Genomic DNA, 72,089 nt, shown 5'->3' with positions numbered 1-72,089 from the left:
ATGGATTCATACCTGCAGATGTGTTTGCATTTGCATGGTGGTCATGGTATATGTCCCTGTGTGTGAATCTGTTTGTGTTTTTGTGACAACCATAGATGGGATTGATGGGAGAAACAGAAGGAGGGGGAGAGACACAGAACTGGTGAGACTCAGAGGAGGAGAGGGTCAGGTGGAGAGAGACAGAGAGACTGAGACCTGGCAGGTTGAGCGTTGGGGTCCTCTGGATGTCTGATTGCTCTGACCAGCACCAGGTGGTTCTCTCCCTGCCTCTGGCTCTGTCTTCACAGTGCAGGACTTTTCTTTGACCCTCGCTCACAATCTGTATGTGTATTTCTCTCTCCTGCTTTCTCTCTCGGTCTCAGTGTCTCTTTTTTCCCCTTAGGACTCTGAGCTCCTGGAGTCCAGTTGATTGACGTCCTCTGGGCTTGCGTCTCTCTCCTCCAGCAGGCTCATTCCGTGTTTGATGAACATGTGAATGAATGTGTCCATGTCCACCTGGCACGTCCTGGGCCTTGCTTTCCACCTCTCTCTGTCTGTCTCCGTGAAAAGGGAGTGGGGGAGATGAGGCACCATATTTCTTGCAATGTTAGACAAAACTCTTGCTGGACCCAGAATCCTGCACGTGGCAGTTGAGTCAAACTCCTCCGAGCCAGGAAGAATGGACCAACAGACCTGACCTCTTTAATTCAGGGGTGGAACCTGTACTTTCCTGACCTTGGAGAGGTGCCACCATGGACTTTCCTGAACCCGGGTACGGGCTCCCGCTGTGTATGAGATCTGGCACTGAGCTCAGGTGCTCATTCCAGTCCCGAGAATCACTGGTGGGGACACAAGAACTGCTTTCCAGAGAGTAACTCGCTTATCCTCACCCATTGAGGCAGGTGTGGTTGTCATCCCCACTTTATAAATGGGGAGAATGAAGCACAGAGACGTTGAGAGTTTAGCCCAAGGTCACACTGCACCGTAGAACTGCGTTGTCCAATATGGTAGCCACTTACCACATGTGGCTGTGAAGCACTTGAAATGTGTCTAGTAAGACTAACCAAAACAAGAATTCAATTTTAATTAGAAAATTAATACTCGATTCAGTTATTCGAAAACTTCCAAGTACGTTTGGAACAAGCTGGTCCCAATCTGGTGTGTGAATTTGTATGTGAATCTGCTTTTTCAATTGTTAACTTTCATGAAATCTAAATACAGAACAAGCGTTTCTGAAGAAAATCTAGGGTCCCAGTTAAGATGTGCTGTAAGTGCAAAATACACACCAGATTTCAAAGACTTTCAATAAAACACAGATAAGATGAGAGGCAGAGGCAGAAACAGAGAGAATGCAGAGACCAAGAAATAGACAAGGTATAACGCAGAGATGGAGGTAGACAAAGGGAAGGTGCAAGAGAGACGGAGAGAGAACAGGAGAGCGAGTGAGGCAGAGACACAAATACACAGGGACAGGGACCTCCAGGGGGCGAGGGCAGGGCTGGCATCTGTGAAAGAGCTTGTTTTTATACATGACAGTGTGTTTGTATTATTATTATTTTATTTTAACAGCTTATTGAGGTATAATTGACACACAATACATTTCACATATTTAAAGTGTACTATGTGATCAATTCTGACACACTGCATCACCTCAATCAAGATAATGAACATATCCATCACCCGTAAAGTCTCCTCGTGTCCTTCTGCAACTCCTCCCTTCCCCCATTTCCAAGCCCCTCCCCAGGCAACCACTGATCGGCTGTTTGTCACTAGAGATTAGCTTGCACTTTCTAAATGTTATATAAATGGAATCATACATTATGTCCTCTTTTGTGTCTGCCTTCTTCCACTCAGCATAACTATTTTGAAGTCTGGAGTAGGCTGAATAATGCCCTCCTAACTATGTCCACATCCTAATCCCTAACCTGTGAATGCTACGTTACATGGCAAAAGGGATTTTAGATAGGATTAAATTAGGGTTTATGAAATGGGCAGATGATCCTGGATTTTCCAATTAGACCATGGACGTAATCACACAGATCCTTATAAGAAAGAGACAAGGTCAGCAAAAATGTGCTCAACATCACTAATCATCAGGGAAATGCCAATAAAAACCACAATGAGATATCACCTCACATTTGTTAAAATGGCTATTATCAAACAGACAAGAAATTACAAGTGTTGGTGAGGTCATGGAGAAAAGGGAACCCTGTGTACTGTGGGTGGGAATGTAAATTGCAGCAGCCACTATGAAAATTGTATAGAGGTTCCTGAAAATATTAAAAATAGAACTATCTTAGGAAGGAAATTATGACACGTGCTACAACATGGATGAAACTTGAGGACATCATGCTAAGTGAAATAACTAGTCACAAAAAGGCAGATACTGTATGATTCCACCTGTACGAGGTACCTAGAGTAGTCAAATTCATAAAAACAGAAAATAGAATGGTGGCTGCCAGGGGTTGTGGGATAGAAATGAGGAGTTAGTGTTTAATGGGTTCAGAGTCTCAGTTTTGCAAGATAAAAAGAGTTCTGATGATGAATAATGGTGATGTTTGCACAACCAATGTGAATGCACTTAATGCCACTGAACTGTAAATATGGTTCAGATGGTAAATTTTATGTTACATATATCTGACCACAACTTTTAAAGAAAGTTTTCAAAACAAAGTAGAACTACCACATGACCCAGCAATTCCACTACTGGATATTTATCTGAAGGAAATGAAAACATTAACTTGAAAAGATATATGCACTCCTATGTTCATTGCAATGTTATTTACAATAACCAAGACATGGAAGCAATCTAAGTGTCCATCAATAGACGAATGGATAAAGAAAGAAAAAAACAAAAACCCAAGCTCATAGATACAGAGAACAGATTGGTGGTTGCCAGAGGGAGGTGTTGGGGGAGGGCATAACGAGTGGAGGAGATCAAAGGTACAAACTTCCACGTATAAAATAAATAAATCATGGGGATTTAATGTACAGTGTGGTGACTATAGTTAATAATACTGTATTGTATATTTGAAAGTTGCTAAGAGAGAAGATCTTAAATGTTCTCTTCAAAAGAAAAAAAAATGTACCTATATGTGGTCATGAATGTTAACTACACTTATCATGGTGATTATTTCACAACATACAGAAACATTAAATCATTATGTCGCACACCTGGAAATAATATAATGGTATATGTCGATTATATCTCAACTTTTAAAAACTTAATATTATTTTCAGATAATATTAAATATTATATTAATTATAATTATAATTAATATTAAATATAAAAATATTATAAAATATTTTATTTTTGACAGTTCTGTAAACTATATTTCTAAGGACTCAAAGAAAAAGGAGGCAAGAAGGTCAAAGTGAGTAATGGGACATATAATGCTGGGAAGCAAGAGGTTGAACTGATGTGAAGGGGCCACAAGTCAAGGAATGCAAGCAGCTTCTAGAAGCTGGAAAAGGCAAGGAAGCGGATTCTTCCCCAAGAACCTCCAAAAAGGAACACAGTCCTGGTGATACTATGACTTTAGCACAGTAAGACCCCTGTCAGAGCTCTGACCTACGGAACTAAGAGATAACAAATCTCTGTTGTTTTACACCACTAAATCAATTGTAATTTGTTACAACAGCCATAGAAAACAAACACAATCTTTCTTAGTTTCTTACAGCAATATTTTGTAGGTTTCATTTGTAAGCCTTTCATACGTTTTGTCAGATTCATTCCTAAGTATTTCATATTTTTGGTGATATAGTAAATATTCTTTTAAAATTCTATTTCTATTTCTTTTTTTTTTAATTTTTTGTTTATTGCAGTAACATTGGTTTATAACATTGTAAAAATTTCAGGTGTACATCATTGTACTTCTATTTCTGCATAGATTACATCATGTTCACCACCAAAATACTAATTACAACCCATCACCACACACATGTACCAAATTATCCCTTTCACCCTCCTCCCTCCCCCCTTCCCCTCTGGTAACCACCAATCCAATCTCTGTCCCTATGTGTTTGTTTTTTGTTGTTATTATCTACTACTTAATGAAGGAAATCATACGGTATTTGACCTTCTCCCTCTGACTTATTTCACTTTGCATTATACACTCAATGTCCATCCATGATGTCACAAATGGCTGGATTTCATCGTTTCTTATGGCTGAGTAGTATTCCATTGTGTATATATACCACATCTTCTTTATCCATTCGTCCCTTGATGGGCACTTAGGTTGCTTCCAAGTCTTGGCTATTGTGAATAACGCTGCAATGAACACATGGGTGCATGTACCTCTGCAAATTGGTGTTTTCAAGTTCTTTGGATAAATACCCAGCAGTGGGATAGCTGGATCATATGGTAGTTCTATCCTTGCTTTTTTGAGGAATCTCCATACTGTTTTCCATAGTGGCTGCACCAGTTTGCACTCCCACCAGCAGTGTATGAGAGTTCCCTTCTCTCCACATCCTCTCCAACACATGTTGTTTCCTGTCTTGTCAATCATAGCCATTCTGACGGGCGTGAGGTGATATCTCATTGTAGTTTTGATTTGCATTTCCCTGATAGTTAATGATTTTGAACATCTCTTCATGTGTCTGTTGGCCATCTGTATATCTTCTATTTCTATTTCTGATTGGTCTATTTCTATTTCTGATTGCTAGTACATACAAGCACACTTGATTTTTTATATTTATCTTGTATCCTGTAACCTTGCTAAGCTCACTTATCAGTTCAAGTCCATTATTTGTAGATTCCATTGTATTCTCTACATAAACAATCATGTTCTCTGAGAATAAAAGAGGTTTGCCTCTTCATTTACAATCTGGATGTCTATGTGAAGGTGTGTTTGTGTTTGTATGGTGGTGGTGATGTGTGTTCCTCTGTGTGAATCTGTGTGTGCTTGTTGTGCTTTCGCATGCGTCTGTGTGTGTGTCTCTGTGTGTGTGTGTGCACACATATCATGGTCCCTGTTTTTGTGTAGTCTGCAGATGCTCAGTGTCTTTCTCCTCACCTCTCCTTTTCTGTGACAGATGTGATGGGAGTAACAGAGAGAGGGAATGAGAAAGACAAAATTGGAGAGGCCCAGAGGTAGGGGTAGAACAGCTGGAGAAAGGAAGAGAGACTGTGATCTGGGAACATAAAGACACAGTCAGTTGAGGGGCCTGTCTCTCTTGGACTCTGTGTCTCTCTGAACGAGCTGGACAGATCTCTCCTTGTCTTTTTGTGTCTATGTGTCCCTCCGTCGGGGTGTCTTTTTCTGGTCCTCTCTGCATCTCTCTCTCTCTTGCATTCTCCCTCTTGCTCCATATCTCTGTCTCTTTCTCTAGACTTCGAGTTGCAGGAGCACAGAGTCTGAGTCCAAGTTGAATGATGTCCAACAGGCTCAGGTCTGTCCTGCATGGGTCGGTCCATAATTGCCCAATATGTGAATTGAATGTGTCCACATCTGCCTGGCTATCAGACTCCTTCTCTCTCCTTTCAAAGGTAGAACCAGCAACTTGCTTGCAAAGCTCAAAAAAAACTTGCCACCACCAAAGATCCACATATAAGGGGTGGAGGTGGCTTAGTCACCCCACGTGCACAGGAATGAGGCAAGGGCAACACTTTATCTGGGCCTGAAAGTCAAAGCTTCCAGGTGCAGTCTCACCCCACACTTCTCCAACTCAGGAGGAGGGGACTGACAGTTCTGACCTCTTGAATTCAGGGGTGGAACCTGTGTTTTCCTGACCTTGGAAAGGTGCCATGGTGGACTTTCCGGACACAATGTCCTGGTTCCTGCTGTGTTGTGCAATCAGGCAGTGAGCTGGGGTCCTCATTCCAGCCCTGGGATCACTGGTGGGGACAAGTCGAGTGCTTTACACAGAGGAAAGCACTTAATCATCACACTTTGAGGTAGGTATTGTTGTCGTCCCCACTTTCTAGATGGGGAGAGCGAGGCATACAGAGGTTGAGAGTGCTGCCCAAGATCACACTGCAGGTCAGAATCACATTGTCCAATATGGTAGCCACTTGCCTCACATGACTACTAACTACTTGAAACATGCCTAGTAGGACTAATTAAAATTTAAGTCTAATTAGAAGATTGATACTCAATTCAGTTATTGGAAATCCTCTAAGTACTTTTGGAACACCTTGCGTATGTGAATCTGCATTGTTAACTTTCATGGACTCTAAACACACATCAAGTAAATCTAGGGTCCCAATTAAGACGTGTTGTAAGTGCAAAATACACACCAGATTCCAAAGACTTTCAGTAAAAAAAAAAAGATAAGCTGAGCTGCAGAGGCAGAAACAGAGAGAAACCCAGCTACAGGGAGAGGCCAACAAATAGAGAAGAGATGTAATGCAGAGATGGAGGCAGACAAAGGGAAGGTGCAAGAGAGACGGAGAGAGAGAACAAAAGAGCAAGAGAGGAAAAGATACAAACACACAGTGATGGGGGCCTGCAGGAGGTGAGGACAGGGCTGGCATCTGTGAAAAAGCTTGTTTTTATATGTGAAAGTGTGCTCATATTATTATTTTTTTATTTTTAACAGCTTATTGAGGTATAATTGACATACAATAAATTACATATATTTCAAGTGTACAATTTGATCAATATTCCACACCTGTGAAACCAGCACCACAATCAAAATAATGAACATATGCATCACCCCAAAAGTCTCCTCGTGCCCTTCTGCAATTCTTCTCCTCCTCCATTTCCAACCTCCTCCCCAGGCAACCACTGATCTGCCGTTTCTCCTTAGAGATTAGTTGCACTTTCTAAATTTTATGTAAGTGGAATCATACAGAATGTCCTCTTTTGTGTCTGCCTTTTTCTACTCAGTGTAATTATTTTGATGTCTTGGTAGCCTAAATGATGGCCTCCCCAAAATGCCCATGTGCTAATTCCTGTAACCTGTGAATGTGACCTTACATGGTAAAAGGAAGTTTTCAGATGTGATTAAATTAAGGTTCATCAAATGAGGAGGTTATCCAAATTGACCAGGGATGTAATCACAAGGATCCTTATTGAAAAAAGCAAAGAAGATCAAAGTGAGCAGTAGGAGATGTCATTATGGGAATTTGGAGTGACGCGAAGGGGCCCCAAGCCAAGGAATGCAAATTCCAGAAGGAATACAGCTCTGCCAACACCTTGACTTTAGCCCAGTGAGATTGATTTTGGATTCTGAACCTCAGAACTGTAAGAAAATAAATTGTGTTCTTGTATGCTACTAAGTTTGTGGTGATTTATTATCACAATACTAAGAGACAAATGTCAGGTTAGGTCATGTTTTTGCAGATATCAGTCGCTCATTCCTTTTCATTGCTGAGTGTATTCCATTGTATGGATGCTCCACTGTTTGGTTACCCACAGATGTATTGATGGAAATTTGTGTTATTTCCAGTTTGCGGCTGTTACAACTCTAGCTACTTAGGAATACTTGCATACTAGTGTTTGTATGTACATACGTTTTCATTTCCCTTTAGTAAATACTTACTTCTGGAATGGCTGGGTCATATGATAGATGTATACATTTTATAAGAAACTGCCAATCTGTTTGCCAAAGTGCTTGTAAGATTTGATATTCCCACCAGCAGTGTGTGAGAATTCCAGTTGCCCCAGATGCTTGCCAACACTTGGTATGATCAGTCTATTTAAGTTTAGCCATTCTGATAAGTGTGAAGTGGGATCTCATTGTAATTTTACCTTGAATTTCCATAATGACTAATGACGTGAAACATCTTTTCATGTGGTAATTTGTGATATGTATGTCATCTTTGCTGAAGAGTCTGGTCAAATCTTTTGTCCACTTTTTAAATTGGGTTCTTTGTTTTCTTACTATTGAGTTTTGAAAATTCTTCATCTATTCCGGAGACAAGGCCTTTGTCAGAGAGGTGATTTGTAAATATTTTCTCTTAGTCTATGGCTTGTCTTCTTCTTCTCTTAACAGTGTCTTTTTAGGAGCAAATGTTTTTAATTCTGATGAAGTTCCACTTACCATTCTTTTTATGGATTGCACTTTTAGTGTCATATTTCTATGACCCCCAAAGTTTTTGAGACTAAGAGGGTCTCAAAAACTTTGTCCAACCGAAGGTCACAAAGATTTGATCCTATGTCTTTTCAAGGAAGTTTTACAGTTTGAGGTTTTACATTTAGGTCCATGATACATTTGTAGTCAATTTTCACATGACGTGATAGGTATGGATTAAAATTTCTTTTTTGGCATTTGAATGTCCAGTGTTTCCAGCACTATTTGTTGAAAGTATTGTTTCTCCACTGAATTACCTTTGCACCTTTGTCAAAAATCAGATGAACATATCTGTGGGTCAATTTCTGGACTCTCTACTCTTCTATTCTGTATTTTGTTGACCTTGACCCCAATAGCAAACTGTCTTGATTATTGTAGATTTACCTTTACAGAGATAGATGTTTTAGTCCTCCAACACTGGTCTTCTTTTTCAAAATTGTATTATTTGAAGTCTTTTGCATTTATATCCGAATTTCTAAATAGGTTTGTCAATTTATAAGATAAAAAAAGAGCCTGCTGTGATTTTGCTTGGAATTTCTCTGAATTCATAGGGAATTGATATCTTAACCATACGAGTCTTCTAAGAGTCTTGATTTTGTCTCTGTGGTAGGGAGAAGAATGGCTCGCCCAAAGATGTCCACATTCTAATTCTGAGAAACTGTGAATATTTTAGGTTAGATGACAAAGGAGAATTATCCTTGCAGATTAAGGTGACTAATCAGCTGAATTAAAGAAAGAGACAGTATTCTGGATTATCCAGGTGGATATGGTGTAATCATGAGGGTCTTTAAAAGTAAATGGGGGGAGGCTGGCCCCGTGGCTTAGCGGTTGTCTTGATATGAGTACAGCCATGTTTGCCCGCTCCATTGACCTACAGCCACCAGCACAAAAAGAAATATAAAAGCTGCTTTCTGCGTGGTGGGAACTGGCCCTTCTCCCATGGAGATAGTTGCAATGTGTAAAAATTTCAAGGCCTTTTGGGCGCCAGAGCCTGGGACAGACTGGCCATCTGTGCCGGGCTGGGGCGATAAGCAAGGTAAACAATGCACGTACACAACTACTGGGCTGGGCCGACAGCCAAGAGTGGGGCTCAGGGCACATACGCCATTGATAACCATTTGTGCATGGGAACACTAGATGCTTGCTCTGTAAACTCTGTAACTGCTTACTCTGGAAATTATTGATGCTATAAAAAACTGCTGGAAACTGAGACCGAGTGAGAGTTCCACCTGTGGAAGAGACGCCTTGCCCAGGACGTGTGATCCTTGCCCAGCCGTGTGGATTGACAGGACTCTCCCGGCAGTGGGGTACAGATGTTGTGAGTAATTGATTTATCGTGAAGTAATTGATCTGATGTGTTCTCTTTTTGGTCAACCTGGCGTTTCTCTTTCCGGTTGATTTGTGTCATTTCCCTTCAGTCCATCTGGCGTTTCCCTTTCTGATCGATCTGATGTTTTTCCCTCTTATTATACGACCTGTTTGAATCTGCTGCTATCTCAGCTGATGTGGATGTTTTCTCTTTCCAGTTGAGCTGGTGTTTTTTCCCTCTTATTATTTGACCTATTCGGATCTGTTTGTGGACTATTGTCTTTACTATCCTCTATATAATAAAATATACCTTGAGTCCATTTGCTTGGAGTGGAAAGTTTTTTTTACACCTCCGATCGAATCCCCGAACCTCCCATAACAGCGGTTAACTGCGAGTGCTCCGCTACTAGCAGCCCACGTTCGGATCCCGGGTGTGCACTGAGTCACTGCTTCTCCGGCCATGCTGAGGCCGCATCCCACATACAGCAACTAGAAGGAAGTGCAACTATGACATACAACTATCTACTGGGGTTTTGGGAAAAAAAAGAAAGGAGGAGGATTGGCAATAGATGTTAGCACAGAGCCGGTCTTCCTCAGCAAAAAGAGGAGGATTAGCATGGATGTTAGCTCAGGGCTGATCTTCCTCACAAATAAATAAATAAATAAATAAATAAATAAATAAATAAAACTGTAAAAAAAAATGTAAATGGGGGAGTGACGTCAGCATCATGGGGGAGTGAGCTTTCCCAGTAGACTCTCTGCCCCTAAGATACAACAAAAAGGATACTCAAATACCAAAAGAGGACATTCACGCAACACAAAAGACGTCTGAGAGACCCACACAGCCATACATCTGAAGGTGGAGGTGCTGGAATCCTCAGAGGAAGTGGAAGGACGTAAGGAGAACTCCTCTCCTTCCCAAACAACAGCAACTCTGGGACTGGGTCCATGCAGCTGTCAGAGAGATGGTGGGAGGGGCAGCCCTCTGTGTGAAAACTGTCACTCTCCAAACTCTCACACAGCCTCTGGGAAATTCCCATAATGAGCTGACTGAACTGTTGCGGGTGTGCCTTCATCAAACTAGCACCCCAGGAGAACAGATAGTGAAGGAAGCATGAGAAGCCCCTGGGATCGGGCAAGCAAAAGAAAGAGACCCACCCTCCAGCTGGGCAGTGAAGCACAACCTGTCAGCCAGAGCACCCCCAGGCGTGGACTCAGAATACACGGCTGTTGACCCCCGCCTAGTGGCAGCAGGTGGAAGCTGTGACCAGATATTTCCACAATGAGGAAAAATAAGCCCACACCCTCAAGCAGTATGCAAAAGCATATTAAATCTCCAGCCTGGAAGGAAAAAAACAAGCAGCCAGAAATCAATCCTGAAGGCACAGAAATCTGTAACCTAAACAACAGAGAATTCAAAATAGCTGTCATAAAAAAGCTCAATGAATTACAAGAAAACACAGATAGACAATTCAATGAAATCAGGAACCTCTTCACAAAAGAGATTGAAAGTATAAAGAAAAACCAATCAACAATTTTAGAGATGAAAAACACAATGGAGGAGATAAAGAAAAATCTGGAATCTTTAAAGAGCAGAGCTGACGACATGGAGGAAAGCATTAGCATTATTGAGGATAGGAATGCAGAAATGCTCTAGGTGGAGGAGGAGGGAGAACTAAGACTAAAAAGAAATGAAGAAATTCTCCAAGAAATATCCAATTCGATTAGGAAATGCAACATAAGGATTATAGGTATTCCAGAGGGAGAAGAAAGGGAAAAAGGAGCAGAGAGCTTGTTCAAAGAAATAATAGCTGAGAACATCCCACACCTGGGGAAGGAGCTGGAAATACAAGTGAATGAAGTCAATAGATCTCCTAAATATATCAACATAAAAAGGCCCTCTCCAAGGCATGTAGTAGTAAAGCTGGCAAAATTCAATGACAAAGAAAAGATATCAAGGGCAGCAAAACAAAACAAAACAAACAAACAAACAAAAATAATAATAATAAAAAATAACGTACAAAGGAATCCCAATCAGGCTCTCAGTTGATTTCTTAGCAGAAACTCTACCGGCTATGAGAGACTGGAATGATATATTCAAAATTCTGAAAGACAAAAATTTTCAGCCAAGAATACTCTATCCAGCGAAAATATCCTTCAGATATGGTGGAGAAATAATAACTATCCCAGATAAACAAAAGCTAAAGGAGTTCATTGCCACAAGAGTCCTGCTACCAGAAATGCTCAAGAAGGCCCTCATGCCTGAAAAAATAAAAAATAAAAAGGGGATACAAAGGTTTGAGCAAGGAGAAAAATAGGTAGAAAAAAATCAGAAAAATTTCAACTCTCTATCAGAATACAAATACAATCCCTGACTTCAAAATATGCTACAAAGCAATAATAATTAAAACAGCACAGTACTGGTACAAAACAGACCCACAGATCAATGGAACAGAGTTGAAAGCCCAGAAATGAAACCACACATCTAGGCACAGCTAATCTTTGACAAAGGAGCTAAGAACATACAATGGAGAAAGGAAAGTCTCCTCATTAAATGGTGCTGGGAAAACTGGACAGCCACATGCAAAAGAATGAAAGCAGACCATCTTCTTTCTCCATACACAAAAATTAACTCAAAATGGATCAAAGACATGAAAGTGAGATCTGAAACTATAAAACTCCTGGAAGAAAACAGAGGCAGTGCACTCTTTGACACTGGTCATAGAGGGATCTTTTCAAATTCCATGTCTACACGGACAAGGGAAACAAAAGAAAAAATAAACAAGTGGCACCTCCTCAGACTAAAGAGCTTCTGCAAGGCAAATGAAACCAGAATCAAAATGAAAAGACAACCCACCATCTGGGAGAAAGTATTTGCAAAGTATATATCTGACAAGGGGTTAATCTCCATAATATATAAAGAACTCACACAACTGAACAACAAAAAAACAAACAACCCGATCAAAAAGTGGGCAGAGGATATGAACAGATATTTTTCCAAGGAAGATATATGGATGGCCAGTAGGTACATACAAAGATGTTCAACATCACTAATCATCAGGAAAATTCAAATCAAAACAACACTGAGATATGACCTAACACCCATAAGAATGGCTATAATCACCAAGACAAAGAATAACAAATGTTGGAGAGGTTGTAGAGAAAAGGGACCTTCATTTACTGCTGGTGGGAATGCAAACTGGTGCAGCCTCTATGGAAAACAGTATGGAGATTCCTCAAAAGATTAAAAATAGAAATACCTTATGATCTAGCTATCCCACTACTGGGTATCTATTCAAAGAATCTGAAATCAACAATCCAAAGAGATTCATGCGCCCTTATGTTCATTGCAGCGTTATTCACTATAGCCAAGATGTTGAAGGAACCTAAATGTCCCTCAACTGATGATTGGATCAAGAAGATGTGGTATATATATACAATGGAATACTAATCAGCCCAATAAAAGACAAAATAGTCCCATTTGCAACAACATGGATGGACCTGGAGGGTATTACGTTGAGCGAAATAAGCCAGACAGAGAATGACAAACACCACATGATTTCACTCATATGTGGAAGATAAACCGATTCATGGACAGAGAGAACAGTTTGGTGGTTGCCAGGAGGAAGGGGGTTGGGGTCAAGGGACGCATTTATATGGTGACTGACAAACAATAATGTACCACTAAAAGTTCACAATGTTATAAACTATTATGTTATCAATAATAAAACAAAAAGTAAATGAAAAAGGGATGCAGAAGAGAAGGATCAGAAGGAGATTTGAATATAGAAGAATGTCCAGAGAGATACAATATTGCTGTCCCTAAGATGGAGGAAGGGCCCACAAGCAAAGGAATGCAGGCAACCTCTAGAAGCTGGAAAAAGGCAAAGAAACAGATTCTCCCTTAGAATTTCCAGAAAGGAACACAGTCCTGCTGTCACCTTGATTTTAGCCCAGTGAGACCCACATTGAACCTCTGACCTACAGAACCAAAGATCGTAAATTTGTGTTGTTTTACATCATTAAATGTGTGATATTTGTTATGGCAGCAATAAAAACTAATACAACCTTCTGTAATTTCTCTCAGCAATCTTTTGCAGCTTTCAGTGTACAGGGCTTTCAAATCGTTTGTCAAGTTTATTCCCAATTATTTCATACTTTTGATGACATAGTAAATATTCTTTTAAAATATCTATTTCTGATTGATCATTGGTAGTATTTAGATACATACTTGATTTTTTATGTTACTCTTGTGTCTCTAATGGTTAATAACCTTGAGCATTTTTTCTTTATGACTGTTGACCATTTGCATATCTTCTTTGGAGAAAAATCTATTCATGTGCTTTTCTCATTTTTCAGTCACATTGTTTCTTTCTTCTTGAGCTGTAGGAGGCCTTTATATATTCTAGATATTAATCCCTGATCAGATAAATGCTGTGCAAATATTTCCCCCCATTCTACATGCTGCCGTTTCACTCTATTGATTGTGTCCTTTTTGTGTGTGTGAGGAAATTTAGCCCTGAGCTAACATCCGTTGCCAATCTTCCTCTTTTTGCTGAGGAAGATGGGCCCTGAGCTAACGTCTGTTGCCCATCCTCCTCTTTTTCTGTGGAAGATTGGCCCTGGGCTAACATTGTGCTCATCTTCCTCTACTTTATAAGTGGAACTCCTGCCACAGCCTGGCTTGATAAGTGGTGCATAGGTCCGTGCCTGGGATCTGCACCTGTGAACCTCAGGCCGCCAAAGCAGTGTGTGTGAAATTAACCACTATGCTACTGGGCCATCCCCATTGATTATGTCCTTCGATGCACAAAAGTTTTTAATTTTGATGCAGTCCAATTTATCTATTTTTACCTTTTTTGCCTATCCTTTTGGTGTCACATCTGTAGAAAGGTAACTACAAACTCAATACTATAGGGCTTCAGGATATATATTTGAGACTAAAGATACCACCGTGGCCAGGAATCGAGGTGGGCGGACCCTGGGAAGGGATCAGATGCTCTCTGTCCTGAACATTGAAGCAGGAAGGCACCATGAGGTCGGTTTTCTGTGTCACCCTCTACCTCCTCCCAGGTGAGGGGATGAGTCAGATTGGGGGTAGGAATCAGACCTCCGACCAGGTGGACTTGGAGAGAAGAAACCTCAGCAGATGTAAGAGTGATTGTGGCAGGGCGCAGCTGTTCACATATCACTGAGTGTGTGTGTCTCCTCAGCTGGGAGGCACATTTCCAAGTCCACGTGGTGAGCGGTGCCCTTCAGACGTTTCTGCTGTTCACTACACAACGTCAACACCCACAACAGAAGCCCAGAGAGTAGAACGGGTTCTGGGCCTTCCCTGCTTCCCTGTAGGTGTTTGAACTTTCCTGTGACATCTTGAAACACTTTCCTGACACACACACAAGCTTGTACAGAAGCATTCAAGAATTTGAAGATTTTGTCACTGGGAAGATCAAGAGAAACTGGAAAACGCTGGACCCCAGTGCCCCAAAGGACCTCATTGATTCCTTCCTGCTATGTATGGACAAGGCATGGGACTTGATATAAAATGTTTTTCCGTCTTAGGTAATTCTTTTAATAGAATAAATGACTGTTTAAATAAAATAGTTAAAATGTAATGTGAGGTTTATAGCATATGTAAGGGTCAGATGTATGAAAACAATAGCCTAGCGTTCCAGGATATGCTATAGTAAGGTTTATATATTGTAGGTGAAGAGACAATATATCACTGGAAGATAGCTGATGATAAGTTAAGGATCTATACTATGAACGTTAATCAACCACAAAAATAACAAATCAAAGAATTATAGCTAGTAAGCCAAGAAATGAGATAAAATAAAATAAAAAAAGTGATAAGATAAAAATGTATAGTATGAACCATAAAGCAACTACAAAAATAACAAAACAAGGACTTATGGCTAGTAAGCCTGGATGTAACATGCAATCATGAACAATATTCAAATTAATCCAAAAGAAGGCAGAAAAAGAGGAAGGAAGATAGGATGGGACAAATAAGTTGCCAGACTTATACCTAACGACATCTCTAATCACATCAAATGCAAATTGTCAAAACAACCAAATCAAAAGATTTTAGAGTGGAGAAAAGACAAAATCAAGACCTAACTATATGTTGCCTATTAGAAACACACTATAAATGCAAAGACACAATTAAATTAAAATAAAAGGATGGAAAAAGATATACCATGCAACACTAATCAGAAGAAGCCCAAAGTGGCTGTACTCATATCAGAAATAGTAGATTTCAGAGAAAAGAATTTTACCAGGCATAGAGAAAGGCATTTCCTCATGGTAAAAGTCAGTTCACCAAGAGGACATCACAGTCTCCAACATTTACACCTTTAATAACTGAACTTCAAAATACATCAAGCAAAAACCGATAGAACTGCAAGGGGAAATAGACAAGTCTCAGCGTTACTCCGAGATTTGAATACCTCCCTGTGAATAACTTATAGAACAATTAGGTGGAAACTCAGAAAGGCTACAGTAGAAGTGAACAACACCATCTACCTATTTGACCTGAGTGACATTTATAGCACACTGCACCCAGCAATGGCAGAGGACACATTCTCTGCAAGGGCAGGGAAAACATCTACAAAGACAGAGCATATGCTGAGTCATAAAACAAGTCTTGATAAATTTAAAAGGATTCAAGTGAAATGAAGTGTGATTTCTGATTACAGTGGAATTAGAAATCAATAACAGAAAAGTCTCTGAAAAATCCTCAAATAATTAGAAACTAAATAAGACATTTCTAAACAACCCATGGATCAAGAAGACATCAAAAGGGAAATTAGAAAGTATCCTGATACAAATGAAAATAGAAACGTAACATATTCAAATTTATGAGATATTCCTAAAGCAGTACCTGGGGGAACTCTATCGCTCTAAACCACATTAGAAAAGAAGAAAATTCTCAAATCAGTGATCTTAGCTTCCATCTTAAGAAAATAGAAAAGAAGGGAAAATGAACCCCAAAACAAAGAAATAAAATAATAAAAATCAGAGAAGAAATCAGTGAGGTAGAAAACAGGAAAACAATAAGGAAAAGCAGTAAAACAAAATCTAGTTCTTTGAGAAGATCTATAAAATCGATAAGCTTCTAGACAGATCTACAGGGGAAAAAAATGATGACATAATTTACCAATATCAAATAAGAGAGGTGATGTCATTATAGATTCTATAAATACTTAAAGGATAATAAAAGGATATTATGAACACATTATACCAATAAAGTTGGCAACTTAGATGACATGGACACAAATTCCTCAAAAGATACAAACTACCAAAGTTCACTAAAAGAGAAATACATAACCTGAAGCCCTAAAGTTACTGAATTTGTAGTTACCTTTTCTGCAGATATGACACCAAAAGGATACCCAAAAAAGTAAAAATAGGTAAATTGGACTGCATCAAAATTTAAAACTTCTCTGCATTAAAGGACACAATCAACAGAGTCAAATGGAAACTTAGAGAATGGGAGAAAATATTTGCATATCATATATCTGATCAGGGGTTAATATCCAGAATATATAAAGAGCTCCTACAATTCCACAACAGGGAAACAACCTGATTGAAAAGTGAGCACATGAATAGACATTTCTCCTAAGAAGATATGCAAATGGTTAACAAGCATATGAAAAAATGCTGAACATCATTAATCATTAGGGAAACGCAAATCAAAACCACCATGAGATATAACCTCACACTTGTTAAAATTATATATATACAGTAATAAATGTTGGTGAGGATGTGGAGAAATTGTAACACTGTGCCCTGCTGGTGAGAATGTAAAATGGTGCAGCCGCTACAGAAAACGGTAAGGCAGTTCCTCAGATAATTAAAAATAGAATTATCATATACTCTAGCAATTTCATTTCTGGGTATATATTCAAAAGAAATGAGAGCAACGTGTCACAGAGTTATTTGTACACCCATGATCTTAGCAGCATTATTCACAATAGCCAAAAGGCGGAAACAACCCAGGTGTCTATTGACGGACAAATGGACAAGCAAAATGTGGTATATACATATAATGGAATATAATTCAGCCTTAGAAAGAAGGAAATCTGAAACATGCTATAACATAAGTAAACCTTGAGGATATTATGCTAAGTGAAATAAGTCAGTCATAAAAAGACAAGTATCTATGATTCCAGTTATATGAGGTATCTAGAGCAAGCAAAGTCACAGAAACGGCATGTAGAATGGTGATTGCCAGGGACCAGGGGAAGGGGGAAGAGAGGAGTTGTTGTTTGATGGGTACAGAGTTTCAGTGTTGCAAGATGGAAAAGTTCTGGAGGTTGGTTGCGCAACAATGTAAATATACTTAACACTACTGAACTGTACACTGAAAATTGGTTGAGATGGTAAATTTTACGTTATGTGTATTTTACTGCAATTAAAAACTTTTTAAAAACCTTTGGTACAATGAAAACTCCAGGTCCAGATAGCTTCACTAGCTAATTTTACTGAATGTTTAAGAAAGAAACATTATGTATTCTGTACAAAATCTTCCAGAATATTAAGAAGAGGTAATACTTCCAAATTCATTTAATGAGGCCAGAATTACCCTGATATGAAAATCAAGGACATTACAAAGGACAAAAAGAGTATAGCCCAATATCCTCATGAACATAACAATTCTAAATAAAATTTCAGGAAATCAAAACCAACACTATAAAAAGAGGATAACACATTATGGGTAAACCCCATGATTTCCCTATATTGCCTATGTGGGTTTACTCAAGAATGCAAGATTGGTTTAACATTTCATAATCAATTAATGTAATTCACCTTATTAACAAAAAATTACATCTATATCTATGATCATCACAACAGATATGTAAAAAATATTTGATAAAATCCTACATTCATTCATGAATAAGATATATCAGCAAACTGGGAATAAGGAGAATTCTTTGACCTGATAAAAGGTGTCTACAAAACACGTACAGCTAACGTCATACTTACTAGTGAAAGACTAAAAGCTTTCCTCTAAGGTTGAGAGCAAGTTAAGAATGTCTGCTCTACCTAAGTGCCCATTAAGGGACAAATGGATAAAGAAGATGTGGTATATATACACAATGGAATACTACTCAGCCATAAGAAATGATGAAATCCAGCCATTTGTGACAACATGGATGGCCACTGAGGGTATTATGCTAAGTGAAATAAGTCAGAGGGAGAAGGTCAAATACTGTATGATCTCACTCATAAGTGGAAGATAAAAACAACAACAAACAAACACACAGAGACAGATATTGGATTGGTGGTTACCAGAGGGGAAGACAGGAGGGTGGAGGGCTAAAGGGATGATTAGGCACATGTGTGTGGTGATGGATTGTAATTAGTATTTGGGTGGTGAACATGATGTAATCTATGCAGAAATAGCAGTGTAATGATGTACACTTGAAATTTATACAGTGTTATAAACCAATGTGACCGCAATAAAAAAAAGAAAAAGAATGTCTGCTCTTACTACTTTCTATTCAAGCTTGAACCAGAGGTTCTAGCTTGTGCAATACAGAAAGAAAAAGGAATAAAAGGCATCCCGATTGGAAATGAAGAAGTAAAGCTCTTTTATTCACAGATCACATGATTGTTTAAATCTGTTGGAATCTACACACACACGCATACAAATCTACTAGATTTAATAAGCGAGTTTAGCAAGGTTGCAGGATACAAGATCAACATAAAAAATCAAATGTATTTCTATATACAAGCAATGACCAATCAGAGATAGAAATCTTCAAAGAATATTTACTATATCACAAATAGTATGAAATACTTAGGAATGAATATGACAAAATACGTGAAAGACCTGTACACAGAGAGCTACCATCTATTGAGAAATTAAAGAAGATTCTATCAGTTTTCTATTGCTGCTGTAACAAATTAACACAAATTTAGTGATTTAAAACAACACAAACTTATGATCTTTAGTTCTGTAGGTCAGAAGTTCAATATACGTCTCACTGTGCTAAAATCAAGGTGTCAGCAGGACTGTGTTCCTTTTTGGAAATTCTAAAGGAGAATCTGTTTCCTTGACTTTTTCCAGCTTCTAGAGGCTGTCTTTATTCCTCGGGTTGTGCCCCTTCTTCCATGTTAGAGTCAGCAATAATGTACCTCTCTGATCATCCTTCTGCAGTCAAATCTCCCTCTGATCCTTCTCTTCTGCCTCCCTTTTCCACTTACTTTTAAGGACCCTCATGATTACATTGCATCCACCTGGATAATCCAGAATACTGTCCCTATGTTAAATTCAGCTGATTATACCCTTAAGTCCACCTGCAAGGATAATTCTCCTTTGCCTTCTAACCTAAAATATTCACAGGTTATGAGAATTAGGATGTGGACATCTTTGGGGGAGCCATTATTCTACCTACCACAAAGACCTAAATCAATGGAGACTTGTACTGTCTTCATAGGTCAGAAGACTCATATGGGTAAGATGTCAATTCCCTATCAATTCAGCACAATGCCAATCAAAATCCCAGTAGGCTTTATTTTTCCTTGTAGAAATTGACAAACTGATTCTAAAATACAGATATAGATGCAAAACACTTCAAATAATACACCTTTGAAAAAGAAGACCATTGTTGAAGGACTGCAACATCAGATCTTAGGAAATGTAAGTCTACATTAATCAAGACAGTTGGGTGTTGGGGTCAAGATTAACAAATAATAAATAGAAGAACAGAGAGTCCAGAAATTGACACCCACATATATGTTCATCTGATTTTTGACAAGGGGCAGAGGAAATTCAGTGGAGAAACAATACTTTCAACAAATAGTGCTGTAAAAATTGGGTATTCATATGCCAAAAAAGGAACTTTGATCCATAGTTGTCACCTCATGCAAAAATTGACTAGAAATGGATCATAGACCTAAATGTAAAATCTCAAACTCTAAACCTTTCTGGAAAAGACATAGGATCAAATCTTTGTGACCTTGGGTTAGGCAACATTTTTGAGATATGACACTAAAAGTGCAATCCATAAAAACAATGATAGGTTGAACTTCATCAGAATTAAAAATATTTGCTCCTCAAAAGAAACTGTTAAGAGAACAAGTAGACAAGCTAGAGTTTAGGAGAAAATATTTACAAATCACCAATCTGACAAAGGCCTTGTATTCAGAGTGGCTAAAGAACTTTCAACACTTAATAGTAAGAAAACAAAGAACCCAATTTAAAAAATGGACAAAAGATTTGACTGGACTCTTCAGCAAAGATGACATACATATGACAAATCAGCCCACCAAAAGATGTGCGGCACCATTAGTCATTACGGAAATTCAAATTAAAATTACAATGAGGTCCCACTACACACCTATCAGAATGGCTGAAATTAAATGGACTGACCGTACCAAGTGTTGGCAAGGATGTGGAGCAACTGGAAGTCTCACACTCTGCTGGTGGGAATGTCAAATCTTACAAGCGCTTTGTAAAAGAGGTTGGCAGTTTCTTATAAAATGTAGATACCTATCATATGACCCAACCAGTCCTCAAACAGGTATTAACTCAAGAGAAATGAAAATATGTGTACCTACAAACACCTGTATGCAAATATTCACAAGCAGCTAGATTTGTAATAGCCCCAAACTGGAAACAACACAAATGTCCATCAACACATCCCTGGGTAACCAAACAGCGGAGTATCCATACAAAGGAATACTCTCAGTAGTGAAAAGGAATGAACAACTGGCATCTGCAACATGAAGGAACCTTACATTAGTCTCTTAGTACTGCTCTAAGAAATCACTGCAAGCTTAGCAGCATAAAACAGCACAATTTATTCTTGTACAGTTCTGGAGATGAAAATCCAAAATCAATCTCACTGGGCTAAAGTCAAGGTGTTGGCAGGGATGTATTCCTTCTGGAAGTTGCTTTCCTTGGCTCGGGGCCCCTGAACATCATTCCAACCTCTGACTTCCCATCATCACCTCTCCTACAGCTCACTTTGACCTTCTTGGCTTTTTCTTATAAGGATCCTTGTGATTACATCCTTGGCCTACGTGGATAATCTCCCCATTTGATGAACCTTAATTTAATCCCATTTACAAAATTCCTTTTACCATGTAAGGTCATATTCACAGGTTACAGGGATTAGCACGTGGGCATTTTTGGGAGACCATCATTTAGGCTACCAACACATCAAAATAATTATACTGAGTCAAAGAAGGCAGACACAAAAGGGGACATTCCATATGACTCCATTTATATGAAGTTTAGAAAGTGCAACTAATCTCTAAGGACAAACAGCAGATCAGTAGTTGCCTGGGGAGGGGGTTGGAAATGAGGGAAGGGAAGAGTTACAGAAGGGCACAAGGAGACTTTGGGTGATGGATATGTTCATTATCTTGTTGTGTTGATGGTTTCACAGCTGTGCAATATGCCAGAATTGATCAGATTGTACACTTTAAATGTATGCATTTAATTGTATGTCAATTGATACCTCAGCAAAGCATTTAAAAATAATTAATAATACAAACACACACTCACATATAAAAACAAGCTCTTTCATAGATGCCAACCCTGTTCCTCACCTGCGACAGGCCCCCTATCCCTCTGTATTTGTATCTCTGCCTCTCTTGCTCTCCTATTCTCTCTCTCCATCTCTCTTGCACCTTCCCTTTGTCTGCCTCCATCTCTGTATTATATCTCTTATCTATTTCTTGGTCGCTCCCTGTCTCTGGGTTTCTTTCTGTTTTTACATCCTCCTCTCATCATATCTTTTTTTCATTATAGGTCTTTGAATTTGGTGTCTATTTTGCACTTTTAGTGCATCTTAACTGGGACCCTAAATTCTTTTCAGAAATAGTTGATCCGTATTTCAAGAAAGTTACAATTGAAAAAGGAGATTGACATACCTGAGTTGTTCCAAATGTACTTGGAAGTTTTCCAATAATTGAATTGAGTAAAAATTTTCTAATTAAAATTAAATTCTTGTTTTAATTAGTCTTACTAGCCATATTTCAAGTGCTTCATAGCCACATGTGGCAAGTGGCTACCATATTGGACATGCAGTTATAACCCACAGTGTAACCTTGGGCAACACTCTCCATGTCTCTGTGCTTCACTCTCCCCATCTATAAAGTGGGGATGACAACCATAACTGCCTCAAAGGGCGAGGCTAATTAAGTTACTCTGTGTAAAGCACTTCACCCATCCCCACCAGTGATTCCCTGGAATGGAATGAGGACCCAAGCTCAGTGCTGGATCACACACACAGCAGGAGCCAGTATCCAGGTTCAAGAAATTCCATGGTGGCACCTTTCCAAGGCCAGGAAAGAACAGGTTCCACCCCTGAATTCAAGAGGTCAGGATTGTAGGTCCTTTCTTCCTGAGTTCAAGGAGCGTGACTCAACTGCTACAGTCAGAATCCTGGGTCCAGCAAGAGTTTTGTCTAACATTGCAAGAAAGATGCTGCCTCATCTCCCCCACTCTCTTTTAAAGGAGAGAGAGAGAGAGGCAGAAAGTCAGGCCCAGGCCATGACAGGTGGACATGGACACATTCATTCACAAATTAGCAGATATGGCCTGAGCTTTCCAGAGGCTGGATGGGAGCAGGCTCCGACTCCTGATGGAGAGAGATCCAAGCCCTGGGGATGTCAATCAAACTGCACCCAGTCTCTGAGCTCCTGGTGCTCGGAGTCTAAAGGGGGAAAAAGAAATACTGAGAGAGAGCTAGAGAGAGCAAGAGAGAGAGCCACACATGTGCAGATCGTCAGGGAGGGTCAGAGAAAAGTCCTGCACTGTGAAGACAGAGCCAGAGGCAGGGAGAGAACCCCCTGGTGCTGGTCAGAGCAATCAGGCATCCAGGGGACCCGACGCTCCACCTGCCAGGTCTCGGTCTCTCTGTCTCTCTCCACCTGACCCTTTCCACCTCTGGGTCTCACCAGTTCTGTGTCTCTCCCCTCCTTCTGTTTCTCCCATCAGTCCCATCTGTGGTTGTCACAGAAGGGAGAATGAAGGAAGGCGGACTGGAGAGATACACACTGAGGGTCTGCAGGCCCTATAATGACAGGAACTGGCTGATGCACAAACGCACAAGCTCACACAGACTCACACACAAAGAGTATACCACAATCACTGTGCAAATACAAACACACCTTCAGGTATGAAACTACATGAATACATGCAAAAATATGCACATAAACACACACAGACTCATACACAGAGGCACACATCACGTTCACGTAAATAAAACACCCTTTCACATATGAAAATCATGCAGGCACACACACAGAAGCAAGCAGGCACAGACAAGCACATGCAAACATAAATATGCAAACATGGCCAAAACAAGTAGACAGTGCATGCTCACCCATACCCAGAAAAATAAACACACACACACACATGCACACACAAACACTCATGTCTCCCTTGGCATCTCTACCACAGTATCTCTGCCAACATCTAGGGAGAGAGTGCAGAGGTAGGGAGTGAGCAGGTCACCAGGCTGCCAGAGGCGGAAGTATGGGTCCCTTAGCTCCTCCCTTTAAAGTTCACACTCCTGGACCACGATGAGGCAGGAGGTGGGGAATGGAAGAAGTTACATAACTAGATGGGCAGGAAGGCTCGGGATAAAAGGCCCAGTTCCAGGCTGCAGTGGGGTGGGAGGCAGTCTGACTGGGATCATGGAGCTCAGCATGCTCCTCCTGCTTGCCTTCCTCATAGGACTCTCGGTTCTCTTGGCCAGAGGCTGCCCCAAGGCCCAAGGGCACCTCCCGCCAGGACCCTGTCCTCTACCCTTCTTGGGGAACCTTCTGCAGATGGACATAAGAGGCCTACTCAAATCCATCCTGAGGGTGAGATGCAGATGGCCTGGGTCTGAGGGTGGCTCCCTGCCTCCATACTTGGGGATCACTCACCAGAAGGAGGGAGGCATCCTTCCAGGCTCAGGTGTGGGATGTGTGAAGGTTGGTGAGTAAGGGTCATGGAGCTGAAGCATGGTGGATGGTGATCAGACAGGTGTACTTGCCCAGTTGGAAGTGCGTGGACACTGTCCCTGGAGCAGGCAGGTGGGCATGAAGAGGTCCTGGCTGTGAGACACAGGTGTAGAAATTCACCTTCCTCCGCCACCCTCTCTTGCCTTCTTGGGTGTCTGCTCACCACTTAGAGAGAGAGAAAAAGGGGCAGTAGCACCAATCAAGTAAGTTTCTCTTCTGCCAACAAAAGACAGCAAAGATTGGCTCGTGGCAGTGCCAGGACAATGGGGAGATGGCGGGAGAGCAGGACAGAGACCAGATACAGAGTTCTTACCAATAATGAACATTAATACACTATAATAGTAGTTGACATTGTGGAGTATTTACTAGGCTCTGTGTCACTGCTTTCCAGGCATAATTTCATGTTTGATGATCTATTTATTTATTAATAATGTAACCCACACCCATGAACCCACTATCCAACAAAAGATTTGGAACACTAACAGTAACTTCCAGCTGCCCTGTGATCCTCCGTCCAATTTCCCCCAGCATGGCGACCACACTCCTGAGTCTAGTGCTTGTGATCCCTTTGCTTTGAATAGACAGCATTTTACCACAGATGTGGAGGCCCCAAGTGCATTTCTTGTTTTCATTGTCTTTAATGTATCACAAGGGTACCATGCTTTTGTGTAAACTCCTAGAAGTAGTTTCTTCACTCAGAATGAGGTGGCTAGGGTTTATCTGTATTGTGCAGGAATTCGTTAGGTCTTATTTACAGCAAGAGGGCTGGGAGAGGTGTTGCCCTCATCTTAGAGGGATGGACAGGGAAGCTCAGCCTGGGGAGGGCACTTGTGCACAGTCACACAGCTGGGACTTCACAGAGGGGAAGCTAGGTCCAGCACAGAGGTCTCTTCATCTCCAATGCCCTCGTAGACTGAAGCTGCCTCACAATTTGGGGATCACTAAATCCTTTGCGAGTTAGATTGAAGCTGTGGGGTCTCTCCCCTACAAATATCCATACACATTTAACATAATATTTTGAGAGTTCCAGACTCCCTAAAGCTCCTCTACAGACCCTCCAAGGATCCCCAAGGTGTCCATGATCCTGCATTACTATGGCATCTTTGTGGAGAGAGACAAAGGGAGAAAGAGGTTGAGAGAGGGAGGGAGGGAGGGAGAGCTTGAAAGAGGAAGGAGGGAGAGGGCAGGGGCTAGTTGGTGTCATGATGGGATGAGTTGAGGATGGTGGCTCTACTCCCCCTCCATTTCCACATATGCTTCCAAATCCATCCAGAATTAGATCAGATGTGGTTTCGTGTTCCAGATTAAACTCTTACTTGTTACTCAACTTTTACTCTTGGCTTCCTCGTACGTAAAATGAGATGGTGACCACAAGAATGTATTCCTCCTAAGATTACTGTGAGGATTAAATCTGATATTGCATAAAGCCTGGTGGATAGTAAGTTAAATGGCATCTACTTCGACCAGCTCACTTATTTATTCACTCACACAATAATAATTTACTGGGCGTCTTCTGTGTGCTGGGGAATATTCTAGGCATTGATGATATGGCATTGGACAGGGTATACAAAATAAACAAATAAGGAAATATTAGGTAGACAAGAGCTATGATGAAAATAAAGCAGAGTGATATTTTAGAAAGTGGTGGGAGCTACTTTAGATTGAGTGGTGAGGGGAAGGCTCAGTCTTGCTTAGTTTCTGAGCAGACCTCCTGACAGATATAGGTGGAAGGCATCAGAGAGAGGCAGGTGTCGATGCAAGAACTCTGAGACAGGGGGCAAGCTCAGCATATTTGGGGGACAACACAGAGGCTGGATCTGAGTGATCCAAGGGGCGAGTGGGAGGAGAAGTCAGAGGGTGATGGAGCAGCATTATATATGGCCGTGTGGTCCATGGTGGAGACTTCAGGTCTCATTCTCAGTGCAGTGGGAACGTTGGAAGTTTTGGAGCAAGTTAGGGATATTAATTAATTTACATTTTAATGGGATTGCTTTGGCTTCGGTGTGGGGTGGGGTAGGGTGGGCTGGGTGCGTAGTGAAATGAGTGTAGGGGGGACAGCAATGAAAGTAGGGAGACCAGTGAGGAGGCTTTGCAGATATGAATGTATGTTTTAAGTAAACTTAACTTTTTTATGATTTCAAGTTAACTATTTATTGAAGCTTAACATCATCCTACAAAGTGCACAAATCATAAGTGTGCAGCTCAGTGAATTTTCTCAAATGAACATACTCATGTAAATGACATACAGATAAGGAACAACACGGCCTGTGCCCAGAAACCCACCTCACAATCCCCTTCTAGTCACTCCCCTCTTACTATCCTGACACCATAGGTCCGTGTTATCTGCTATTGAACATAATATAAATAGAATTATAACGTATGGACTCTTTTCTGTATAGTTTCTTTCACTCAGTATTATGTCTCTGAAATTCATTCATGTTGTTAGGTCCAGCAGTGGTTTGTTCTTTTTCATTGTCGCATAATATTCCCTGGCATGAATATATCATTACATTTTATTCTGTATTGATTGTGATGAAAAGTTCATTAATAAGGCTTCTATGAGTCTCCTTCTTCATATTTTTGGTGAATCCACATACACATTTTTTTTTTGTCAGGAAGATTAGCCCTGAGCTCACATCTTGATGCCAATCCTCCTCTTTTTGCTGAGGAAGGTTGGCCCTGGGCTAACGTCTGTGCCCATCTTTCTCTACTCTATATGGGAGTATGGCTTGACAAGCGGTGTGTCAGTGTATGCCTGGGATCCAATCCTGCGAACCCTGGGCCGCATAAGTGGATCTTGTGCACTTAACCACTACGACATAGGGCTGGCCCATACATACACTTTTTTCTTGGGCATTTTACTGAGAGTTAAGTTGCTAAGTCACTGAGTAAACATGCATTCAGCTTTAGCAAGTACAGGTGAGGAGTTTCCCAAGCAGCTGTACTGATGGATGACTTTTCAAATTGCATAATCACCCCCCAGAGGGCTTCAATTTCTCTGGGAAAAATTGTCGGGAGGCAGACGGCAGGTTGACGTTGGGTCACAGAAGGATGATTATTTAGTTGCATTGCCAGGGAGATCTGGCTAGACTCAAGGGTACGGGTGAGGGTGATATTAGGAACATTTAACTGTCTGTACTGTGGAAGGCACCAATCACGCAGACCCTGGCTGGGTGACGGGTTAATCCTTCTGTTGCTGGGTCCCTGGGTGGAGGGTGTGGGCACAGCAGCTAATTATCAATCTAATGTAAGTCTTTCAATGGTTTAACAACTGGGGTGGTCATAGATGTCCACAGTGTCTAACAGAACCCCGTGGGTCGGTATGCTTGGCAGCTCCAAGAGAAATATGGGGACGTCTTCACCCTGTACCTGGGGCCAAGGCCTGTGGTCATGCTGTGTGGAAAAGAGGCCATCCGGGAGGCCCTCGTGGACCAAGCTAAGGCCTTCTCTGGCCGGGGAAAATCGCTGTCGTTGATCCAGTCGTCCAAGGATATGGTAAGGACCTCAGAAACACTGAGGAGGGGCAGGATGGAGGATGGGGTTTGGGGAGGTGACTCTGGGAAGGGAGGATAAGGGGTCAAGAGGGACCCAGAGTCTTCTTCCAACTTCTACACCCCTAGGTGTGATCTTTGCCTACGGAGAACGTTGGAGGACCCTTCGCCGATTCTCTCTGGCCACCATGAGGGACTTCGGGATGGGAAAGCGGAGTGTGGAGGAGTGGATTCAGGAGGAGGCTCAGTGCCTGTTGGAGGCGCTGTGGAATACCAAGGGTGAGCCCTGGGGGACGGGTAGGAAAGAAGGACAGTGAATCAGGAGAGAAGTGCAGTGCACAGCAACAGAAAGATGGAGGGGTAGACATGGGCAGAGAAAGAGAGGTGGAGATAGAGAAAGGCAGAGCCTGAGAGACCATCAGACTTGGGGACAGGGACAGAGCGAGGAGCATGGAGACAGACAGGGATGAGCAGAAGATGGACATAGGGACCAGACGAGATGTAGGTATGTAGTGTCGAGAGCAACGCAAAGACATAGACTAAGAAATTAGCACGCTGTTTACTTGTGTTCAGGGAAACCAATGCATGGATTGATTGCATCTATCAAAGAGAAAAACAGGACTTACATAAAAGAAAGCAGAGAGAGATAAGAGGTAAGTACAGACATTTTGAAAGTGATGAACTGAGTTTTCCTTTCTGTGGGTGAACTGCTGATGAGCTGGCAGTGAGCAAAGAGGGCAGACGGGTATTCTGCTCTCGGACAGCTGGATGGGCCGTCAAAGAAGCACTTCTGGTTGTTTTTGGATTCTCCTTAAACGGGTGTTTATGAGACACAAAGGTGACAGGGTCATTTCTTAAGAGATTTCAAGACATAAGTGTGGAGACTGGGAGGGACAGGCAGAGGCAGAGACACAGGGAGCAACAGAAGAATAGGGACCGAGGGCTGAGAAGAAAGACAGGAAGAAACAGAGTGACACAGAGAGACAGAGAAGGAGACAGAGACAGAGATGGAGGGACCAAGAGAGACATGCAGAGACGAGAGAGTGAAAGAGGCTCGGAGACACAGGAAGAGAAAAGTCAGAGAGAAAGTGAAGCAGAGAAAATTAGAGAGACAGACAGACAGGCTCAGGAAAGGGTCTGCTGGGGAACAAGAGAAGATGGACAAGTGAGACCCAGAGAGAGAGGCTGCACCCACCTGACATTCCTGGGCTCACAGCCCACCCTCCCTCCAACCGGCCAAGTCTGTCTACACAGACATCAACTAACAAGTGCAAAATGATTCCCGAAGACCAGAGCCTGACAGGTGGGGAGAAGAGATGAAGGGGGAGTGACAGATAAGGGACAGGGGGAGCAGAGGTTTTTATCTGTGCATGTGATTGATTGAACACCTGCTCTGCACCACCCCTGCCCTGTGGGACTGAACTCTCCCTGCTCCCAGAGTCAGAGCTGGGGCCTGAGCGGGGACCAACCACACAGCCCTGTAGCTGGGCGGCCTGGGTCTGAGTCCTGTTCCCACTGTTGAGTAACTGGGTAACCCTCGTCAAATGACATAACCTCTCTGTCTGCCCATCTATGAAATGGGGGGTAACAATAGAACTGCATGTTCGTCACAGGGTTGTGGTGAGAATTACATGAAATAACATGTGAAGTGCTCACAATAAGGACTGGCGTAATACAGGCTAGTGAATGTTAGCTGCTCCTGGTCCTATTTTCTCCATCATGACTGAGTGATGGAGGACAGTCACACAGAGCTGGGGCAGCAGCCAAATGCTCAGGCCTTTGAGTCTGTGTCCGGTGACTTGTGCCTCCTCCCCCCAGAAGCCCTCCGGGACCCCACCTTCTTCTTCCACGCCATCACCGCCAACATCATCTGCTCCATTGTCTTTGGAAAATGCTTCTCCTACAAAGATCCTGAGTTCCTGCGGCTCCTGGACTTGTTCTACCAGTATTTGCCCTCATCAGCTCCTTCTCCAGCCAGGTCAGGGAGAGGCTAAGGTACAGTGGGGACGAGGGGGCATCCAGGGTAGGGGAAAGGAGTGACCTGCTTTGGCGGCCAGAAATGAAGCTTAGGGCTGGAAGAAGGGCAGAGACAACAGGGAGAGACAGGGAGTGAGACCTGGAGGAAGGGACAGTCGGTGAGACAGGGACTGAGAGACTGAGAGAAAGAAAGAGGAGTGAAGGGGGAGGCAGAAATAGAGAGAGAGACTAAGGAGTGAGGGCTTGGAGAGAAAGGAGAGAAGAGGGGAGGAAAAGAGAGAAAACAAGACAAAGAAGGGCAGAGACAAAGAGATCCTGAGAGAGAGAGAGTTGAAAAGAGTGTGTGTGTGTGTCTGTGTGTGTGTGTGTGTGTGTGTGTGTGTGTGTGTGAGGGAGAGAGAGAGAATGAATCAGACTTGCAGGCTCTCTACTCTTCTGTCCCTGCTTCCTCTGAATCTTTGCCCGTATCTTGGCAAAGCCCCTCACTTGAAGAAATTCAAAGATACATGAAAATAAGAAACTGCATTTCTTCATTTCCTCTATTCTCCTCCTTTCTCTTTTTTAAAAATGTCTCCCAGATTATAAAGGAATAAGCTCCTATTTTAAAACAATAATAACGTTTCTCTTTCTCGACTAATCTGGAAACACACCTATTGTATATTAACTAAAAAAAATTAAATGGCAGAACAGTATGCCTGCCTATTGTACTTCACAAGGGGTATGTCAGATTCACAGTAGGACTGTTACAAATTGGAATGGGGTCCAGGGTGAGAGTATGTGTGACAAGCCCAACAGGTGGTTTCAATTATCTCCTCCCTTAGAAGACTATGGAGACAGAAAAGTCTGGACGGAGATCCACCAAAAAGTTAACAGTAGTTATCTATAGAACGAGGGATAAGAAGGAATTTCACTTCGATATGTTTCTGCATTTTTTGAAACTATTTGCAAGAAGTTCGGTATTACTTTTATCATCAGAAAAAATAATACAAATATGCTACAAAATAAACAGTCCTAAGTCGCCAGTAGGCTCATTTTGTGTAAACATCCTGTTATTAATGCCTGACACAGCAAGGGAGATGCAGGAGGTGGAAAGAGTCAGAGAGAGGTTTACCAAAACAGGTAAACTGGCTGAGGTGGGTAGGAGAAGCCCAGAGAGATGATGAGAAGGGGAGACACACAGAGATAAGGAGAGGTGGAACCGAGAGACGGAGAGTGGGGCAGAGACCAACAAAAAGACAGGAGGATGAGAGAGGAAGATGCAGAAAGAGAAAAATGTGAGAAGAAAAGTTCCAAGGAGACATAGAATCAGGGAGCGAGGGACTCAGATACAGAGAGAGAGAGAGAGAGAGAGAGAGAGAGAGAGAGAGAGGGAGATTTCCCTCAGAGGTATTACGGCCCAGCAGGGCTGCCCCTCCCTGTGACCGGCTCTCTCAGTCCCAGGAGGACCTCACAGTCCCTTCTCTACCTCCTGCCTCAGGTGTTTGAGCTCTTCCCGGACTTCCTGAAGCACTTTCCTGGCACACACAGGCAAGTCTACAAAAACCTGCAGGATGTCAACGCCTTCATTGCCTGCAGTGTAGAGGAGCACCGTAAAACCCTAGACCCCAGCAACCCCCGGGACATCATTGATACCTACCTGCTCCGCATGGACAAAGTGTGGTTTGGGAGATGGGAGTTGGAAGGGAAGGGAGGGAGGAAATGTGGGGGGTGAGAAGAAGGTAGGGGAAAGGGGTAGAGTGTGGTGAAGAGGGGGAAGGAAGACCAGAGGATGAGGAGGGGAGATTAGGAAACAGGAGGGGAGATGCGGGAGGGATTGGAGGGGGAGATGAAAGGAAGGAGAAAATTGGGAGGAGAGAAGAGAGAGAGAGAGATACTGGAAATACAGGACAGGGAGCAATAATACAGCAATAGGTGAAAAGACACACAGAGGCAGAAAGAGGCTAGAGAGGAAGAGAGACAAATACACCAAAGAGATGGAGTGAGAGACTGAAACGGAGCCAGACAGAGTGAAGAGAGACTGAGAGAGACAAAGATATGTGGTTGGACCCGGAAAGAACAGAGAAAAGTCAAATGAGCCAGACGGTGTGGAGGGACCTAGAAACAGGTGGAGGGCACCCTGAGAGAGGTGTGTCGGGTGACGCTCCAGCCTCTTCTGATGTGAGCCCTACCCCTCTGGATCCAGGAGAAGTCTGACCAAAACAGTGAGTTCCACCAGCAGAACCTCATCATCAATGTGCTCTCGCTCTTCTTTGCTGGCACTGAGACCACCAGCACAAATCTCCGCTATGGATTCCTGCTCATGCTCAAATACCCCCACATCAGGTGGGCCAGCCCCGGACATGCAGTCAAGAGAGATCTTCTGGCCCTTTTTGGAATGCAGAAGTGGGGCTAGGGCTCCTTCCTGAATGAGAGAGGGCACTTTCCCCTCGTATACCTGGATCACTGCAGGTTTTGAATGAGCCCCCAACTAGGCCAGCCCTGTTGGTGGATGGATGAACAAATTTGTCTATCTGTTCTCTCGCTGTTTTCTCTGATCAATTAAAGATCAACTCATCCACGCAGCCTTCCATCCATCCATCCATCCATCCATCCATCCATCCATCCATCCATCTGTCTGTCCGTCCATTCATTAGTCTGTCCTTTTATTCATTAATTAACCTGTATCCTCAGATTCTTTTATTGATAATTTATCCAAAAACATACACTTCCATCCTTTATTTGGATTAATTGATTCCCCTGTTGATCCTTTGAAGCAGTGATTAATTGAATGAACTATTTGTCATTGATTCAATGGCTCATTCCTTCATTCATGCATCTATTTGTGCTTCTATGAGCTAGGTCTCATTCCTTAATCCTTCCATCAGTCAGTCTTTAAATTCATACTTCATCCGTCTATTCCTTCATTTATCCATTTAATAATTCACTCATTTTTTCATCCTTGATTTCTTCATTGATCATTCAATCCGTCCATCTACTTATTCCTTTATTTACTCATTCCCTCACTAATTTATTCATTCAATTATTCCTCGATAAATCTGGCCATTAATCCACTCATGTGATTTATTTGTCCAAGAAACATTTTTTAATTAAGGATTCATTAATTAATCTATTGATTGATAAGTAAATATATCCATACATTCATTAATGTTCTTCTATTCATCAATCTTTCCATTCATGAAACGATCCATAGGTTGACTGATTGCTGTATTCATTTGTTTATCCACTTGTCCATGGGTTAATCTATTTGTCTATTTTACTGTTACCTTTATGAGCACCTAGCAGAGTGTCTCATCTATCCTACATATACAAGAAATATTAGTTCATTTTTCTACTCAACTTGGAGGATTTTGACAGGTTCATAGCCTAGAGTTGCTAATCTGAAATTCTATGGAAAATGTGGCACACGAGGTTATGTGTGTGTCTGTGTTTACCTGTGCATGTGGGGAGATAATCCATAAGGTTCATTAGATTTCAGCAAGTGAGAATTCTTGTTGCTTCTTCCGTCCTCCTCCACTCTAAGCTAGTTGCTCTCAGGGGTGTCAATAACCTAATAACCTAACCCTTTACTAGAGGTATTTCCTGACTCACTGGCCAGTAGATCAATGTCCCTGCTGAAATACCTCGTGAAAGGAGGTTCACTGGTCACACTCTTCTGTGCAGAGAGAGTCCACAAGGAGATTGATCAGGTGATTGGCTCACAACGCCCTCCAGCCCTCGATGACCGAGCCAAAATGCCATACACTGATGCAGTCATTCACGAGATTCAGAGATTCTCGGACCTTATCCCCCTTGGCGTGCCCCATGTGGTCACCAAAGACACTTACTTCTGAGGGTACGTCATCCCCAAGGTGAGACCACCTGGGCTCCTGCATGCGTCCAGAGTGGGCATCCTGGGTTCTCTTCATCTCCAAACTTAACATCCTGTTGGTTTTAACACTAGGACCCTCTTGATTTGTTTTTAGGGGTGGAGTGGGGATGGCGATGGCAATATCTTTGATCTTATGACCCTCCCTCAGGGCACTGAATTATATCCCATCCTGAGCTTTGCTCTCCATGACCCACGTTACTTTGAAAAACCAGACCCCTTCAACCCTGACCACTTTCTGGATGCCAGTGGGGCACTGAAGAAGAATGATGCATTTATACCCTTCTCCACAGGTAAGCTGGACCCACACTCCCTTTCCTAGACACCAGAGTGCAGGTGCCATCCACTCCTTGAGATAATCAAGGAGAGGTCTTTGTTTATTGAGCAGCGAATATATACCAGTTGCTTTACCTGCATTAACCCACTCCATCTTGACTACAACCCTACAGGGGGCTGGAGAAGTGAGATCATGCCCCAAAGGCACATCTTGGTAAGCTTGACCCTGGGAAAGTATTTTAACCTCTCCACATCTTCATTTGTAAAATTTCTGTTGAGCATTGCTCTGAGCTCAATGCTCTGTTTGGCTGAAGATAATACATTTGACAAGTCACATAGAGACACAGTCCCTGCCCCAGGAAACTTGCTGTCCAGCAGGGCAGATGGGCATTCATCGTATGGTCACAACATAATAACTAACGTAATGAATTAATGTTTGAAATGTGCTTATAGTGGCTTGACATTAAGTGCTTGCAGGGGCAATTATTATTATAATTAGTCATAATTTTGATAAGTGCTCTAAGGCGGCTCTGGGAGTACAAAATAGGAAGTACTGACAACTCTTGGTAGTTGGTGAGGAAAAGCTTACCTGAAGTACTGGATTCTAAGCAAAGACCTCATGGTTGAGAATCAACCAGCCACAGGAGAGTGTTTCAGGCAGAGGGAACATCAAGGGAAAAACCTGAAGGAGGAGACAGCGTGGAGCACTGAAAAACTAGAAGAACACAGGCAGCCTGGGGTGTGGGTTACAGAAGGGAGAAGGGTGAGGAGCTCAACTGGAAGGCCTTGAATGTTGGGGCGAATTTAGATTTGTCCTGCTGGCACGGGGAAGACAGGGAGGGTCCTGACATGCTCTGATGTGTCTCTATCCCAGTTCTCCACTCTTTGGCCCCGTCTAGAGAAAACCTCCAATCCCTGAGTCCTCTTCATTTAGTAGAAAGGCAGGCCCAGAGAAACTAATCCTTGGTCTTGAGACCCATCAGTGACTTCATTGACCCAGGGCCTGGGCTCTGCCCTGTGCAACGGCCTCCTCCCTCACTTCATCTTAAGTGAGAGTTGAGGGCCATGTGGTGGGGTGAGAGACAATTATCCATTCAATAGTCAAGTCCTATGTTTAGAGAGAGACAGAGAGGTGAGGAAATATGGACAGAGACAGATAAATAAGGATAGAGTGAGTGAGAAACAGAGAGAGACACAGAGGGAGGTAGAGACAGGAGAGACAGTGGTGGAAAGAGACTCAGAATGAACGCAAGACAATAGAGGGAGGAGGGGAGAGAGAGAAAGAGAAGATGGAGGGAGGAGGAGGAGGAGAGAGAAGGAGGGTAATGGGGAAGAAGAGGGAGTAAAACAGAAGAGAGAGAAAAAAGAGAGTGACATAAGCAGAGAAGAAGAATTAGTAAAGGAGAGAAAAGGGATCTGTAGAGGGAGATGAGAAATGAGAGAGAGAGTTGCAGACAGAATTAGATCCAAATAGACAGAGACAGGGAGGTAAACAACATGGAAGAAAGCAGAAAAAGAAGATACATAGAGAAACAGTGCTTGACAGGAGGCATAGACAGAGAAAAAGATCGGCCCAGACTGCCATGGGCAGAAAGAAATCAAGCCGAGCCAAAAACGTGTTAAAGCCAAAGGGATACCACAGCGTGTCCAAAGGAGAGTCCCAGGGATGGGGAGGATGGGGTGGGAGGGAGATAACAGGCATCAGGCTGTTATGGAAAGAGCTGGATTGCAGGACCAGTTACAGGAGGAGAAGCATCTTGGAGCCCCGCCCTGAGTGTTTCTAAGCTCATGTCTCCTAACTTCTGGACGTGCCAGAAAGATGTGTACCCTTCCTCAGACAGCTCCACATGGGCATAATGTCGATCAACTTGAAAGGTCTAGCGAATGCCTGGAAACCCATCCTTGACGTGACCCTCCAAGGTTGTCAGCTTGCAGGTGATGATCCATGGACGTTAAGGAGGAGACTCTCAGTGTCTCTGCCTGAGCTTTCAGCCTCCTTTGTCCTTATCTCTCTCCAAACCCATGGTTTATAACCTACTGGGGTGAGGGGGTCCTCACACATCTGAGAATCTAATGGAAGCCATACAGTCCCATGGCAAGTGCATCACTCTCATTCACAATTTTATATACAATCTGGGAATTTTTCAGAACATTTGAAGCTCATGGCTCTCAGGCAGAGATAAAAAGATAACCCTGAGATAGACAAACACACGCATTGCCAGAGACACACCCCACACACTCCTCACCACACACCCCCAGAAACAAATGCAAAGCACTAACTACATTTATAGGGTCCTAAATAGGAGCCATAATAGAATTCTAAGAATTTTCACAAATGTTATTTATTTAACCTCACAATAGCCCTATAGATATGTACCATTCTCCCCATCTTAGAAATGAAGGACATCAAAAATTTTCTGTCAGAAATACGCACACATCTGCATGTGGAGGTAGACACACACACACACACACACACACATCCAACTAGAATTGGGTCCTTAGATTCTGTGGGGACACTGAACCCTTTGCATATCTAACAGAGGCTACAAACTCTCTCCTGGAAAAATGTGCAAGGCACATCCACCAAAGATTCACACCTGGATTCACAGTGTTGGGAATCCCCTAAAAATCCACCCCGTACTGCAGGTTAAAGGCCAAACTCATGCCAATCTGTTGCAATGGACACTGTTGTCTAGGCTTTGGGATGTGACAGGGCAAAGAATGTGCACCTGCCCCATCCCCAAATTGGTGATCCTCTGTCCCCACAGGAAAGTGCATTTGTCTCGGCAAAGGCATCGCTTGCACCGAATTATTCCTCTTCTTCACCACCATCCTCCAGAACTTCTCCGTGGCCAGCATCGTGGCCCCTGAGGACATTGACCTCACACTCCAGGAGAGTGGTGTGGGCAAACTGCCCCCAGTGTGCCAGATCAGCTTCCTGCCTCGCTGAGGGAGCTGAGGAAGGGGGTCTAAGGATTCCAGGGTCATGAAGTGTCCCCACCTCTGCAGAGAATGGCCCCTGACTCTCTCCATGTCTTCCCACCTCTGAGAGACCCACTGCAAGCCTGTATCCTTCCCCTCCTCAGTTTCCCCCTCCATGGGGAAGTCCTTTCTTTGGTCTCACCTCCTTCCTTCATGCCTCAGCTCTTCTAAAGACTCAAGGATGTATTTTCCTTCTCTCTGTTAACAGAATTCAAGAAGTGGTGTATATATAGAAACGGGAACTAAAAGTGTAAACCTGGCTCAGGGTCTGTGCAGTTCCACCTCCCAAGCCACAGTTCACCCTGAGGGGCTTCTCCCTTCTCCAGAACAGCCACAGCCGCCACTTATCAACTCCTTGTGGTCCACGATCTTTGCAACATGACCGCACTAGAGTCCTTCTCCTGTTAGCCCCTGTGGTGGGCACAATTATCATGCCCACTTTACAGATGAGTAAACAGAGGTGGCGAGAGTGGCATCAGTTGTCTGAGGTCACACGGTTAGTGAGTGAAGGAGCATGATTCACATTCTGTCCGCCTGGATCTAGAACTCAAACTCCTCACCACAGCTCCTCTCCCCTCACATATATTTTGAAATTTAGATGAACTTCATGTAACATAAAATTAACCATTTTAAGGTGTATAATTCAGTGGCATTTGGTTCATTCACAACGTTGTGCATCCACCACCCATATCTAGTTCCAAACATTTTCATCACCCAGGAGAAAACCCCACACCTATTAGCAGTCACTCCCCATTCCCCCTTCCCCTCAGCCCCTGTCAAACACCAGTCTCCTTTCTGTCTCTGTGGATTTGCATATTCTGGATATTTCATGTGAATGGAATCACACAATCTGTGATCTTTTGTGTCTGGCGTCTTTCACTCAGCATGGCATTTCGAGGTTCATCCGCGTTTTAGACCATAGTTGTACGCCACCATCGTCCTCCTGAATCCTCATTCTTACTGTCTCCTCCTTTTCTTCCCTCTATGAAACAGCCTCCTCAGCCACGGCCCTTGAGTTGTGTGATTCTAAACTGGTGACATGATTCCCTGATGTTCTCCTCCAAGTCCCCTGAGACTCAAATAAACATCCAAGGTCTGATGTCCCTGGTCAGGTGGTAATCCATGCCATTTTAGGTGTGACGCATTTATTGTTAGTTCACTAGGGCTCTTTCCTGGAGGTGTGAACTTCTCTGGCACCTCAATACTAGCTCCATGAAGGCAAACCTATTGTCTCGGTCATCTCTGTACTCTGAGCACCTGTAACGGTACGTGGCATATGACAGTTGTTCAAAATATTTGTGGAGGAATGAATGAATGAATGAATGGCTAAATCAGGCAATCCTCAAACCTACCCAACATGGTGCTAGGCTTCCCCCATCAGACCATGTTTCCTTCTCTATAACTCACTCTCCTCTGATGTCCAGATTAAATCCCTATCCCCAAAGGGCACAAGGTGCCCCAACTCTGAGTGACAGCTACTCTCGATCCCTCATGCTGCAATGCTGCCCTCTGACAAAACTGGTTGAGAGCCACTCTTGCAGGGCAACCACCCTAAACCCAGCCTGCACATACCCACAGCTGGCACCACGACCCTTCCTTGAGGGAGGTGCTCTCTGTTCAAGGGCATTGCCCACTAAGCTACCTCAAGCCAACCAGGGGCAATTGGAAGGCAGCCTTGGGACCCAGCCAAGATGCTCAACTCCTGGCCTGTGCAGCACCTTCCACCTTTAGGCAGTGAGGGAGGCCTTTGGAGAGTTATCCAGAATCTGCCATGATATATTCCTGGAATACCCTCCTCCAGCAACCACGGAAATAAAACACTAAACAACACACCAGCCTGCCTTTTAAGAGAGACAGCAGGGGGCCAGCCCAATAGCGCAAGCAGTTAAGTGAGCGCGCCCCGCTGCCACGGCCTGGGGTTTGCAGGTTCGGATCCTGGGTATGCACTGATGCACTGCTTGTCAAGCCATGCTGTGGCGGCATCCCATATAAAGTAGAGGAAGATGTTCACAGATGTTAGCTCAGGGCCAATCTTCCTCAGCAAAAATAAGCAAAAATAAGGAAGATTGGCGTCGGATGTTAGCTCAGGGCTGATCTTCCTCACACACACAAAAAAAAAAAACCAAAAAAAAAAAAAGAGAGACAGCAGGAGGGAAGGCAGGTACAGAGAGGACCCTGGCCCTCTCGGCCATCCTGCTCCTCGCTGTTCTCATTGGCCTCTTGCTACTCTGGGGCCACCCCAGCTCCCGGGGTCACCTCCCTTCTGGACACTGGCCTCTCCCCTTCCTGGGGAATATTTTGTATCTAGACCATCAGGGCTCTCTCAAGTCCTTCCAGGCAGTGAGATGGGGAAGGCAAATGGTTGCAGAGCAGGAGGGGGCTGGAGAGGTGCCAGCTCAGAGGCAGCAAAACAGTTGAGGGTGGGACCTCACAGATGAGCTTGGGATTGTCTTCTTCCAGCCATGATCTGACCCAACATGACCACTAGAGAAGCTTCTGGAATTCCTATGAGGAGGAATGGAGGGAATGTAGACTGGAGGGAGAAATTCTGATAGACTGGAGGCTTTGAGCTGTGGTCCTGCGGCTATTGGGAGGGAGAGGTACTAGAGCTCAGATATGGGGAGACTCTGTCATTTTTAAAATCCAAAACTGGGAGGTTCTTGGAAAAGCCAAGAGAGAAGGACACTTGAGGTGAGGGCATGCGTGGGAGACTTGAAGGAGGCCATGGAGTTCAAGTCTCCATTCTTCCCTGATGGGGCTGCAGCCAGAGGTGTTTGGGCTGCACTGTAAGGTGTGACCCAGGTTTGAGCATGGAGACCTTTCTCCTGAGTTAGAGAGTGAGAACCTGCCGCCACAGCTGCAAGAGAAAAACAGAGATGTCTTCATGATCTACCTGAGGCTCTGGCCAGGCGTCATCCCTTGTGGCTGTGAGGCAGTGAGGGAGGCCCCAGTATATCAGGCTGAGGCTTTTTCTGGCTGAGGTCACATCACCAACCTTGACCCCATCTTCCAGGGAACTGGTGAGTGGGGATGGAGGTGGAGATTGAGGAGAAGATGAGAGAACACCACATGGCTTCTCCCAACCTTCCTTGGGTACTGGACCAATCAGGTGTGGCCTTGCCCGTGGAAAGTCTTGGAAGGCCCTTTAATGATTCTCTCTGGCCACCATGGGGACTTTGGGATGGGGAAGCAGAACATGGAGGAACAAATCCAGGAGGAGGCTCAGTGTCTGGTGGAGGAGCTTTGGAAATTCGTGGGTGAGCTCTGGGTCAGGGCAGAAGGGTGGAGGGGCGTGCAGGGGGTGGGTGAGATGAGGACAATGAGAGGGAGTCAGAGACTGATGGAGAGAGATGCAGAGACAGAGACACAGATGCGGAGACGTGTTCAAACAGAGAGAGAAGGAGACAGAGGATGAAGACAGTGGAGACAGAGACTGAGAGGGAGAGGGGGAGAGGCAGAGAAACAGAGAGCCGAGACAGAGAGACAGTAAGAGAGAGACAAACTGAAGACACTGACAAAGATCTATCCAGAAGCAGAAACTGCAAGGAAAAGACTTAGAAAGAAAAAGGTAAAAATAGAAATAGATGAGGGGAGACAGAGTGTCAATGAGGCCAAGGAGAGGGAGCACAAAGAGAAGAGGCATGAAAAGAATGAGCGTGGAGAAGAAGGGGCTGAGGCTCTAAGAAACAGAGACAAGACCAGAGAAAGTTACAGGGGCACCAAGAAAATCAGACCCAGACAGAGATGGAGAAAAACAACAAAAGACACAGAGGGGGAGACTCCCAGAAAGAAAAGTGAGATGCAGAGACCCAGTGAAAGCTGGGCTGCCCAAGAGACAGAGAAAGAAACCAGTCAACCAAGCCAAGATGTCACCAGCCTGGTCAGAGCCACCCAGAAGGGCAAAGCAGAGACCTCCATGACAGAACTCTCATCGCCAGGGGCCTAACTGGATCCCACCTTCCTCTTTCACTCCATCATGGGCATTACCATCTGTTCCATTGTCTTTGGCGAGTGCTTTAATTATCAGGACACCAGATTCTTACGGCTGCTAAATTTACTGAATAAAATCCTCACCATTATCAGCTCTTTCTACAGCCAGGTGAGGCCAAGGATCCCACGGTGGCCAGGAATCGAGGGGGGTAGATCCTGGGAAGGGATCAGATGCTCTCCGTCCTGAATGCCGAAGCAAGAAGGCATCAAGACTGGGTTTTCTGTGCTACCCACTGCACCTTCCCAGGTGAGGCAATGAGTCAGATGGGGGGGTAGGAATCAGACCTCTGACAAAGGTGGGCTTTGAGAGAAGAAACCTCAGCAGATGTAAGAGTGATTGTGGCAGGGCACAGCTGTTCACGCACCACTGAGTCTGTGTGTGTGCATGTGTCTGCTTAGCTGGGAGACACAGTCCCCAAGTCCACGTGGTGAATGGTGCCCTTCAGAAGTTTCTGTTGTGCAGTGCACAACATCAACACCCACAACAGAAGCCAAGAGAGCTGTACAGGTTATTTGGCCTTCTCTGCTTCCCTGTAGGTGTTTGAACTCCTCTCTGGCATCTTGAAACACTTTCTTGGCACACACATTTGCTTGTACAGAAACATTCAAGAGATGAGAGATTTTATCACTGAGAACATTGAGAGGCACCGGAAAATGCTGGACACCAGTGCCCCAAAGGACTTCATTGATTCCTTCCTGCTCTGCACAGACAAAGCAAGGGCCGAGCTGGATTGGGGTGAATGGGAAAGAGAGTGGTGGACACTCTACTCACATTGAGCTAGTGTGTTTGGGTATGATATTGTGTTTAAATGTTGAAAGACTTCACTACACGTTGGTAGGAATGCCACTAGTCCAATCCCTCTGCTGCCCATTCCTTCCTCAGCCTCTCCGTGTTCCTCTCTTGGAAAGCCTTTAAGAGGTAGCAACCAAAGATTTAAGGTCTGGCCCAGCAGGGGGCCTCCTGTTCTCTGCCCCCCATTCTTTTCTTTAAAAATTATTTTATTGAAAAAAAATTATTTTATTGAGGCCACATTGGTTTATAACATTTGTAAATTCCAGGTGTACATTATTATATTTCAGCTTCTGTATAGACTGCACTATGTTCACCACCAAAAGTCTAGTTTCCATCAGCCACCACACATATGTGCCCCTTTACCCCTTTCGCCCACACCCACCCTCTTCCCCTCTAGTAATGACCAATCCATTCTCCTTATCTATGTGATTGTTTGTTTGTTTATCCCCCACATTTGAGTGAAATCATATGACATGTCTCTTCTTCTGTCTGATTTATATAGCTTAGCAAAATACACTCGAGGTCCATCCATGTTGTAACAAATGGCATGATTTTGTCTTTTTTAATGGCTGAGTAGTATTTCATTGTATGGGTATACCACATCTTCATTATCAGTTCATCTGTTGATGGGCACTTGGTCTGATTCCAGGTCTTCGTTATTGTGAATAATGGTGCAATGAACATAGGGGTGCATATATCTTCTTGAATTAGTGTTTTCACGTTCTTTGGGTAAACATCCAGAAGTGGAATAGCTGGATCATATGGTATTTCTATTTTCAATTTTTTGAGAACTCTCTATACTGTTTTCCATAGTGGCTACACCAGTTTGCATTTGCACCAGCAGTGTATGAGGGTTCCTTTTTCTCTACATTCTCTCCAACGCTTGTTATTTCTTGTCTTGTTAATTATAGCCGTTCTGACGGATGTGAGGTGATATCTCATTGTAGTTTTGATTTGCATTCCCCTAGTAATTAGTGATGCTGAACATCTTTTAATGTGCCTGTTGGCCATCTGTATATCTTCTTTGGAAAAATGTCTATTCATATCCTCTGCCCATTTTTTGATCAGGTTGTTTGTTTTTTTGTTGTTGAGTTGTATGAGTTCTTTAGCTGTTTTGGAAATTAATCCCTTGCTGGATATATGATTTGCAAATATTTTTCCTAGTTGGTGAGTTGTCTTTTTGTTTTGTTGATGGTTTCCTTTTCCTTGCAGAAGCTTTTTTATCTGATATAGTCCCATTTGTTTATTTTTCTTTTGTTTCCCTTGCCTGAGGAGCCACCTCCAATTCTGATTGGTCAGAGCCCATGTCTGTTCTGACTGGTTGGAAGCTGATGTCTGTTCTGATTGGTCTGGTAAGAGTCACACAGGTTGTTAAATATCTTCAATATTACCTCTGGATGTTCAGCATCAAGAGCCAATCAGGAGAGCAAAGACACCAAAGGACAGAGAAGATAATAACAGCAACAGAAAATTAATCCATAATGTTTCTTTAACACTTACATACACAATTTCAAAACAACTCCAGGTGATGAACTAAGGCACAGAGAGGTTAAGTTCCTTGCCCAAAGGCACACAGCTAGTAAATGGTAGGGCCTGAGCTCGATGCCAGTCAGTTTGGCACTAGAGCCCACCCTTTTGCTTCATTGTTGGCCTCGAATAGAGAAAAAGGGAAATAGAGGAATAGGGAAAAAGAGAAAGCAGCACAGAGTACCATGGAGGTGGGTGGGGAGAAAAGAGGACCTAGAAACTAAAATGGATGCAAGGGGAGGCAACAAGGATTGTCCATTGCCACCACCAGGAATGCTCCGATCCTGAGAGTGAGTTCCACCAGAAGAATCTCGTCCACATGATGCTATCACTGTTCTTCACTGGCATGGTGACCTCCAGCATCACTCTCTGCTGTGCATTTCTATTCCTTCTAAAGAACCTGGGTGTCTTAGGTGAGCTGGGCTTATGGTGCGTGGAGGTGAAGACAGTCGAGGGTCTCTGAGACCATGCTGGAAAGTGGTTGGCTAATGGGTGAAGACGCCTGTCCTGATCAGTCTGAAAAATAGAAAATCCACGTCCGTAGGGATTTGTAAGTTATAATGAGCGTTGCTGCAAACAAAGCTCTTTGAAGTTGACAAGGTACTTAGAATTTACAAAATATTTTTCATTCAATGAAGCACCTTATGGTTTAGAAGGGACTTTTGTACTTACGAAGTGTTTTGTAATTTGCAAAACACTTGGGAGATTGTAAAGTGCTTTATGGTATACAAAGCACGCTCCAGTCACAAAGCATTACCATTCGCAGGACATTTTGCAGTCTACAAAAGCACATGGGTCTTGACAGAACACTTTGAGGTTGACACTTTGAGGTTGACAAAGAACTTGACTATTTGGAGTATATTGCTGACTTACAACTAATTAAAAAGCTCCTTAATTGGTTCTTGTATGGATGGTCTGTAGACCAGACTTTGAGAAAGTTTCATCTAATCAAACCCCCTTATTTTACAGATAATGAATTTAGGTCCAGAGAGGGGAAGTGACTTATCCAAGATCACATAGCAAATCAGTCAACAGAAGGACAAGACCCAAGTTCCAGCCACAACTCATTTTTATTTTTATTTTTAAAAAGGTGTTTTAATTGTTCAATGAATGTCTACAGATCCTTCCTTAACCAAATGATTCCTTGCATAACTACATCAGACAAGACTTCCCCACAAAGAAGCCATTGACTTACTTTCTTGATACTTTCATTGAGCAGGAACAATAACCCAACATCTTAGTAAAGAGTTCACAAGACCCTCCCCCCAGTCTGCAGGTCAATTTTTGGGTGGCTTGGCTGAGCCCACTGTTATGGGTATCTACTGATGACCCCCTCCCACCTTCACTATTCTTAGAGAAAGTCCTGGATGAGATCGACAGAGTGATCGGCCCACACCGTCTCCCAGCCCTTAAAATCAGGCAATAATGCCTTATACAGATGCTATGATCCACAAGATTCAGAGAGTCCGTGACCTCATCCCCTTTGCTGTCCCCTACTCTGTCATGAAGACACTCACTTCACGGATATGATCTCCCTAAGGTGAGACCAGCAGGGCCACAGAATCTTGGCTGGAAGGTGCTGTCCGCCTGCAGTCAATGCTTCCTGTCTCTGGTTGCTGCACTGCAACGAGAAGTTTTATTCCAGGTGTCTACAGGAGGGAGAGAGATTTTAGAAACACAGAAAAGTCCTTTCCCTTCTCTCTGTCTTATATTTTACCTTTATTAGATGTTAGACTTTCTGAAAAAAGTACCATATACTTATTGAAACTTGTTACGCAATGGAGCTTTTTTCCTAAAACTATTTTATAATCTCCTCTACCTTCCTCCTTCATGAGAAGGTGTTTGCAATTTGATGTTTCTCCTTCCACATTTTCCTTTAATTACATGAACATATACCACATGCAAATGCATCTACAAAAAGATTGGTTCACACTGTATCTATCACTTTGGAACTTGTGTGTACAGTGAGCACATCTCCTTCCCCTCTTGTCTTTATGTTCATATTAATACAATTTTCAATTTGTTTTTTATTTTGTGTCTGTGTGTGGCTTTCCTTTTATAATATAAGAATATGCTGTCAATATATTTTCAGGTTAATGCCTATGGTTCTAACTCATTTTTTCCATGGTTGCAAATGTTCCTGAGTATCGACGTACCGAGGGGTGATACTCGCAATATCTAATCACCCAATGGGCACTACCCATCAGATTAGATTCTGGCCCTGGTTTCAGAGTCGGGTCCTTGGAGGCCTCCGCTGAGCCAGATGTGACCCTTTTAGTTGGTGGATCATGGAGAAGTCCAAAGAGTCTTTGGGAAGAATGGTGGGGCCAGTCAGTGGGGATTCCTGGAGAGCTCAGGACACAACTATTAACCAAAGGGGGAAGAATTATTTCAATTCATTATTTTGTCAATTATTTTAGCCACCAACTGTGGACTATACAGTTGGTGAAGCTTATTATCAACTGTGGATGCACCATCATTGATTCAGCCACTCCTTGTTGATGGCCATTTGGGTCCCCTTGGCTTTGGTGCCCTTTTAGGACAGTACTGTGTACCCCGTCATGAGCTCTGTCCTCCATGACCCATGCCACTTAGAGAAACCAGATGTCTTCTAACCTGGCCACTTCCTGGATGTGGAGGGCAACTTCAGGAAGCAGGAAGCCTTCATCCCATTCTCCGTAAGTTGTGCCCTCCCCACCCTACGAGAACACCTGCTCGCCTCCTTTTCTGTGTGTGACTTTCTCCCTTTGTCCAACCACAAACACTGGGTGAATATTTTTGAAAAAGATGAGGATTCTAAGGAAAGAAAGTAAGACATCTACAAAGACAAAGATAGTGTGAGGGAGATGAGAGAGAGGAGGTATGATGGAGAAAGATGGAAACTAAGTCAATGATGGAGATAACATGAAAGACCAAGACACACACATGCATGAATGTGCACACACAAAGAACAGACAGACAAATGATCCATTATTGAGCACCCGGTATGTGCCAAGAATTGAAAGGCATTTTTAGCTTTTCTTTCAAAGTAAAAATAACTTTACTTTTTTTAAATTTTTATACAAATGAGGAAGTAATTAAGTTGAAAGTGAAAATCAGCTGCAATTCACCACCAAAACCATATTTGTATTATTTAAGTGACATATAAGTAAATAAATCCTCATCTTAGAGTTGAGGCTCAGAGAGGTGAAATCGCTGGCCTGAGGTCACAGCCTGACTCACACCAGGCCCGATGACTGCCAAGGCTGAGTTCTTAGAGGTGGATGACGTAGGAGGATCAAGCAGGAAGGTTGGGTGCCGTGGAGAGGGTTGGCCTTTGCCTTCAGCCCTGTGCCTCTATTTGCCTCCTGTCCCATGCTGATGGGCCCAGTCAAGGCATGCCTGGAGTGGGGCTGTTTCCTGGAGAAGGGCAGGAGGCACAGCTGGTTCCTACATCAGGGAGGATGGAGGTGGGGATGGGGATCACAAACAGCCAAAGTAACTCCCTCCCGTCCCCTGTTCCATCTTTCTCTGCCTCAACCCCAGGCAGGTGCAGTGTATGCTAGGGCCCAGTGCTCAGAAGAAGGGAGGTTGGGGGCTGTGGTGGGGTGAGGGGCTTATTGCATCTCAGATTACAAGGCCATAGACAGCCTGAGCTACTCCTTCACAGCTGAGGGAAGGGTATGTGCTTGAGGTCACACATGGAGCTAAAGAATTTTTCTCTTCTCCCTGTGGGGACCACAAACTGCAGGCTTCAGGATCAACTGGAGGAGGTGGCTGGAAAGAGAGTTGTGATAGCTACTCTATAACTTCAGGAGGAAAAGTAAGCACTGGTTCTTCTGCCAAGGCCTCTGGCTGGTTGTTGTGCTGTGTGGAATTGAGGTTGTTTAGGAGACTGTGATGGAACAGTCAAGGGGTTCTCCAATAGGAGTGAGATTGGGTTGCTGGAACCGTCTCATGGGGAATCAATGAGTGGAGGGCAGAGCAAAGTGTCCTGAGAGAGAGCCAGGTGGAAGCTGTGCTGCCTTTTATGACGTCATCTTAGAAGTCATGCAGCATCACTTCCACTGCATTCTATTGGTCAAAGCAGTTATAAATTTCACCCAGATTCAAGTGGAGGGGAAAAGTGGACATCTCAGTGGTGGCATGTCAGTGTCACATGGAAAGAAGAGTGCATAGGACAGGAGATACATATCTATCTATATATGTATAGTGGAAATTAATAAAAGAAACCTAAACTAAGTTAGAGTCAGGAAGGCCTGTAGGGGGAGCTCTCATAACCTATCATGTATCATCCATTACCTCAAACAGGAAGAGACAGATAGATGCTTGCATCTCCGACAAGAAGTGAAACTACTTTACTACTGAGGGGAGATTTTCTCCCTACTCAGCAACAACTCAGCCAATGAGATACGCTGCAGCTCAGCCAATGAGAAACTGTTGCCATCTGGAACTGTTACATTCCTCCAACGGACTTCCAGTTTAGAACAGCCCCTTCCTACTCCCCCCTTTTCTCTATAAAAGCAGATTCCCCTCTTTGGTTTTCTGGATTTGCCTATGGTTTGCCATAGTATGCACATTCCAAATTGCAATTCTTTTTGGCTATTCCTGAATAAACTCATTTTGAGATAAAATAACAGGTTATTTTGCCTTTTTAGTTGACATATATGATGTCAGAAAAGTGGACCCAAAGGAGACAATCCCCTAGAGACAATGACACCCAGAATTGAGTGAGGTACCCACACGGAGCCCATGGTGCTCACTGTTTATGTGTGTTGCCACCTGCTTTCGGTTTGGTGAGTCTCCTCTCAGATACTGAGCTCTGTTCTTCTTGTGTTTTGAGCTCTCAGACTTTATTAAGAAATGGGAGGGGCTTTGTCCTCTCAGGGGAGAGATCTTGTCTTCCTGGTAGAAGGCTCTTTCTTTGGGTTCATGGCATCATCTTTGGTGGGTATTCCGTTGTTTTCTGAAGGTACCATAATTCCTTTGAGGGCTCAGTCTTGCTGACAATCCAAGAGTTTTTCTTTAATTTTCAGATTTCTTTTGGAATCAGGGCTAGGAATTCAGCAACTTTTCTTTTGTTTTTAGATTCCTTTGGAGATATGGCCAGGACTTTACAACTTTCTTGCATTTTCAGAAGAAATTTCAGAAATGGGATCCCAGTCATCTAAATGTTCTGAGGTAAACCCTCCTTCAGGAACCCAGGCCTGGTTTATGTTTAAGAACTTTGGGCCTCCTACATGTGCATTTTTAACTAAGTGAGCCAAAAGCAGGCCCTAACCAGTCTAGAATTGCAATGGCCATTATGGGGAACTTTTGATCTCCTCAAACTAGCTTTTCTTAAAACCAAATTGGAAGACCGTGGCTCTAAAATTAAGCAAAACAACTGGTTTGCCTATTTTTGTTAGTATCTGGAGGTCTCTGGATACACACTGTTGATGCAAATAATCAATAACCAAACTGTAGGTAGGAGAGATATTTAAAGAGCTAAAGTGAGGACTAGCCTGGAAGCGCTCTCTTCCCCAGGAAAGAAACCACTCTGGGGAATTGTGTTTGCAACATTGTTATATACCACTTCAGAACAAAGAACATACAGCAAGCATGACAGAAATATATTTTTTTTGCCCCAAATCACAAGGATATGTTTTGCCACAGCTTAGCACATACACAGCAGGTCAACTTGACCTTAGTTCCTTGGGAATAAAAGCTCATCTTCGAAGAACTACTTGTATCAGGGTCAGAGAAAGGGAGACACTCACCCCTATCTTTAAAGAGTGCATTCTTTGCTTTGGGAAAATGTTTGATGCAGATGTACAATGCATGTTTAGTGGGCCACAAGTCACGCTTCTCTGAGATAAACAAGTTTTAGGCCAAATCAGATTTAAACCAGAATGGCTTCCCCCATACCTCGGTATGTGAAAATTTCTCATTTTCTTGCTATTTTCATCATTTTCCCCCTTGTGATCGATAATCTTTTGATAGAAAGTATTGATGATCAAGTTATTGTCCCTTGGTGCCAGGGTGGTTGCTGCCTGCCCTGGGTCCATCATGGCCCTCGGAACTGGGCTTTTATTCTATTGATTTACCCTGTTATCCAGGTTGGGGGGAAAATAGCTGAGCTTAGTGAGCAGACATAGAGGTATATGCTGATGGGGGAAGCCTTCCTTAGGTCAATAATTTTGGATTGTGCACAAATATTGTACATGAGCTTCAACAAGATTTTGTAATCATCACTTATAACAGTTAACAACCATAGAACAGAGATAGTAGTAATGATAATAAAGTGTTTCGTTCAGAAGAATAAGTCTTAAGATTAATCCTTATCAGAGAAAGAGGCTCATTCAAAATGATAAGAATGATCCACCAGCTCAAGATGTTGGGCAATCATTAGTCTAGCTTGCATATCAGTCTTACAACATTGAGTAAAGAAAACGGTAATTAGTTTGAATGTTATGATTAATATAAGAATTCCAAGAAGTAATAAAAGTAAATTATAATCTGGATTACAGAAGAGAACCAATACCTGAAGGGAGCCAACTAAATAAATGGAGACTTGGTGAGTGGTCACTTAGGGCATTCAGCTGTTTGTTCATGTGTTTTAACAGAGATGACACATTGGAAGATTCATCAGGTATAAAAACACAACACTCAGTTTGAATTATAGCATATGTGCCACCTTGGGATGCAGTTAGAGTATCTAAGCCTATTCTATTTTGAACGACGGCCTTTCTCATTAAGGACATCTCGGTATTCAATAAAGCTCTTCCTGTGTGGGTATCAGTAGGGGCCTGTTCAGTAAATCTAGTCAGGGCTTCTACATGTGACATGACATCTTCTAATCCTATGAAGGGAAAAAATACAGCACTATGTGGTTATACCAGTGGAATACTGAGTGAGTCCATCTGGCCTTAAGGAGAGAAAGATTGGCAACAGTTGTTAACTTAGGACACATCCTTCCCTGCATGTAAGGGGGCCTCAGAGCGCAGCTTCCTAGCCATCCAGGTTGTAGCCAAGGCCAAACATTTGTTCCACAAAACCACTGAGTTCCAAAGGGTGCCACCCAATAAATCTTTGGCTTTTGAGACTAGTCTGTTCCAAACCAATCGCTTTATTTAAGAATGATAGTATTTTGACGACTCCAGGGATATCCATCCCATGTTTTGGGTACAGTTATGTAAGTTTTGTTTGGAATGGTTTCTCTGTTCCAGCATAAAGGTGCTCATGTACTTAAAGACTCATAACTAAGAGTGAGACAAACAAATCCATCCCAGATTTGTGTGAAATATCCCATAGTTCTTGTGGTAGAATCCAATTTCTTTTGTTTAGTGGCAAACAGGTGGGAAAATGGAATGGTTTGAGCAACAGAAATGGAATAACCGTGTCCTGTACCATTAATAGTATTGGCAATTGGCCAGGTTTCAGGATCATAATTAGTAATATCAGATGAACTGTGAACATTCAAAGTTGACCTCTCCATCATAATAAGTTGTTTTAGAGCTTTGCAATTTGTACCTTGAAAGGAAAAAACCCACCAAGGTAACCCAGATGTACTAGAAAGGGGAAGTTGGCCACATATCCAACAACTGGACTGATTAATATGTGAAGCAAAGGAATGAGCCTATTGCTTGAAGACATGCCATCAGAGGCCCATTCAGATGTGGATTGAATAAACAACCATAGTATCAGAAAACCTTAAATGACATTCTCCTAGTTAATTAAAAGATTTTGTACTTAAGCTCTGCTGAGTGAAAGAGGCCAGACACAAAAGATTGTGTGATTCTGTCTGTATGAAATGTCCAGAACAGGCAAATCCACAGAGACAGAAAGCAGACTGGTGTTTGCCAGGGACTGAGGGGAAGGGGAATGGGGAGTGACCTCTAATGGGTGTGGGGTTTTCTCCTGTGTGATGAAAATGTTTGGAACTAGATAGTGGTGGTGGATGCACAACATTGTGAATGAACCAAATGCCACTACATTACACATTTTAAAATAGTTAATTTTAAGTTGTGTGGATTTCATCTTAATTTTAAAATGTATATTGGGGAGAAGGAGCTGTGGTGAAGAGTTTGAGTTCTAGATCCAGGCAGACAGTGTGAATCCTGTGCCCCACTCGCTAGCCGTGTGACCTCAGACAACTGATGTCGCTGCCTGCCCTCTGTTTACTCACCTGTAAAATGGGCATGATCATTGCACCCACCACAGGGGCTAATGGGATAGGATTCTAGTGTAGTCATGTCATGTATGCACAGATCGTGGAGCACAAGGAGTTGATAAGTGGAGGCTGTGGTTGTTCTGGGGAAGGGAGAAGCCCCTCAGGGTGAGCTGTGGGGCCTGGGAGGTGGAACTGCAGAGACCCTGAGCCAGGTTTACACTTTTAGCTCCTGTTTCTATATATACACCACTTCTGGAGTTCTATTAATAGAGGAAAGGAAAACAACTCCTTGAGTCTTTAGAAGAGCTTTGGCATGACAGAGGAGGTGAGACCGAAGAAATGACTTTCCCACAGAGGCGGCAATTGAGGAGGGGAAGGATACGAGCTTGCAGTGGGTCTCTCTGAGGTGGGAAGACATGGAGAGAATCAGAGGCCATTCTCTGCAGAGATGGGGATACTTCATGACCCTGGAATCCTTAGACCCCCTTCCTCAGCACCCTCGGTGGGGCAGGAAGCTGATCTGATACACTGGGGGCAGTTTGCCCACACCACTCTCCCGGGGTGTGAGGTCGATGTCCTCAGGGGCCACGGAGAAGTTCTGGAGGATGGTGGTGAAGATGACGAATAATTCCATATGAGCGATGCCTTCGCCAAGACAAATGCGCTTTCCTGTGGGCATAGATGATGATCAATGGGGGCACGGGGTAGCTGCACATTCTTTGCCCTGTCATATCCCAAAGCCCAGACAACTGTCTCCATTGCAACAGATTGGCATGAGGTTGGCCTTTAACCTGCAATCCAGGGTGGATTTTTAGGGGGTTCCCAAACCCTGTGAATCCAGGTGCGAATCTTTGCTGAGTGTGCCTTGCATATTTTTCCAGGAGAGAGTTTGTAGCTTCTGTTAGATTTCCAAAGGGTTCAGTGGCCCCACAGAATCTAAAGCCACACTCCTGGTTAGGTGCGTGTGTGTGTGTGTGCGTGCACGTCTGCCTCCACATGTAGGTGTGTGCCTATTTCTGACATAACATTTTTAACGTCCTTCATTTCTAACATGGGGAGAATGCTAGCTATCTCATAGAGCTATTGTGAGGGTAAACCAATAATATCTATAAAAATTCTTTGAATTCTATTCTGGCCCCTATTTAGGATCCTATAAATGTAGTTAGTGCTTTGTATTTGTTTCTGAGTGTGTGTGGGGTGTGTCTCTGGCACTGTGTGTGAGTATGTATCTCTGGGATGCCTTTTTGTCTCAGCCTGAGAGCCACACACTTCAAGAGTTCTGAAAAATTCCCAGATTGTACGTAAAATTGTGAATGAGAGTGATGCAAACTTGCCATGGGACTGTATGGCTTCCATCAGATTCTCAGATGTGTGAGGACCCCCTCCCCCCAGTAGGTTATAAACCATGGGCTTGGAGAGAAATGAGGAAAAAGGAGCTGAAAACTCAGGCAGAGACACTGAGAGCCTCCTCCTTAACGTCCGTGGATCATCACCTGCAAGCTGACAACCATGGAAGGTCATGTCAAGGATGGATTTCCAGGGATTTGCTAGACCTTTCAAGTTGATCGAGATTGTGCCCATGTGGAGCTATCTGGGGAAGGGTCCACGTCTTTCTGGAACTTCCAGAAGTTAGGAGATGTGAGCTTAGAAATACTCAGGGCGGGGCTCCAGGCTGCTTCTTCTCCTATAACTGGTTCTGGGACCTAGCTCTTTCCAGAACAGCCTGACGACCTGTTATCTCCCTCCCACTCCATCCTCCCCATCGCTGGGACTCTTCATTGGACATGCTTTGGTATTCCTGTGGCTCTAACACGTTTTTGGCTTGTCTTGTCTTTCCTTCTGCCCATGGCAGTCTGGGCTGGTCTTTTTCTCTGTCTGTGCCTCCTGTCAGGCACTGTTTCTCTGTGTCTCTTCTCTTTGTCTCTTCTTTTTCTGCTTTCTTCCGTCTTGTTTACCTCCTTGTCTCTGTGTATTTGGATCTGATTCTGTCTGCAACTCACTCTCTCTCATTTCTCATCTCCCTCTACAGATCCTTTTTTTCTCCTTTACTGTTTCTTCTTCTCTGCTTACGTCACTCTCTTTTTTCTCTCTCTCTTCTGTTTCACTTCCTCTTCTTGCCCCTGTCCCTCCTTCTCTCTCCTCCTCCTCCCTCCTTCTTCTCCTTCTCTCTCTCTCTGCTCCTCCCTCTATTGTCTCATGTCCACTCTGTGTCTCTTTCCACCACTGTCTCCCCTGTCTCTATCTCCCTCTGTGTCTCTCTCTGTTTCTCACTCACTCTATCCTTATCTGTCTGTCTCTGTTGATACTTCCTCACCTCTCTGTCTCTCTCTAAACATAGCACAGGACTATTGAATGGATAATTGACTCTCACCCCACCACATGGCCCTCAAATCTCACTTAAGATGAAGTGAGGGAGGAGGCCATTGCACAGGGCAGAGCCCAGGCCCTGGGTCAATGAAGTCACTGATGGGTCTCAAGACTAAGGCTTAGTTTCTCTGGGCTTTCCTTTCTACTAAAGGAAGAGGACTCTGGGACTAGAGGTTTTCTCTGGATGGGGCCAAAGAGTGGAGAACTGGGATAGAGACACATCAGAGCATGTCAAGACCCTCCCTGTCTTCCCTGTGCCAGCAGGATAAATCTAAATTCCCCCCAACATTCAAGGCCTTCCAGTTGAGCTCCTCACCCTTCTCCCCTTCTGTAATCCACACCCCAGGCTGCCTGTGTTCTTCTAGTTTCTCAATGCTCACACTGTCTCCACCTTTAGGTTTTTCCCTTGTTGTTCCCTCTGCCCTAAACACTCTCCAGTAGCTGGTTGATGCACAAACATGAAGTCTTTGCTTAGAAGCTGGTTCTTCAGGTAAACTTTTCCACACCAATCTACCAAGAGTTGTCAATACTTCCTATTTTCTGCTCCCAGAGCCCCCTTCAGAGCACTTATCACAATTACGACTAATTATAATGCTAATTGCCCCTATGAGCACTTACTTTTTGTTAAGCCACTATAAGCACATTCAAACATTAATTCATTATGTTAGCTATTATGTTGTGACCATACGATGAATGCCCATCTCCCCTGCTGGACAGCAAGTTTCCTGGGGCAGGGACTGTGTCTCTATGTGACTTGTCAAATGTATTATCTTCAGCCAAACAGAGCATTGAGCTCAGAGCAATGCTCAACAGAAATTTTACACATGAAGATGTGGAGAGGTTAAAATAATTTCCCAGGGTCAAGCTTACCAAGATGTGCCTTTGGGACATGATCTCACTTCTCCAGCCCCCTGTAGGGTTGTAATCAAGATGGCGTGCGTTAATGCAGGTAAAGCAACTGGTATATATTCGTTGCTCAATAAACAAAGACCTCTCCTTGATTGTCCCAAGGAGTGGATGGCACCTGCACTCTGGTGTCTAGGAAATGGAGTGTGGGTCCAGCTCACCTGTGGAGAAGGGTATAAATGCATCATTCTCCTTCAGTGCCCCACTGGCATCCAGAAAGTGGTCAGGGTTGAAGGGGTCTGGTTTTTCAAAGTAACGTGGGTCATGGAGAGCAGAGCTCAGGATGGGATATACTTCAGTGCCCTGAGGGAGGGTCGTAAGATCCAAGACATTGCTATCCCCTTCCCCACTCCACCCCTAAAAACAAAACAAGAGGATCGTAGTGATAACACCAACAGTAGGTCAAGTTTGGATTTGACAAGAACCCAGGATGCTCACTCTGGAGGTATGCTGGATCCCAGGCGGCCTCACCTTGGGGATGATGTACCCTCAGAAGTAAGTGTCTTTGGTGACCACATGGGGCACGCCAAGGGGGATGAGGTCCAAGAATCTCTGAATCTTGTGAATGACTGCATCAGTGTATGGCATTTTGGCTCTGTCATCAAGCCTGGAGGGCAATGTGAGCCAACCACCTGATCAATCTCCTTGTGGACTCTCTCTGCACAGAAGAGAGGGACCAGTGAACCTCATTTCAAAGAGGTATTTCAGCAGGGACTCTGCTCTATCGGCCAGTGAGCCAGGAAACACCTGTGGTAAAGGGTTAGGTTATTAGGTTATTGACCTCCCTGAGAGCAAGCAGCTTAGAGTGGGGGAGGAGGGAAGAAGCAACAAGAATTCTCACTTGTTGAAATCTAGTTAATGTTATGGATTCTCTGCCCACAGCACAGGTAACCACAGACACACATATACCCACAGGTGTCACATTTTGCATTGAATTTCACATTAGCAACTCTAGGCTATGATCCTGTCAAAATTCTCCGAGTAGAAAAATGAACTAATATTTCTTGTATATGTATGATAGATGAGGCACTGTGCTAGGTGCTCAGGAATGTAACAGTGACATAGACAAATAGATTAACCCATGGACAAGTGGATAAATAAATGAATACAGCAATCAGCCAACCTATGGATCAATTCATGAGTGGAAGGATTGATGAATAGAAGAACGTTAATGAATGTATGGATGGGAAATATTTACTTATCAATCAATAGATGAATTAATGAATCCTTAATTAACAAATGTTTCATGGACAAATAAATCACATGAATGGATGAATGGCCAGATTTATCGAGGAATAATTGAATGAATAAATTAGTGAGGGAATGAGTAAATAAAGGAATAAATAGATGGATGGATTGAATGACAGATGAATAAATCAAGGATGAATAAATGACTGAATTATTACATGGATAAATGAAGGAATAGATGGATGAAGTATGACTTGAAAGACCGAATGCTGGAAGGATTAAGGAATGAGACCTAGCTCATAGAAGCACAAATGGATGCATGAATGAAGGAATGGGCCAATGAATCAATGACAAATAGTTCATTCAGTAAATCACTGCTTCAAAAGATCAACAGAGGAATCAATTAATCCAAATAAACGATGTAAGTATATGTTTTTGGATAAATTATTGACAAAAGAATCTGAGTATACAGGTTAATTAATGAATAAAAGGACAGACTAATGAATGGATGGATGGATGGGTGGGTGGATGGATGGGTGGATGGAAGGTTGCATGGATGAGTTGATCTTTAATTGATCAGAGAAAACAGTGGGAGAACAGATAGCCATATTCGTTCATCCATCCACCAACAGGGCTATCCTAGTTGGGGGCTCCTTCAAAACCTGCAGTGATCCAGGTACAAGAGGGGAAAGTGCCCTCTCTCATTCAGGAAGGAACCGTAGCCTCACTCTGCATTCCAAGAGGGGTCAGATCTCCCTTGATTGGCTGTCCCCAGCCCGCCCACCTGTGATGTGGGGTATTTGAGCATGAGCAGGAATGCATAGCAGAGAGTGGTGCTGGTGGTCTCAGTGCCAGCAAAGAAGAGCGAGAGCACATTGATGATGAGGTTCTGCTGGTGGAACTCGCTGTTGGGGTCAGACTTCTCCTGGGTCCAAGGGATAGGGCTCATATCACAGGATGCTGGAGCCTCACCCCACACACCTCTCTTGGGGTGCCCTCCACCTGTTTCTGGGTCTCTCATACCGTCTGGCTTATTTTACTTTCCTCTATCCTCTGTCGGTCCAACTATATATCTCTGTCTCTCTCAGTCTCTCTTCACTCTGTCTGGCTCTGTTTCAATCTCTGTCTCTGTCTCTTTGATGTGTTTGTCTCTCTTCCTCTCCCAGGCTCTTTCTGCCTCTGTGGGTCTTTTCACCTGTTGCTGTATTTTTGTCCCTTGTCCTGTATTTACAGAATCTCTCCCTCTCTCTTCTCTCCTCCCTACTTTCTCCTTCCTTTCATGTTCCCCTCCGTTCCCTCCCGCATCTCCCCTCCCTTTTCCTAGTCTCCCCTCCTCATCCTCTGTTCTTCCCTCACCCACTTCCCCACACTCTGCCACTTTTCTCTCCCTTCTTCTCACCCCCCCATTTTTCCTCCCTCCTCTCCCTTCCAACTACCCTCTCCCAAACCCCACTTTGTCCATGTTGAGCAGGTAGGTATCAATGAGGTCCTGGGGACTGCTGGGGTCCAGGGTTTCATGGTGCTTCTCCACACTGTGGGCAATGAAGGTGTTGATTTCCTGCAGGTTTTTGTAGATTTGCATGTGTGTGCCAGGAAAGTGCTTCAGGAAGTCGGGGAAGAGCTCAAACACCTGAGGCAGGAGGTAGAGAAGGGGATGTGAGGTCCTCCTGGGGCTGAGAGAGCCAGTCACAAGGAGTGGCAGCTCTGCTGGACCCTAATACCTCTGAGGGAAATCCTCCCTCTCTCTCTCTCTCTGTACCTGAGTCCCTCACTAATTGATTCTATGTCTCCTTGGAACTTTTCTTTTCTCTTCTTTTTTTTTAAATTTTTTGTTTATTGCAGTAACATTGGTTTATAACATTGTATAAATTTCAGGTGTACATCATTACACTTCTATTTCTGCATAGATTACATCATATTCACCACCCAAATACTAATTACAACCCATCACCAGACACATGTGCCGAATTATCCCTTTCGCCCTCCACCCTCCCCCTTTCCCCTCTAGTAACCACCAATCCCATCTCTGCCTCTGTGTGTTTGTGTGTTGTTGTTATTATCTACTACTTAATGAAGGAAATCATACGGTATTTGACCTTCTCCCTCTGACTTATTTCACTTTGCATAATACCTTCAATGTCCATCCATGTAGTCACAAATGGCTAGATTTCATCATTGGCTGAGTAGTATTCCATTGTGTATATATTCCACATCTTCTTTATCCATTCGACCCTTGATGGGCACTTAGGTTCCTTCCAAGTCTTGGCTATTGTGAATAACGCTGCAATGAACACAGGGGTTCATGCATGTTTACGCATTGGTATTTTCAAGTTCTTTGGATAAATACCCAACAATGGAATAGCTGGATCATATGGTAGTTCTCTCCTTAATATTTTGAGGAATCTCCACACTGTTTTCCACAGTGGCTGCACCAGTTTGCACTCCCACCAGCAGTGTATGAGAGTTCCCTTCTTTCCACAGCCTCTCTAACACTTGTTGTTTCCTGTCTTGTTAATTATAGCCATTCTGACGGGCGTGAGGTGATATCTCATTGCAGTTTTGATTTGCATTTCCCTGATAATTAATGATGCTAAACATCTTTTCATGTGCCTGTTGGCCATGTGTATATCTTTCTTGGAGAAATGTCTGTTCAGGTCTTTTGCCCATTTTTAAATTGGGTTGTTAGTTTTTTTGTTGTTGAGATGCATGAGTTCTTTATATATTTTGGAGTTTATCCCCTTATCAGATGTATGGTTTGCAAATATCTTCTCCCAATTCTTAGGTTGTCTTTTCATTTGTTGATGGTTTCCTTTGCTGTGCAGAAGCTTTTTAGTTTGATGTAGTCCCATTTGTTTATTTTTTCTATTGTTTCTCTTGCCTGGTCAGACATGGTGCTTGAAAATATGTTGCTAAGACCGATGTCGAAGAGCGTACTGTCTCAGTTTTCTTCTAGAAGCTTCATAGGTTCAGGTCTTACATTCAAGTCTTTAATACATTTTGAGTTAATTTTTGTGTATGGTGTAAGGCAATGGTCTACTTTCATTTTTTTGCATGTGGCTGTCCAGTTTTCCCAACACCATTTGTTGAAGAGACTTTCTTTTCTCCATCGTATGTTCTTGGCTCCTTTGTTGAAGATTAGCTGTCCATAGATGTGTGGGTTTATTTCTGGGCTTTCAATTCTATTCCATTGATCTGTGTGTCTGTTCTTGTGCCAGTACCATGCTGTTTTGGTTACTGTAGCTTTGTAGTATATTTTGAAATCAGGGAGTGTGGTACCTCCAGCTTTGTTCTTTTTTCTCAGGATTCCTTTACCTATTCGGGGTCTTTTGTTGGTCCATATAAATTTTAGGATTCTTCTATTTCTGTGAAAAATGTTGTTGGAACTTTGATACGGATTGCATTGAATCTATGGATTGCTTTAGAAAGTATGGACATCTTAACTATGTTAATTCTTCCAATGCAAGAGCACAGACTATCTTTCCATTTCTTTGTGTCTCCAATTTCTTTTAGCAATGTTTTATAGTTTTCAGTGTACAGATCTTTTACCTCTGTGGTTAAGTTTATTCTTAGGTATTTTATTTTTTTTGTTGCAATTGTAAACGGGATGGTATTCTTAATTTCTCTTTCTGCTACTTCATTGTTAGTGTATAGAAATGCAACTGATTTTTGTATGTTGATTTTTTATCCTGCAAATTTACCGTATTTGTTTATTACTTCTAAAAGTTTTCTGGTGGATTCTTTAGGGTTTTCTATGTACAAAATCATGTCATCTGCAAATAGTGAGAGTTTCACTTCTTTCTTTCCAATTTGGATCCATTTTATTTCTTTTTCTTGCCTGATTGCTCTGGCTAGGACTTCCAGTACTATGTTAAATAGGAGTGCTGTGATTGGGCATCCTTGTCTGGTTCCTGTTCTTAGAGGGATAACTTTCAGTTTTTCACCATTGAGGATGATATTAGCTGTGGGTTTGTCATATATGGCCTTTATTATGTTGAGGTACTTTCCTTCTATACCCATTTTATTCAGAGTTTTTATCATAAATGGATACTGTATCTTGTCAAATGCTTTCTCTGCATCTGCTGAAATGATCCTGTGATTTTTATTCTTCATTTTATTAATGTGGTGTATTACATTGATTGATTTGCGAATGTTGAACCATCCCTGCATTCCCGGAATAAATCCCACTTGAGCATGGTGTATAATTTTTTTAATGTATTGTTGTATGTGATTTGTTAGTATTTTGTTGAGGATTTTTGCATCGATGTTCATCAGTGATATTGGCCTGTAATTTTCTTTTTTTTTGTGTTGTCCTTGTCTGGTTTTGGTATCAGGGTAATGTCAGCTTCATAGAATGAGTTAGGGAGCTTCCTCCCCTCTTCAATATTTTGGAAGAGTTTGAGAAGGATAGATATTAAGTCTTCGTTGAATGTTTTGTAGAATTCACCATGGAAGCCGTCTGGTTCTGGACTTTCGTTTTTGGGGAGGTTTTTGATTACTGTTTCGATCTCCTTACTGGTGATTGGTCTATTCAAATTCTCTATTTCTTCTTGATCCAGTTTTGGAAGGTTGTATGATTCTAAGAATTTATCTATTTCTTCCATATTGTCAAATTTGTTGGCATATAGCTTTTCACAGTATTCTCTTATAATCTTTTGTATTTCTGAGGTGTCAATTGTAATTTCTTCTCTTTCATTTCTGATTTTACTTATTTGAGCCTTCTCTCTTTTTTTCTTGGTGAGTCTAGCTAAAAGTTTGTCAATTTTTTTTTTACCTTTTCAAAGAACCAGATCTTGATTTTATTAATTTTTTTAGTCTCTATTTCATTTATTTCTGCTCTGATTTTTATTATTTCCCTTCTACTGATTTTGGGCTTTGCTTGTTCTTCCTTTTCCAGTTCCTTTAGGTGCTTTGTTAGATTGTTTATTTGAGATTTTTCTTGTTTTCTGAGGTAGGCCTGCATTGCTATAAACTTCTCTCTTAGAACCACTTTTGCTGTATCCCATAAATTCTGGCATGTCGTATTTTCATTTTCATTTGTCTCCAGGTACTTTTTCATTTCTCTGTCGACCCAATTGTTCTTCAGTAGCATTTTGTTTAATCTCCACGTATTTGTGGCTTTTCTGATTTTCTTCCTATAGTTGATTTCTAGTTTCATACCATTGTGGTCAGAAAAGATGCTTGGTATTATTTCAATCTTCTTAAATTTATGTAGACTTGTTTTGTGGTCTAATATGTGATCAATCCTGGAGAATGTTCCATGTGCGTTTGAAAAGAACGTGTATTCTTCGGTTTTTGGATGGAATTTTCTGTATATATCTACTAGGTCCATCTGTTCTAGTATGTCATTTAAGGCCAATCTTTCCTTATTGATCTTCTGTTTGGATGATCTATCCTTTGGTGTAAGTGGAGTATTAAAGACCCCTACTATTACTGTGTTACTGTCTATATCTGTTTTTATGTCTGTTAATAATTGCTTTATATATTTAGGTGCTCCTACATTGGGTGCGTAGGTATTTACAAGTGTTATATCCTCTTGTTGGATTGTTCCCTTGATCATTATGTAATGCGCTTGTCTCTTTTTACAGTTTTTGTTTTAAAGTCTATTTTGTCTGATATGAGTACTGCTACCCCAGCTTTCTTTTCATTGCCATTTGCGTGGAGTATCTTTTTCCATCCCTTCACCTTCAGTTTGTAGTGTCTTTAGGTCTGAAATGTGTCTCTTGTATGCAGTTTTTTCATCCAATCAACCACCCTATGCCTTTTAATTGGAGCATTTAGTCATTGATGTTTAAAGTAGCTATTGATAAGTATAGACTTACTTCCATTTTTTAACTTTTTTTTTCTCAGTGTTTCAGTAGTGCTTCTCTGCTCCTTTCTTCTACTATACAGAATTGATGGTCTCTTTAGTTTGACCGCTGTCTGAAAGCTCTACTCTTTAACTCCCCTCCTCCCTCATTTTATGTTTTTGATATCATATCTAACCTCATTTTTGTGCTTTGTATCCATTACTCTCTTATCATGGAAATAGATAATTTTTCCTCTTTATTGTCTTCTCTTTTCCCCTTAAATCTTCCCCTTTAACATTTCTTGTAGTACTGGTTTCTTGGTGACAAACTCCTTTAAGTTTTGCTCGTCTGGGAAACTTTTTCTCTCTCCTTCCATTTTGAATGATAACCTTGCTGGGTAGAGTATTCTTGGCTGTAAGTTTTTTCCTTTTAGCACTTTAAATATATCGTGCCACTCTCTTCTAGCCTGTAAGGTTTCTTCTGAGAAGTCAGCTGATAGCCTTATGGGGTTTCCTTTGTATGTAACTTGACTTTCTCTTGCGGCTTCCATGATTCTCTCTTTCTCTTTAATTCTGGACATTTTGATTATGATGTGTCTTGGTGTGGGCCTCTTTGGGTTTATCTTGTTTGGGGCTCTCTGTGCTTCTTGTACCTGGATGTCTGTTTCCTTCCTTAGGTTAGGGAAGTTTTCATCTATTATTTCTTCAAATAGATTCTCTGCCCCCTTGTCTCGCTCTTCTCCTTCTGGGAAACCTATAACACGGATGTTTGTGTGCTTGCTGTTTTCCTAGAGGTTCCTTAGACTGTCCTCACTCTTTTTTATTCTTTTTTCTTTTATCTCTTCAGCTTGGGTTATTTCTTCTAGTCTTTTGTCCAGCTTGCAGATCTGTTCTTCTGTATCCTCTATGCTGCTTTTGAGTTCCTCTAGTGAATTTTTCATTTCCAGTATGATATTCTTCATTTCTAATTGGTTCTTTTTTTATATCTTCCATTTGTTTGTTGACATTCTCACTGAGTTCATCTATTCTTCTCCCCAGATCAGTGAGCATCCTTAACACTCTTTGTTTGAACTCTCTGTCAGGTAGGTTGCTCATTTCTGTTTCACTTAGTTCCTTTCTGGGGTTTTGTCCTGTTCCCTGACTTGGAATGTATTCTTTTGCCTCATTTTGCCTCTTTCCCTGTGCTTGTGTCTAGGTATTAGGTAGGTCAGCTACGTCTCCTGTTCTTGGATACGTGACCTTATATAAGTGATGCCTTAGGAGTCCTGCAGTGTGCTTCCCTCAGTTCTCAATGTTCCAGGAGTGACCCCTATGTGGGCTACATGTGTCTTTCTGTTGTGCCGTGTTTGCTCTCCCTGTAGGCACCCAGGGAGGCTGAGTTATGCTCCTGGCCAGCTGTTGTAATTCTCAGCTGCTTGTAGTTGTTGTGGGCCCTTCAGTCTCTTTATCAGGTGTGGGGAGCTCCAGCACTTATGGCTTCATGTTCTAATACCACATTGTGTTGCTGTATTTCTTTTAAGTGAGTAGGCCCCCATCATTGCAGGTTGTTAGGCTCATAGGCTTACAACTGTTATAAGCCTCCAGCCTTTAGGTCTCTTGTCAGCTCTCTGAGGATTGCAGCTGTGTGGGTCTTGCCTCAGGCATGGCAGCACCCAACTCTTTCAGGGTTTGGAAGTTGTGGCAAACCCCCTATATGGGTCTTTGAGAAGCACAAGTCTTCTTCAGCTGACAAGCCCTGCTGCCCACAGGTCCACACACACAGTCAACAGAGTCCTGCCCCATGTGCGTGCCCTGACCTCCTGAAATGGACTCAGTCTCTCCACGGCATTTGCCCCATACACTCCAGCACCACCCCAGACTCTCTCCTCGGCTCCTTGTGTGCGCCCTGCCCCACTGAAGTGGGCTCAGTCTCCATGCTGCAGAGAATCTAGTCACCAATCTATGCAGGCCCAGAAGTTGCCTGAGGGCTTGTTGTTGTGTCGTGCCATTCCCTAGAGTAGGCTGCCTGCCCTGGCCAAGCTGGATTAAATTGGTGTTCCAGTGGGTGAGGCGGACCCTGGGCTAGCAGGCCCCAGGGAGAACTCCAATTGTGTCTGTGTCAACACGCCCACACCAGGCCACAACATTGGCCGCCGCCAATGTCCCTGGAGAGGTCTCACCTCTCACCTCGATGCACTTAGAGCCTATCAGGTGAATCTCTTCTCCCCAAAGCACTGTGCACCTTTCTTCCTGGTGATTTTAGGTTGCTTTCTGAAACGGTGAGTTTGTGCATGGGCCCTTTAAGAGCCAGTTTTAATTTCTTTGTGAACCATCTTTTCTGGGGGTACTGCCCAATGTTTTAGTAGCAGGCAAAGTCAGATATTTTGCCACTCTTCTCGATTGTGCTGGGTCCACAAAATGCCTACAGTGGGAGCCCTCCCAGCTCAGGGCCCCACTCCTCCAGGGAGGATTACGTATCTTTTTGCTGCTCCTGGGCCGCCGTGAAGCACTGCGGCTTGGGAAGGTGGCGTTTTTCCTCTCCAGAAGGGATTTTCTGCCTCTTCCACCTCAATTAGGCTTGTCCTTTGTTGCAGGAGTTCCTCTTATCCAGTCTTCAGTTCTCGCTCAGGGGTAACTTTTCCACGAGTAGTTGTAAATTGGCTGTGTCCGAGGCAGGAGGTGAGTTCAGACTCTGCTTACGCTGCCATCTTGACTTCTCTCCTCTTGGAACTTTTCCTCTCATATTTTTCTCTGTCTGCATCTTCCTCTCTCATCCTCCTGTCTTTTTGTTGGTCTCTGCCCCACTCTCCGTCTCTGTTCCACCTCTCCTTATCTCTGTGTGTCTCCCATTCGCATCAGCTCTCTGGGCTTCTCCTACCCACCTCAGCCAGTTTACCTGTTTTGCTCAAAACCCTCTCTGACTCTTTCCACCTCTTGCATCTCCCTTGCTGTGTCAGACATTGATAACAGGATGTTTACACAAGATGAGCCTACTGGCGACTTAGGACTATTTATTTTGTAGCATATTTGTATTATTTTTTCTGATGATAAATGGAATACCTAACTTCTTGCAAATAGTTTCAAAAAATGCAGAAATGTATTGATGTAAAATTCCTCTTATCCCTCGCTCTATAGATAACTACTGTTAACATTTTGGTGGATCTCCCTGCAGGCTTTTCTCTCTCCACAGTCCTTTCTCTCTCCACAGTCCTCAAAGGGAGGAGATAATTGAAACCACCTGTTGGGCTTGTCACACATACTCTCACCCTGGACCCCATTCCAATTTGTAACAGTACTACCTGTGAATCTGACATACCCGTTGTGAAGAACAATAGGCAGGCAGACTGTCTGCCATTTAATTTTTTTAGTTAATATACAATAGGTGTATTTCCAGATTAGTTGACAAAGAGAAACTTTATTTCGTTTTAAAAGAGGAGCATATTCCTTTGTAATCTGGGAGACATTTTTAAAAAATAGACAGGAGGAGAATGGAGAAAATGAAGAAATGCAGTTTCTTATTTTCATGTATCTTTGAATTTCTTCAAGTGAGGGGCTTTGCCAAGATAGAGGCAAAGATTCAGAGGAAGCAGGGACAGAAGAGTAGAGAGCCTGAAAGCCTGATTGAATCTCTCTCTCCCTCACACACAACACACACAGACACACAGACACACAGACACACACACACACACACAAACTCTTTTCAACTCTCTCCTTCTCAGGATCTCTTTGTCTCTGCCCTTCTTTGTCTTGTTTTCTCTCTTTTCCTCCCCTCTTCTCTCCTCTCTCTTCCAAGCCCTTACTCCTTAGTGTCTCTCTATTTCTGCCTCCCCTTCACTCCTCTTTCTTTCTCTCAGTCTCTCAGTCCCTGTCTCACCGACTGTCCCTTCCTCCAGGTCTCACTCCCTGTCTCTCCCTGTTGTCTCTGCCCTTCTTCTGCCCTAAGCAGCGTTTCTGGCCCCCAAAGCAGGTCACTCCTTTCCCCTACCCCGGATGCCCCCTCATCGCCACCGTACGTCAGCCTCTCCCTGACCTGGCTGGAGAAGGAGCTGATGAGCACAAAGGACTGGTAGAACAAGTCTAGGAGCCACCAAACTCAGGATCTCTGTAGGAGAAGCGTTTTCCAAAGACAATGGAGCAGATGATGTTGGCAGTGATGGCATGGAAGAAGATGGTGGGATCCTGGAGGGCTCCTAGGGGGAGGAGGCACAAGTCACCGGACACAGATTCAAAGGCCTGAGCATTTGGCTGCTGCCCCAAGCTCTGTGTGACTGTCCTCCATCACTCAGTCATGATGGAGAAAACAGGACCAGGAGCTAACATTCACTAACCTATATTATGCCAGTCCCTGTTGTAAGCACTTCACATGTTATTTCATTTAATTCTTACCACAACCCTGTGACGAACATGCAGTTCTATTGTTACCCCCATTTCATAGATGGGCAGACAGAGAGGTTATGTCATTTGACGAGGGTTACCCAGTTACTCAACAGTGGGAACAGGACTCAGACCCAGGCCGCCCAGCTACAGGGCTGTGTGGTTGGTCCCCGCTCAGGCCCCAGCTCTGACTCTGGGAGCAGGGAGAGTTCAGTCCCACAGGGCAGGGGTGGTGCAGAGCAGGTGTTCAATCAATCACATGCGCAGATTAAAAACCTCTGCTCCCCTTGTCCCTTATCTGTCACTCCCCCTTCATCTCTTCTCCCCACCTGTCAGGCTCTGGTCTTTGGGAATCATTCTGTTAGTTGTTGTTTGTGTAGACAGACTTGGCCGGTTGGAGGGAGGGTGGGCTGTGAGCCTGGGGAATGTCAGGTGGGTGCAGCCTCTCTCTCTGGGTCTCACTTGTCCATCTTCTCTTGTTCCCCAGCAGACTCTTTGCTGAGCCTGTCTGTCTGTCTCTCTAATTTTCTCTGCCTCACTTTCTCTCTGACTTTTCTCTTTCTGTGTCTCCGAGCCTCTTTCACTCTCTCATCTCTGAATGTCTCTCTTGGTCCCTCCATCTCTGTCTCTGTCTCCTTCTCTGTCTCTCTGTGTCACTCTGTTTCTTCATGTCTTTCTTCTCAGCCCTCTGTCTCTATTCCTCTCTTGTTCCCTGTGTCTCTGCCTCTGCCTCTCCCTCCCAGTCTCCACACTTATGTCGTGCAAATGGTTAAGAAAGGACCCTGTCACCTTCGTGTCTCATAAACACCCGGTTAAGGAGAATCCAAAAACAACCAGAAGTGCTTCTTTGATGGCTCATTCAGCTGCCTGAGAGCAGAATACCCGTCTGCCCTCTTTGCTCACTGCCAGCTCATCAGCAGTTCACCCACAGAAGGAAAACTCAGTTCATCATTTTCAAAATGTCTGTACTTACCTTTTATCTCTCTCTGCTTTCTTTTATGTAAGTCCTGTTTTTCCCTTTGATAGATGCAATCAATCCATGCATTGGTTTCCCTGAACACAAGTAAACAGCGTGCTAATTTCTTAGTCTATGTCTTTGTGTTGTTCTCGACACTACATACCCCACATCACTTCTGGCTCCCCGTAACCATCTTCTGCTCATCCCTGTCCATCGCCATGCTCCTCTCTCTGCCCCTGCCCCCTAGTCTGATGGTCTCTCAGGCTCTGTCTTTCTCTATCTCCACCTCTCTTTCTCTGCCCACGTCTACCCCTCCATCTTTCTGTTGCCGTGCACTGCATTCTCTCCTGATTCACTGTCCTTCTTTCCTACCCGTCCCCCAGGGCTCACCCTTGGTATTTCGCAGCTCCTCCAACAGACACTGAGCCTCCTCCTGAATCCGCTCCTCCACACTCCGCTTTCCCATCCCGAAGTCCTTCATGGCGGCCAGAGAAAATAAGTGAAGGGTCCTCCAACGTTCCCCGTTGGCAAAGACCACACCTGGGGGTGTAGAATTTGGAAGAAGACTCTGGGTGCCTCTTGACCCCTTATCCCTCCTTCCCAGAATCACCTCCCCAAGCCCCATCCTCCATCCTGCCCCTACTCAGTGCTTCTGAGGCCCTTATCATATCCTTGGACGACTGGGTCAATGACAGCGATTTTCCCCCGGCCAGAGAAGGCCTCAGATTGGTCCACCAGGGCCTCCCGGATGGTCTCTGTCCCACACAGTATGACCACAGGCCTTGGCCCCAGGTACACCGTGAAGACGTCCCCATATTTCTCTTGGAGCTGCCAAGCATACCCGCCCACAGTGTTCTGTTAGTCACTGTGGACATCTATGACCACCTTAGTTGTTAAACCATTGAAAGACTTACATTAGACTGATAATTAGGTGCTGCCTCCACACCCTCCGCCCAAGGACCCAGCAACTTAAGGATTAACCCATCACCCAGCCAGGGTCTGCGTGATTGGTGCCTTCCAGAGTACAGAGGGTTAAATACTCCTAATATCACCCTCGCCCATACCCTTGTGTCTAGCCAGATCTCCCTGGCAATGCAACTAAAGAATCATCCTTTTGGTGATCCAGCTTCAACCTGCTGTCTGCCTCCCGACAATTTTCCCAGAGAAGCACCCCGAACACTCTGCTTGGTAAACATGAAGGGAAATTGAAGCCCTCTCGGGGGTGATTATGCAATTTGAAAAGTCATCCAACAGTACAGCAGCTTGGGAAACTCCTCAGCTGTATTTTGAAGTGAATGCATGAAATTCATGAGTGAATTCATGAAATCATGAATGCATGTTTACTCAGTGACTCAGCAACTTCACTCTCAGCAAAATGACCAACAAAAAAGTGTATGTGTGGGCTGGCCCTGCGTCGTAGTGGTTAAGTGCCGGCACTCTGCTTAGGTGGCCTGGAGTTCACAGGTCGGATTCAGGTGCACACCGACACACCGCTTGTCAAGCCACCCTGTGGCGGCCTCTCATATAAAGTAGAGGAACATGGACACGGATGTTAGCCTAGGGCCAATCTGCCTCCACAAAAAAGAGGTGCATTAGCATTGGATGTTAGCTCAGGGCTAATCTTCCTCACAAACAAAATACATGTGTATGTGGATTCACCAAAACTATAAAGAAGGAGACTTGTAGAAGCCTTATTAATGAAATGTTCAGCACCATCGATACAGAATAAAATGTAATGGTGTATTCATGCCCTGGAATACTATGCAGCAAGGAAAAGAACAAAACACTGCTACACCTAACAGCATGAATGCAATTCACAGACATAATTTTGAGTGAAAGCAACTAGACACAAAAGAGTCCATATGTCATAATTCTATTGATATTATGTTCAGTAACAGATAACACGAATCGATGGTGTCAGGTTAGTAAGAGGGTAGTGACTGGAAGGAGGACATGAAGGGGATTTCTGGGGACAGGCCATGTTGTTCCTTATCTGTATGTCATTTACATGAGTATGTTCATTTGAGAAAATTCACTGAGCTGCACAATTATGATTTGTGCACTTTGTAGGGTGATGTTAAGCTTCAGTAAAAAGTTGGCTTGAAATCATAAAAAGGTTAAGTTTACTTAAAACTTACATTGATCTCTGCAAAGCCTCCTCAGTGGTCTTCCTACTTTCATTCCTGTCCCCCTTACAATCATTTCACCATTCCCCACCCCACTCTACCCCACCCCACTCCGAAGCCAGAGTAATCCCACTAAAATGTAAATTAATTAATATCCCTAACTTGCTCCAAAACCTCCAATGCTCCCACTGACCTGAGAATAAGACCTGAAGTCTCCACTGTGGACCACACGGCCCTATATAAGGCTGCCCCATCACCCTTTTGTCTTCTCCTCCCACTCGCCCCTTGGATCACTTTGATCCAGCCTCTGTGTTGTACCCCAAATGTGCTGAGCTTGCCCCCTGTCTCAGAGTTCTTGCATCGACACCTGTCTCTCTCTGATGCCTTCCACCTGCATCTTTCAGGGTCTCTGTTCAGAAACTAGGCAAGACTGAGCCTTCCCCTCACCACTCAATCTAAAGTAGCTCCCACCACTTTCTAAAATATCACTCTGCTTTATTTTCATCATAGCTCTTGTCTACCTAATATTTCCTTATTTGTTTATTTTGTATCCCTGTCCAATGCCAGTCATCAATGCCTAGAATACTCCCCAGCACACAGAAGGTGCCCAGTAAATTATTATTGTATGAGTGAATAAATAAATGAGTGGATCGAAGTAGCTGCCATTTACTTGCTATCCACCAGGCTTTATGCAATATCAGATTTTATCCTCACAACAATCTTAGGAGGAATACGTTCTAGTGGTCACCATCTCATTTTACGTACGAGGAAGCCGAAAGTAAAAATTGAGTAATGAGTAAGAGTTGAATCTGGAACACAAAACCACATCTGATCTGATTCTGGATGGATTTGGAAGCATATGTGGAAATGGAGGGGGAGTAGAGCCACCATCCTCAACCCATCCCATCATGACACTCACTAGCCCCTGCCCTCTCCCTCCCTCCCTCTCAAGATCTCTCTCCCTTTGTCTCTCTGCACAAAGATGCCATAGTAATGCAGGATCATGGACTCCTTGGAGGGTCTATTGAGGAGAATCAGGGGGTCTGGAACTCTCAAAATATTATGTTAAATGTGTATGGATATTTGTAGGGGAGAGAGCCCACAGCTTCAATCTAATTCACAAAGGATTTAGTGATCCCCCAATTGTTAGGCAGCTTCAGTCTCCGAGGGCATTGGAGATGAAGAGATCTCTTGCTGGACCCAGCTTCCCCTCTGTGAAGTCCCAGCTGTGTGACTGTGCACAAGTGCCCTCCCCAGGCTGAGCTTCCCTGTCCATCCCTCTAAGATGAGAGCAGCACCTCTCCCAGCCCTCTTGCTGTAAATAAGACCTGATGAATTCCCACACAATACAGATAAACCCTAGCCACCTCATTCTGAGTGAAGAAACTACTTCCAGGAGTTTACACAAAAGCATGGTACCCTTGTGATACATTAAAGACAATGAAAACAAGATATGCACTTGGGGCCTCCACATCTGTGGTAAAATGCTCTCTATTCAAAGCAAAGGGATCACAAGCACTAGACTCGGGAGTGTGGTCGCCATGCTGGGGGAAATTGGACGGAGGATCACAGGGCAGCTGGAAGTTACTGTTAGTGTTCCAAATCTTTTATTGGATAGTGGGTTCATGGGTGTGGATTACATTATTAATAAATAAATAGATCATCAAACATGAAATTATGCCTGGAAAGCACTGATACAGAGCCTAGTAAATACTCCACAATGTCAACTACTATTATAGTGTATTAATGTTCATTATTGGTAAGAACTCTGTATCCGGTCTCTGTCCTGCTCTCCCGCCATCTCCCCATTGTCCTGGCACTGCCACGAGCCAGTCTTCGCTGTCTTTTGTTGGCAGAGGAGAAACATACTTGATTGGTGCTACTGCCCCTTTTTCTCTCTCACCCAGTGGTGAGCAGACACCCAGGAAGGCAAGATAGGTTGGCGGAGGAAGGTGAATTTCTACACCTGTGTCTCACAGCCAGGACCTCTTCATGCCCACCTGCCTGCTCCAGGGACAGTGTCCATGCACTTTCAACTGGGCAAGTACACCTGTCTGATCACCATCCACCATGCTTCAGCTCCATGACCCTTACTCACCAACCTTCACACATCCCACCCCTGAGCCTGGGAGGATGCCTCCCTCCTTCTGGTGAGTGATCCCCAAGTATGGAGGCAGGGAGCCACCCTCAGACCCAGGCCATCTACATCTCACCCTCAGGAAGGATTTGAGTAGGGCTCTTCTGTCCATCTGCAGAAGGTTCCCCAAGAAGGGCAGAGGACGGGGTCCTGGCGGGAGGTGCCCTTGGGCCTTGGGGCGGCTCCTGACCAAGAGAACCAAGAGTCCAAAGAGGAGAGCAAGCAGGAGGAGCACACTGATCTCCATGGTCTCGCTCTGACTGCCTCCCACCCCACTGCAGCCTGGAGCTGGGCCTTTTATCCTGAGCCTGCCTGCCCATCTAGTTATGTAACTTCTTCCATTCCCCACCTCCTCCCTCGTCGTTGTCCAGGAGTTTGAACTTTAAAGAGAGGAGCTAAGGGACCCATACTTCCGCCTCTGGCAGCCTGGTGACCTGCTCACTCCCTACCTCTGCACTCTCTCCCTAGATGTTGGCTGAGATACTGTGGTAGAGATACCAAGGGAGACATGAGTGTTTGTGTGTGCATGTGTGTGTGTGTGTTTATTTTTCTGGGTACGGGTGAGCATGCACTGTCTACTTGTTTTGGCCATTTTTGCATATTTATGTTTGCATGTGCTTGTCTGTGCCTGCTTGCTTCTGTGTGTGTGCCTGCATGATTTTCATATGTGAAAGGGTGTTTTATTTACGTGAACGTGATGTGTGCCTCTGTGTATGAGTCTGTGTGTGTTTATGTGCATATTTTTGCATGTATTCATGTAGTTTCATACCTGAAGGTGTGTTTGTATTTGCACAGTGATTGTGGTATACTCTTTGTGTGTGAGTCTGTGTGAGCTTGTGCGTTTGTGCATCAGCCAGTTCCTGTCATTATAGGGCCTGCAGACCCTCAGTGTGTATCTCTCCAGTCCGCCTTCCTTCATTCTCCCTTCTGTGACAACCACAGATGGGACTGATGGGAGAAACAG

At 43.5% G+C, this 72,089-nt stretch overlaps 3 pseudogenes; 2 read left to right on the top strand and 1 right to left on the bottom strand.

The window, feature by feature from the left end:
- Nucleotides 1–23,961: 23,961 nt before the first annotated feature.
- LOC131397860 (cytochrome P450 2B4-like) lies at nt 23,962–36,832 on the top strand (annotated as a pseudogene).
- A 1,723-nt stretch (nt 36,833–38,555) lies between these two features.
- LOC131397986 (cytochrome P450 2B4-like) lies at nt 38,556–46,765 on the top strand (annotated as a pseudogene).
- A 4,953-nt stretch (nt 46,766–51,718) lies between these two features.
- On the bottom strand, nt 51,719–71,372 carry LOC131396876 (cytochrome P450 2B11-like; annotated as a pseudogene).
- Nucleotides 71,373–72,089: the final 717 nt, after the last annotated feature.

This window comes from Diceros bicornis, chromosome 34, assembly GCF_020826845.1.
Source record: "Diceros bicornis minor isolate mBicDic1 chromosome 34, mDicBic1.mat.cur, whole genome shotgun sequence".
NCBI lineage: Eukaryota > Metazoa > Chordata > Mammalia > Perissodactyla > Rhinocerotidae > Diceros > Diceros bicornis.
This window is presented reverse-complemented; position numbering and strand designations above follow the sequence as displayed.